The sequence below is a fragment of the Bubalus bubalis genome, chromosome 2, assembly GCF_019923935.1.
Source record: "Bubalus bubalis isolate 160015118507 breed Murrah chromosome 2, NDDB_SH_1, whole genome shotgun sequence".
Lineage (NCBI taxonomy): Eukaryota > Metazoa > Chordata > Mammalia > Artiodactyla > Bovidae > Bubalus > Bubalus bubalis.
In genome coordinates, this window is record NC_059158.1 from 23,879,766 (window position 1) to 23,942,154 (window position 62,389).

The window sequence follows — 62,389 nt, forward strand, 5'->3', positions numbered from 1 at the left end:
TTTCTTTCTTTTTGAATACTGTCTGTAAGTGACATATTGGTGGGGAGAGAATCATTGAATCATGACCCTTTCTTCAGAACTCTATATTCTACTCTCTGACTCTGACCTTGAAAGCGACCACTTGGAAGCCATCTTGTCCTCTCTGCATCTTTGGGCTACGGTTAGTGCTCGTGTACATGCGCAGGCGGTGATGGTGGGAAATCACACCTTTCTCTCAGGAGTTCTCACTGTGATGTCATTACTCTAGCTACCCTGGAAGAAGTTCTGGGTTGAAAAGCTGATCAGTCCTGCAATCAAAAATTGGGCAGAAGAATTTTCAGATATACTTCTTTCTTCAGAGAAAGGACTCAGAGAAGTCAATCATAAAGGAGGGGCTTCTGAACCTAGAAACCTTCTTTCTTTCTCTATGATGTGTCCTTAGGTTGTGAGCGTGGCTGTGACTTCTCAGAGTTCCTTGCTCTTTGTGTGTCATTCACACCAGGCAGGGACCCTGGAGAGGGAATCTAAGTCTAAGATCAGATCAGATCAGATCAATCGCTCAGTCGTGTCCGACTCTTTGCGACCCCATGAATCGCAGCACGCCAGGCCTCCCTGTCCATCACCAACTCCCGGAGTTCACTGAGACTCACGTCCATCGAATCAGTGATGCCATCCAGCCATCTCATCCTTACCACATGATAATCTAAGAATGGAACCTAGACTAAAATATAGTCACAGCCAGAGGTCTCCAGATGGTAAAAAGATATTTCATATTTAACAGTGAGGTAAAAAGAATACTGGGAGAGTGTCTCAGAACACTGAGAGTACAAGTGAGGCATTTCCTCAAAAAATTAAAAATATGGTTATCATATGGTCCAGCATTCCCACTTCCTAAAGAATTAAAAGAGAATTTTAATCTCAAAGAGATCTTCACACTCTCAGGTTCATAGCAGCATTATTCACCCGTGATAGGATGCAGGAACAATCCACATGCCCATCGATGGATGAATGGAGAAACAGAATGCGGCACATGCAGACACTGGAATACTATCCAACCTGAAAAAGGAAGGAAATCATGCCGCGTACTATATCATGGATGAACCTCAAGGACATTAGGGTAAGTGAAAGGAGCCAGTCACAAAGAGACAAGTAATATATGATTCTCTGTATATGAGGTCTCTCAAGCAGTCAAATCCATAGGAACAGAAAGTGATTAGCGGTTGCCAGGTGAAAGAGGAGGGGGAAATGAGGAGCTGCTGTTTAATGGGTACAGAGTTTCAATTTTTCAAAATGGAAAAGTTCTGGAAATCAATTGCATAGTTATTTAACCTAGGAAATCCCATGGACAGAGGAGCCTCTTAGGCTGCAGTCCATGAGGTTGCTAAGAGTCGGACATGACTGAGCGACTTCACTTGCACTTTTCACTTTCATGCATTGGAGAAGGAAATGGCAACCCACTCCAGTGTTCTTGCCTGGAGAATCCCAGGGACGGCAGAGCCTGGTGGGCTGCCATCTATGGGGTCGCACAGAGTTGGACACGACTGAAGTGACTTAGCAGCAGCAGCAGCAATATTAATGATTAATGATTAACTGACTCACTGGAAAAGACCCTGATGCTGGGAAAGACTGAAGGCAGGAGGAGAAGGGGACAAGAGAGGATGAGATGGCTGGACGGCATCACCAACTTGATGGCCGTGAGTTTGAGCAAGCTCCGGGAGTTGGTGATGGACAGGGAGGCCTGGCGTGCTGCAGTCCATAGGACTACAAGGAGGCAGACATGACTGAGTGACTGAACTGAACTAAACATTAATGAACTATACATTTAAAAATAGTAAAGATGGTAAGTGTCATGTGCTTTTACCACAATAAAATTTTTTTTAACAATTTAAAGAATACTGGGAGAATGTATCTCAAAGAGGTATCTGTGAGAGTGGAGAGAAACAGTGTGGTTTAGGACTAGAAGTTTTGGACTTAGTTTAACAACAGGTGGTGTGCCCAAAGGTACTCTTTAATGAAGCAGCAGGTGGGTTCAGCACTTGTTGGTATATATGCTTACAAGAACCAGTTTAGACTGCACAGGTCTGGGTGTCTCCTGAATTGCTTTCTCTAATTCACTTGAACTTTCATGGTGCCCTGTCATCATCTAAAGTTATATGAGCCCATGTAAGAGAACTTGACCTAGAAGCTATGGTGTTAAAATTGCTTCTTGTTGGGAATGTCTGGTGGTCCAGTGGGTGGGACTCCGTGCTTTCACTGCCATCGGCCTGGGTTCAACGCTGGACTTCCCGTAAGCCAAGCAGTGTGGCTAAAAAAAAAAAAAAAAAAAACACGAAAGAATTGCTCACTGTCCTTTTGTCCTTTTATTCTAGGAAAATTGATGAGGGATCTGGAATATAAGACAAGTGAGCATCTGGAGGGGATAGTGGCTGAAGTTTGCAGCTTTCCTGTGAAGGTCCATTACTTAAGGTCAGCAATTCTGTTTTAAAAAGGAAGGTCTTTGTGTAACTAATGTATCCAAATTCTTTATCCTGATTTCAAAATCAGATTTGCCCAGCTATAGTGATCCCAGATATGCAGATGACACCACCCTTATGGCAGAAAGTGAAGAGGAACTAAAAAGCCTCTTGATGAAAGTGAAAGTGGAGAGTTAAAAAGTTGGCTTAAAGCTCAACATTCATAAAACGAAGATCATGGCATCTGGTCCCATCACTTCATGGGAACTAGATGGGGAAACAGTGGAAACAGTGTCAGACTTTATTTTTAGGGCTCCAAAATCACTGCAGATGGTGACTGCAGCCATGAAATTAAAAGACGCTTACTCCTTGGAAGAAAAGTTATGACCAACCTAGATAGCATATTGAAAAGCAGAGACATTACTTTCCCAACAAAGGTTCGTCTAGTCAAGGCTATGGTTTTTCCAGTGGTCACGTATGGATGTGAGAGTTGGACTGTGAAGAAATCTGAGTGCTGAAGAATTGATGCTTTTGAACTGTGGTGTTGGAGAAGACTCTTGAGAGTTCCTTGGACTGCAAGGAGATCCAACCAGTCCATTCTGAAGGAGATCAGCCCTGGGATTTCTTTGGAAGGAATGATGCTAAAGCTGAAACTCCAGTACTTTGGCCACCTCATGCGAAGAGTTGACTCACTGGAAAAGACTCTGATGCTAGGAGAGATTGGGGGCAGGAGAAGAAGGGACGCCAGAGGCTGAGATGGCTGGATGGCATCACTGACTTGATGGACGTGAGTCTGAGTGAACTCCCAGAGTTTGTGATGGACAGGGAGGCCTGGCGTGCTGTGGTTCATGGGGTCGCAAAGAGTTGGACAGGACTGAGCGACTAAACTGAACTGAAATGATCCCAGGCCTTATCATTTTCCCTCTCAAGTCTCATCGCACTGCCTGAGGCCTTGAATTTTTTGTGTTTACACTCTCTAGATATGGTTGCTAATAGTCTGAACACAAGGTCAAAAGCAGTCTTTGTCCTGGTCCCCTGAGGACCCTCCCGCCATTGTCATAAAGGCCCGGAACCTATGGGACAAATCTCATTTGTATCTTTTGTGAGGCCACACCTTTGTCTTTTTGTCCCCACAGTGAGGATCATCCTGAATTCCCAGACAGCCAATGGCTACCTCTCAGTGGCTCCAAATGGGAAGAGTATGGTGTTGACTGGCTTGTGGATGAACAAATGCCAGCGTGGTCAGCTATTTGATCCGGAGCCCGGGGTGCTGGGCAGTCAGGGCTTCACGTGGGGCAAAGTGTACTGGGAAGTGAAAGTGGACAGGATCTGGTGGGAAGCAGAGGAGGAAGAAGAAACAATGAGATACAGGGCTGGAAACAGAGGCATGTTTGGCAGTAGAGATCTTGGATTTACAGGCATCACTGATGGGTATCATTCTCCTGGATACAGAGAGGAGAATGAGGAGTTGGAGGAGGAATGGTCTCAGGAAAATGGAATATGGCCAAAATTCTGCCTGATGGGGGTGGCAAGAGAGTCAGTGGTGAGAAGGGGATTTCTCAGCTTCACCTCCAAGGAGGGGTCTGGACTCTGCAGCTGTCCTCAGCTGGGGTGTCTATATGTACCAGCCCGGGGCCCTTTCAGATCCTGTCCTACTGCCCCCAGAAGATTGGAGTTGCTCTGGATCATGATGGTGGGAAGGTAACTTTTACCAATGCCAGAGCTCAAGAGTTCATCCATGAATTCTCATCTGCCTTCACTGGGAGAATTTTCCCTTTCCTGTGGCTTAACTGCATGAGATTCAGACTTACGCTGAGACCCTGAGAGAAGACCTCCTGGCACAGCCCCAGGTTTTTTCATTTATCCTTTGCCCCTTTTCATCGTTCCCAGCTCTCTGCCTCAGCTGGATCATCCCACTAGGTTTCCGAAAGCTCTCAGATGACTAGAGCCTTAAGGCAGAGTTAGGAGTCTCCTGTCCTCACTGCTTTGTCTCTATAATGAAGATGGTAATAGTTGATCTTCTTTCTCTAAAGGAATGGTTGTGTGGGGCAAAGTGTACTGGGAAGTGTCTTTAAAGTACTTATTAAAATGTGTTAACTATTAATCAATCACTTTTGTTGCCTTTGATTTGGTTCTTCATCTGCTGTCGAGACAAATGTATGAGAATGAATGACTATACATAGAATTTCAGCCCCTGCCACAAATAGTAACTGATGACAACATCCATACCGATATTTCCAAAGCACCTTTTCTGCCCCATAATTTCTCCTGTTATCCTTCTAAGCAGCCGAGGAAACAGAAAATATTTGGCAATTCATACCTGTTTCACATTTGATATGCTATGAGATTTGAGATATCTGGTGTGAGAATTCCTTTATCTGCCATGTTCTGATAATTTTTGCAATAGAAAGGGGCCAGGGGAAGCCACGTGAGGTTCAGGTGTATGTGAGCTTTTGGAAATCATTTGGTTCTGAAGTAAATTTTGTGTCAGCTGTGTTTTGAGATGGTACAGATACATACTTAGCTTAATATTAAATTAGCAATCTTACCTATAAGCAGCAGAAAACAAATTTGGCTAATTTTAGAACACAGGAAATTTGTCAAACATCACTGGGGCATGTGGAGTGCAAAGAGAGAGGGATACCTGTGCCTGCCTGCTTGCAAATTCTGGAGGCGGGTCCACATGACCCTCAGAGAGCTGGGAGCTGCAGTGAGAGGGGGAGGAGGTGGAATAGTCAGCAGGACTTGAGAGGATCATAGGGATTAACAGCATATAAACAGAACACATGCATGAGTCCAAGCCAATAGAGGGTGGATATGATCTGGTAGGGAGCAGAAGATGAAGAAGTGATTATTATAGATGGGAGTGGAGCCAGAGGTGTGTTTGGCAGTAGCTATCCCAGTGGATTCAGACCCAACTGATGAGTATAGTTCTCCTGGATAGAGAAATGAGAATGAAGAGTTGAGGAGGGAATGGGCTCAGGAAATTAGTGGATGGAATAGGCCCCAGTTCTTCATGGAACTAACTCCTAAATTAAAATCTGGCATAAGTGCACCAGATTGCCAGAGTATAGGATGCCTGCCTGTGCCCCAGCAACAACAACAAAAGGTTAGGGAAGTATGTTTTCAGCTTCTGTAATAAGACATGGTCTCTCAAGACTCATGTAAGCCAGCATTCTCAAGGCATGGGAGCAGAGGCTAGGTGCCAAAGAACTTCCCATACTTAAACTCCTGGGCTCAAGATGTGGGGAAATTTGCTCTGATAGCTCAGTTGTTTAAGAATGTTTTGTTGAGGGACTTTCTTGGTGGTACAGTGGGTAAGCATCCCCCTGCCAATGCAGGGGACACGGGTTATGATCCCTGATCCAGAAAGATTCCACATGCCACAGAGCAACTGACCCCATGTGCTGCACCTACTGAAGCCCCGGGCCCAGAGCCTGTGCTCTGCAACACGAGAAGCCGTGGCAGTGAGAGGCCAGTGCACTGCAGCTAGAGAGTAGCCTTCAGCTCTCTGAAAGCAGAGAAAGCCCACGTGCAGCAATGAAGACCCAGGTGAAAGGTAAAAATTAATTAATTTTTTTAAAAAACTTTTCTCACTGAGGAGAGATTGCTTTCCCCTGGCAGGAGCAAGCCTTTGATATGCAAACTAACCAATCCAGAGCCCTCCATCCCCTGTCTGGCCTTGGACCCCAAGAGGCAGTATTCCTCTGCCTCTGTGACCTCGGAGCTACCCTGGTGGCTCAGTCAGTAAAGAATCCACCTGCAATGTAGGAGGCCACCTCCAATGCAAGAGACAACCTGCAATGCAGGAGCCCCAGGTTTGATCCCTGGAAATGGCAATCCACCCCAGGATTCTTGCCTGGGAAATCCTATGGACAGAGGAGCCTGGCAGGCTACAGACGCCAGGGTTGCAAGAGTCAGACATAACTCAGCAACTAAACCACCACCACCACCAATGATCCCAGGGCCAGGTACCAGACACCTAAAGAGCACCTCTAACCCAAAGCCTGATGAAATTATTCATACCAGCCAATCCTAATCTGTTTACCCTGCCCTGCCTTGACTTTCCCAAGGAGACCCACTAAAGGTCCTAGCCTTTATCTTCCTTTCATCTTTGCCAAGCTGACAGATTTTAATTTTTCTTTCCACTTTTCCATTCATAGTCTCGTTTTTCCCATTTATTAATAATAAATTATTTGGTATTTGCATTTCTTCTTTTCCAAATTGTTTGCTTATAATTTTATTTTTCACTTGCAATGTAAGAATTTTAAAATATTGAATTTAAGGAAGAAGAAAAATCAGCCTCCTGAGCTAGACCTCAGTGTTATTTGAAGCTAGCCTGGTGCTCACAGCTAGGCCATGTAATTCTCTTTGGAATAAACTATTTTATAAAATACCAATATCAAAAAAAGATACACTGAAACCATAATAAAGTGACACAAAACAAGACAAGACTATACATAATTTTGTTTAAGGGCAGAGAACAGGGGGTACAGTGCAACTCACAAAGTATTGAACATCCCGTCCTGGGTAACATGAGTGACTCCTGCTTTTTTACCAACTGCTGCTTTACCCTTGCTCTAGTCTGCCCTTATAGATATGACTGATTAGGACACCCAGTCATGTAAATGACCATGCTTCCTGGCAATACTCAATTTAGAGTAAACCTTTCTTTTATCCAACCAAAGCCCAAATTCCGCAATAACACATTCTTTCTTATACTTTCATTCTAAAATGCCCTATGATTTCCCACGATGTGTGCCCTCCTTTGCTGTATCAGCAGTAAACACAGTGTGTTCAACTAGGCGTGTACCTGGCGGTCTCTGGCTGAAAAATATCTGGCTGACATATGCTAACCTTTTGTCTGTCAGATTTGTTATGTGTCTTTGAATTTGATTATGGACATGTGTTTGCATGGTTGTAAGTTTGTAGTTGCCATAGAAAGTTTAGTTTTTCTTGGTGGTTTTTTTTTATCTTTGGGTTGGGCTTAGAAAATTCTTCATTCTACAACTGTGAAAATTCTATGTATATTTTCATTTAAGTAGAGACGATGAGGAGGATGGTGTCCAAGGGTGAAAGGAAACAAAAAGCTGAAACTGGGGGCAGGTACCACTTTACACACACTACAGGGAGGAATAACAAGTAAAGAATTCTAAGGTGGTGGAATTCTAGGGTTTACATCTTCTGTTTTGTATTTCATAATTATGTAGGACCTACACGGTATTTTATAATGGGGTATTCAATAAGTACTTTCTTGTGGCTAAGTGAAGACATAAGTGTTTGTTTATGTTTACCAGGTTAGCAAAAACAACATCAAGAGTCTCAATGTAATATAGACCAAAATTGGCTCCAATGATGGGTGTTTTTGAAAACTGATGAACTTGAAGTTATAGATTATATTTTGGTTAATGTCTGTGCACTCTAGATGTTAAAGAACATGAAAGCATTAGTCGCTCTATCATATCCGACTCTTTGAAACCCTCTGGGCTGTAGCCTGCCAGGCGCCTCTGTCCTTGGAATTCTCCAGTCAAGATTACTGGAGTGAGTAGCCATTCCCTTCTCCAGGGGATCTTTCCAACCTAGAAATGGAACCCAGGTCTCCTGTATTGCAGGCAGATTAAATTTTCTGGACTTCTGTACTTTAAGGTGATTCTAAGACCCACAAAAATAAATGTATAAAGATAATTTCAGTATACTTCAATCTGTGAGTCATACAATATCTCGGGAGAATGAAAACTAAAACACTTAGATATGTTCTGTCAAATACGGCAGCTACTAGGCACGTCTGTGTGTGTGTAAGTCACTCAGGCATATCCAACTCTTTGTGACCCCATGTACTGTAGCCCATCAGGCTCCTCTGTCTTTGGAATTTTCCAGGCAAAATTACTGAAGTGAGTAGCTATTCCCTTCTCCAGGGGATCTTCCCAACCCAGGGGTGGAACCCTGGTCTCCTGCACTGCAGGAGGATTATTTACCATCTGAGCCACCAGGGAAGCCCACTAGGCACATATGGCTATTTAAATTTAAATGAAATTAAATAAAAATTCAACTGCTCAATGACATTAGCCACATTTAAAGTGCTCAATAGCTCAGTAGCTAGCACCTCATGGAAAGTCACAGACTAGAACTTTGAGCAGACCTAGAACTTTAAGTAGCACTATTATTTTTGCTATTATTGGGCTTCAAATAAGGTGCATTAGACCCATTTAAAACCAAAGGGCCAATATTATTTCTCACATAGATCACATTTCTGTCTGGGATATGGATCAATATTAAGCTGGCATCAACAAATTCATTATTTAACTTATATGCTGAGTACATCATGAGAAACACTGGGCTGGAAGAAGCACAAGCTGGAATCAAGATTGTGAGGAGAAATATCAATAATCTCAGGTATACAGATGACACCACGCTTATGGCAGAAAGTGAAGAAGAACTAAAGAGCCTCTTGATGAAAGTGAAAGAGGACAGTGAAAAAGTTAGCTTAAAGCTCAACATTCAGAAAACTAAGATCATGGCATCTGGTCCCATCACTTCATGGGAAATAGATGGGGAAACAGTGTCAGACTTTATTTTTTGGGCTCCAAAATCACTGCAGATGGTGATTGAAGCCATGAAATTAAAAGATGCTTGCTCCTTGGAAGAAAATTTATGACCAACCAAGATAGTATATTAAAGAGCAGAGACATTACTTTGCCAAGAAAGGTCCATCTAGTCAAGACTATTGTTTTTCCAGTAGTCATGTATGGATGTAAGAGTTGGACTATAAAAAAAGCTGAGCCCCAAAGAATTGATGCTTTTGAACTGTGGTGTTGGAGAAGACTCTTGAGAGTCCCTTGAACTGCAAGGAGATCCAACCAGTCCATCCTAAAGGAAATCAGTCCTGAATATTCATTAGAAGGACTGATTCTGAAGCTGAAACTCCAATACTTTGGCCACCTGATGCGAACTGACTCATTTGAAAAGACCCTGATGCTGGGAAAGATTGAACGTGGGAGGAGAAGGGGACGACAGAGGATGAGGTGGTTGGATGGCATCACTGACTCAATGGACATGAGTTTGAGTAAACTCCGGGAGTTGGTGATGGACAGGGAGGCCTGATGTACTGCTGCAGTCCATGGGGTCACAAAGAGTCAGACACGACTGAGTGATTGAACTGAACAGAAATGAACAAATTCAAAATGGGTCATGAATGAATTTCTCTCTTGTCTTCAGGCACAAACTGTTCCCATTCCAAAGGGGAAACACCTGTCATCCAACTCCCTGTCTATATGAAGACACTCTGGCATCAAATTTCTAGGGGTAAGTTCTCTCTTAGAAGAGCCGAGAGGCAGAGCCCCAATAAGTAAAGGTTTGGACGCCCTGGGAGGCAGGGAGTCCAGTTCCGGAAGAGGTATTCTCAGAAGTGAATAGGAGGCAAAGAGGTGGTGGCGGTTTAGTTGGTAAGTCGTGTCTGACTCTTAAGACCCCATGGACTGTAGCCTTCCAGGTTCCTGTGTCCATGGGATTCTCCAAACAAGAATACTGAAGTGGGTTGCCATTTCCTTCTCCAGGGGATCTCCCCGACACAGGAATTGAACCTGGGTCTCCTGCATGGCAGGCAGATTCTTTACCGACTGAGCTACAGGGGAAGCCGCCAGCTTATAGTCTCCCTGCTTTACTCAGAACAGAAATTTTCAAAGTCTGGTCTATGGAACCCTTGAAGTCTCTGAGATCCAATTATGGGTCAAAACTACTTTCATAACATTACCAAAAATTTATTCACCTTTTTTTTAGTTTATTTATTTTATTTTGGCTGTACAGGGTCTTCATTGAGGTATTGGGGCTTTCTCTAGTTGCAGAGCCTGGGCTCTAGAGTATATGGGCTCATCACGTGGGATCCTAGTTCCCCAACAGAGACTGAACTCACGTCCCCTATCATTGGAAGGTAGATTAGTAACCACTGCTCTACCAGGGAAGCCCCTACCTTTTTCACTGTGCTGACATTTGCTCTGAGGTAAAACTTAGCAGAAATAAGGGTTATTTCACTAAACAGCAATAGCAGTTATTGTATTCTTCACCACCATTCAGTTGCAGAATAGAAAAGCAAGTTTCACTGAAAAATATCCAGGTTGTAGTATTAAAAATTATTAAGTTGCTACAGTCAGCAATCTTAAGTCCACATTTTAGAATATTTGATAGGATGAAATGGGAAGTACACATAAAGTCCTTCTGCTATATTCTAAAGTACCATGGCCCAAGGAAAATAATTATTCTGAGTTGACTTAGCTTCTTTTTTTATGGAATGCCATTTTCACTTTGAGAATGAAGAACAGGAAAACTATGATTGTTTACATTTAGTTATTTTGGCATAATGAATGGGAGCTTCTCCCTTCTAGAATATCAACTGATACTATATTTTGCCGATGATAAAATGCAAGCTCTCATGAGAAAATTAATCTTGACAGCTTCCCAGTACCGACAAACTTTTCTAGTGTCAACTGTGATGATATTAACAAATGTGATTGTTTGATAATCTTAAATGTTAACACTTTAAAATCTATACAACTTGGTGAAACAATACACTACTTAAAAAAAAAATCACGCATTAGTACAATATTCACTCGATGTTCAGGACAGACCTTATATTCGTATGCAACAGATTTGGAAATACTCAGTGACAGTTACGGGTTATCACTGAAAATAAGACGCTACCTTTAAGCTGCTACCACTTGTTTAGTGTATCAAAGTGGGAACCACAATTATCTGAAAACATTATTCAAGATACTTGCATTACCTATTTGTGTGAGGCTGGATTTTTTAATATACTCAATCAAAAAGATTAAAAACAGAAGCAGATATGCAAAGTCTTCAGTCTTTTAATGAGACATACAAGAAAAGAATGTAAACTTTTGAAAGAATGTAAAATCTAGAAAAGATCACTTCTCACTACACTGTTTTATTTTGAAAATAGTGATTTTTTTTCATAAAAATGTCTTTTCATGTAATGGGTTATTAATATAATAGTTGAATCAATAGATTTCTGTTTATATTTCTAACACGGTAAATGTTCACAGATGTAACCCACATAAATGGTATTGTCTTTGAGGTCCCAGGTCCTAGACCCGTAGACAGATTCTGAAACCGCAAGTTTTGTCAACTGCTGACTTACCCAGCCCCTGGGCCAGGACTCGGGGAGACAGTGTAACAGGGTCCTCCAGGCAGGAGTAGCAGGGTCAGGGCAAAGTCCCAGGTCCCCAAGCAAGGCGATTGGGATCTTAGGCCAGAAGGTGATGTCTGGGGGATGGGGAGGCAAGTGTCAAGTAGGGGGAGGGGTTCCCCATCTCTCTGGAGTTTCACTTTCTCGTCTCTCAAACTGTGTCGGGCCTTTCTGCCTGGATACTCATGACGAGTCCCAGTTCTCACTCCCATTGCGTATCCGGTTTCTAGAAGCCAATCAGAGCCCTTCCTTGGTTTTAGGGTCTCTACCGATCTGCCTGCGCTGATTTTCTCCTCGGATTCGGATGGTAGAGGCTTTAGGAAATCAAGGATTCCGTTGCTCTCAGAGTCCCTGCCTCTGACCAAAATCTGGGGGAGGGATGCTCTGCAAGGCGGAGGAGCAGAGGACTGCCCCCGGAGGCGCAGGACCCCCAAGAAAGGCAGATTTCCCCCACCTCACCCTCTCCCCCTGACAGACCCCACACATACCTCGGCTAAAAAGAACCTGCAGTGCTTTTGTTCGTTTTTTTGTTTTTTGGTTTTGTGTTTTTTTTTTTTTTTTTTTCCTGGTTTTTTTCCAGAATCTGCTGATTGTGCGCAGCTGGAAGCCTGGCTCAGCTGCTGCCTGTGGAGCCCTGGGCAGCCTCTCTCTCTGGGACCCCTGACCTCAAACCCTGGGTCATCCTCGGAGCCAGAGTTAGATTTGAAAGTGGAGGGATCAGGTCTCAGGGATTCAGACATCAGGTCTCTGTCATGTTCCATGAAGGAAATGAAGAGGCAGGAGGCTGGGGTCCTGGGCTCTTAGGACTCAGGGCACAAGAGTACTCTTCAAGGCTTCAAAGGGTGGGAGGTGTGTGATGCCTGGAGAGGAGGGGAACCCCCCTTGGTGCCCTTGAGTGTAGGTCTAGGGAGGCGGAAGGTCATTTTCCTACCTCTGGAAAATGTTAGGGGGACCCCTGGCCCCCACTCATGCCTGATGTCCGTGTCACCCTTGTGGCCTTCAGGCTCCACTCCAGGTCCTGTCCTTTGATCTCCAGGAACCACCTTCATGGCCACCAGCTGGGCAAATCTTTTTCCCAAGCTGTTGGGCCAGTCTTTCTGACACAGCGGTCCCTGCTGTTTTAGCAAATAAATGGACAATTTCCCAGTAGCCCCTGACTGTGAGCTCAGGATGGGCTCTCCCTTCCTTAAGTCTCCCTAACCCCACCCCCTCCCCCAGCATCAGGTATGGGGGTGTTTGGAGTGGGACTGAGGTGGGGGTATTTCTCTGGAAGAGAAGAATTCTTTTACTCTCCTGTGCTCTCTCCTTTTCTCTTTTCCCTTCTTCCACCTGTACTTGAGTCACAGCATACCTGCATGGATGTGAGAGTTGGACTGTAAAGAAAGCTGAGCACTGAAGAATTGATGCTTTTGAACTGTGGTGTTGGAGAAGTATCTTGAGAGTCCCTTGGACAGCAAGGAGATCCAACCAGTGAATCCTAGAGGAAATCAGTCCTGAATATTCATTGGAAGGACTGATGCTGAAGCTGAAACTCCAGTATTTTGGCCACCTGATGCAAAGATTTTACTCATTTGAAAAGACCCTGATGCTGAGAAAGATTAAAGGTGGGAGGAGAAGGGGAGAGCAGAGGATGAGATGGTTGGATGGCATCACCAACTCAATGGATATGAAAGAAAGTGAAAGTGAAATCGCTCAGTCGTGTCTGACTCTTTGCAACCCCATGGACTGTAGCCCACCAGGCTCCTCCATCCATGGAATTTTCTAGGCAAGAGTACTGGAGTGGGTTGCCATTTCCTTCTCCAGGGGATCTTCCTGACCTGGGGATTGAACCCTGGTCTCCCGCATTGCAGGCAGACGCTTTACAGTCTGAGCCACCAGGGAATCCCCAATGGATATGAGTTTGAGTAAACTCTGGGAGTTGGTGATGGACAAGGAGGCCTGGCTTGCTGCAGTCCATGGGGTTGCAAAGAGTCAGACACGACTGAGCGACTGAACTGAATTGAACTGAACTGATACATGTAATTTCAGAAAAATACTGAAAACATAAGTATAGCTTACCAGCAAAATATAGAGCTAACACTTGTGTGTTTATCACTCCAGTGGAAAATAGAGCCTCTACCAACACCCAGGCCAGAAGCCCCTGTGCCTCTGCCCACACAGACCCCACCTCCCCATGTTCACATCCACTCAGTGACCCTCCCCTACCCACTCCCCTCTGGTTCCTCCCCGGTTCCTCCCCATCCACACCCGTGGGCTCCATCCCATAATGTCATTGTCTCCTGCCTCTCTGCACTTCTCCAGGAGCCTCCCCACCTTTACAGGCACTTTGGGATCACCTCTCCCTCCTCTTCCTCCTCTCTCCTACTGCATCCTAGGAATGGAGGTTCCAGAGCTGATTTCCCAGAGGAAGAGTCTATAAGTCTGGCAGTAGTCAGATGAAGTGAAAGTTCTTGGCCTTTGAGATCCCATCCCTTGATTTGAGGACATGCTGTATGTTTGTGGGGTCCACTTTGGACCTGGTACCAGATCAGATTAGTTGCTCAGTCATGTCCGACTCTTTGCAACCCCATGAAACACAGCATGCCAGGCCTCCCTGTCCATCACCAACTCCTGGAGTTCACTGAGACTCATGTCCATCGAGTCAGTGATGCCATCCAGTCATCTCATCCTCTGGCGTCCCCTTCTCCTCTTGCCCCCAATCCCTCCCAGCATCAGAGTCTTTTCCAATGAGTCAACTCTTCACATGAGGTGGCCAAAGTACTGGAGTTTCAGCTTCAGCATCATTCCCTCCAAAGAAATCCCAGGGCTGATCTCCTTCAGAATGGACTGGTTGGATCTCCTTGCAGTTCAAGCGACTCTCACGAGTCTTCTCCAACACCACAGTTCAAAAGCATCAATTCTTCGGCACTCAGCCTTCTTCACAGTCCAACTCTCACATCCATACATGACCACTGGGAAAACCATAGCCTTGACTAGATGGACCTTTGTTGGCAAAGTAATGTCTCTGCTTTTGAATATGCTATCTAGGTTGGTCATAACTTTCCTTCCAAGGAGTAAGTGTCTTTTAACTTCATGACTGCAGTCACCATCTGCAGTGATTTTGGAGCCCAGAAAAATAAAGTCTGACACTGTTTCCACTGTTTCCCCATCTATTTCCCATGAAGTGATGGGACCAGATGCCATGATCTTCATTTTCTGAATGTTGAGCTTTAAGCCAACTTTTTCACTCTCCACTTTCACTTTCATCAAGAGGCTTTTTAGTTCCTCTTCACTTTCTGCCATAAGAGTGGTGTCATCTGCATATCTGAGGTTATTGATATTTCTCCCGGAAATCTTGATTCCAGCTTGTGTTTCTTCCAGCCCAGCGTTTCTCATGATGTACTCTGCATATAAGTTAAATAAGCAGGGTGACAATATATAGCCTTGACGTACTCCTTTTCCTATTTGGAACCAGTCTGTTGTTCCATGTCCAGCTCTAACTGTTGCTTCTTGACCTGCATACAGATTTCTCAAGAGGCAGGTCAGGTGGTCTGGTATTCCCATCTCTTTCAGAATTTTCCACAGTTTATTGTGATCCACACAGTCAAAGGCTTTGGCATAGTCAATAAAGCAGAAATAGATGTTTTTCTGGAACTCTCTTGCTTTTTCCATGATCCAGCGGATGTTGGCAATTTGATCTCCGGTTCCTCTGCCCTTTCTAAAACCAGCTTGAACATCAGGAAGTTCACGGTTCACATATTGCTGAAGCCTGGCTTGGAGAATTTTGAGCATTACTTTACTAGCGTGTGCAATGAGTGCAATTGGGCGGTAGTTTGAGCATTCTTGGATATCTGATCCTCTCTGAGGCCAAAGTCCTTGGTTATTTAATGGGGAGAGAAATGTCCATGTCAGCGTGTATTTTGGGTGACAATTCAGGCTTTGAATTTGACACTGAATGGACACCAGCTTGTGTGCACAGCACTGACCCACTGCTGGGAGCCTAAAGAGAGCCTGGGCAGGTCTCTGGTAAAGAGGTCAAAGGGGAGCTCAGGTGTCCAGTCATCAGCCCTGTGGCCACATGGGGTCGACCACTGTTCCCTCTCCAGTTCTGCGCAGGGAAGGCAGAGGATGCATGGTGGTCTCTGTCAGACAGAGATAGCTGCCCTGGCCCAGTGAGGGGGTGAAGGTGCTTTCTGGGCAGCTCTGGGGTCAGGCTTGAGGGTACAGCAAGGATTAGAGGAGAGGAGAGGAGAGCCCTGGAGCCCTGCCCAGTATCTCAGGTTTCCGTCTTTTCTCTCCAGTCTCCTGTTTGAAGCTCATTGATGAAAACATCCTGGAAAGTTGATAACTGCCTTTTCCACTTCCTGTTCATTTCTAGCTGATATTAAAATGTGTTTTCATTTTAGTATAGTTTGAGATTTACAAACAAGTAGCAAAGTTAGTATAGAGTTTAGTATAGAGGATAGTATAGAGTTACTATATATCCCACACTCTGTGAGGACATTATACCACCATCATACATTCCTCACAGCTGATGACCAATATTGATACAGTGTTACTAAACTCCAGAATTCATTTGGACTTCATTAGTTTTCCTTTAACCTGACCCAGGATCCTATGAAAGACACATATTAAGTCTGAATTGTGTCTCTTTCAGGCTCCTCTGGCTGAGACAGTCACACAGACTTCTCTTGTTCTTGATGACTTTGATGTTTCGGGGAGTACTGCTCAGAGACATAGTAGAACATCTTTCGATTTGACTGGGGTGAAGGGTTTTGGGAAGAGGACCACAGAGATGAGTGACATTCTCCAGTCACCAAGGGTACACACTGTCCACTGGGGTATCACTGATAAGTTTAGTTCATCACCTGGCTAAGGTACATTTCCCAGGTTTCTGTGTGAACTCCTATTCTTACTTTCCCACTCCTCACCCTGTGATCTTTAGAAGAAAGTCACTATGTGCAGCCCACACTTAAGGGGCGCTCTGATATGCACATTGGTGTAAAGAGGTTTGTGCAAATATGTTTTCAAATGAATTCAAGAAATGCTAGATTTATCAGTGGACAGGATGGAGAGTTTCTGGGTAGCTTCCTTAGAAACTGCTGACTCTCATTTCTGGTGGCTGCGCTGCTTCCTATTCCTGCCCCAGTGAGTGAGGGTTTCTGCTGCTCTGCGTCCTTCTGCTGCTCCAACCTTGGCGTCACCAGTTCTTGGCCTGTAGATGTGCCAGCAGGTGTGATGCACATTACTGTCTTTGGAATTTACATTTCCTAACAACATAAGATGTTTAGCATCTTTTCATATACATTTCCATTGTTATATCTTCTACAAGAGGTGTCTGTTCAGACTTTATTTTTAAAGAGTTATTTTCATTTTGTTGAGTTGAAGACTTCTATGTATATTCTAAAACACATCCTTTATCAGATATGTGAATTGACAATAATTTCTCCCAGGCTGTGGCCTGAGCTCTTTTACTGATCTAACAGTATTCATTAATGAACAGTATACTTTTCTGGAAAGAAAAATGAGAAATTTCTAACTGCACTTGCTTCTGAGTAGAGGACTTGAGTGAATGGGGAATGAGGGGAAGAACATGGATTATTTATTTTTGTATATGCTTGAGTATCTTTTCAATTCTCTTGTGTGCTGGTAAATAATGCTTTCAAAAATTACATGAAAATCCCTTACATTTGTAAACACTTGACAGATCACCCTCAGCTCATACACTAGGATGTACATTCTGATCTTCTAGCTGGGCTGGAGCTCACCATGCGTCTGTGTTGTTCTCCTGTTGGACATAAGTCATCTCACAGAAGATCAGCATCAGACAAGGACATCTGAGTGCATGACACAGAGAGACAAAACAAGAACACGACAGCATTCTGTACAAGCTCAGACCAACCAGGCAGCACAGTGCCCCTCACCATGTACCAAACCTCTTCCTGTGCTGATCCAGAGACCACTGCTTCCTCCCAGTCACAGCTGTATCCTCGCTCTAGTCTGCCCTCCCTATAGCAGAGGCTCACTGAGGTGCCCAGGCATAGAATTACTCCCCCCTTCCTGACCACACCCAATCTAGAGTGAGCCAGTCTCGCATAGACGCTTCTCAAAATCAAAGCCCACATCCTGTATATCAGCGGTCCTCAACTTTTTGGCACCAGGAACTGAGTTCATGGAAGACAATTGTTCCATGGACCAGGGGTGGGAGGAATGGTTTCAGGATGATTCAAGCACAGTATTTTTATTGTACACTTTTTTCTAACCTAATGTTGGCACTGATCTGACAGGAGGTACCGGGCCAAGCTCAGAGGTTGGGGACTCCTGGCTGTATGTGTTCTAACACCTTTCAAGGACACTATCGTCCCTGATACTGTGTAATCTCCCTCACTGTATCCAGTATAAATCCAACTTGATTGCCCACAGATTTGCTTCTCGTGGTCTTTGGCTGAAGAACACTGAGACATGTTACCTGTTTGCCAAAAATTTTTATGTGTCTCCATTGGAATAGGGGCATATGTTTGTATCCTGTGAGTGTCTGATTGACATAGGAAAGATTTATCTGTTTTGATGGCTTTTAATCTTTGGGTCCTAAAACTCTTCATTCCACAAGTGTAAAAATTTCATGTATATTTTTGTCTAGGAGAGAGGGGTCCAAGGGTGAAGAGAAGCAGAACTGATTGAATTTGGGAAGAAACTATAGCAGAAGCAGTAAGTAAAAAGTAGTAAGGTGGTGGATTCTAACATTGCATCTTCTGCTTCACAACTTTACAAGTATTTACAAGTCCCACAAAGTATTGGTATCTGTTGTGTTTAATAAACACTTTCTCTTGGGCTAAATGAAGACTTCTGTGTGTCCTTATGTTTACCAAGTCAAGGAAAACACCGAGAGCTCAAGGATTGTATCCAGTGATGAGCAGTTTTGAACACTTAAGACCTTAAGATGATAAACCATGGTTTGGCTAATGTCTGAACACTCTATCTGTTAAAATACACATTGAAGAAACCTTCAGAGCATGCTGTATTTTAAAGCTATATCTAACACCTGCACAGACAAATCCATGACTTCAATATTAAGATTATTTTAATGTGCATCAACCTATGAGTCACACAGGATCTTTTAGGGGAAAGAGGAGTTAATTAACAACATTCTAGATATGCATTGACCAATATGCTAGCTAGTAGCCACATATTGCTATTTAAATTAAATAAAGGTGCTCAGCACAACAGTCACTTTAAGTTGCTAAATAGCCTCATGTAGCTACTGGCTACCTGACCTGACAGCACAGACATAGAACAATTCTTTCACCACAGGATGTTCTGTTGGAATGGACTGCTCTTAATTATTTGTTGGCCTCAATTCAGGTGCATTAGACCACGTGAGATGAAAGCACCAATAATATTTTTCTTAGACACTATCAGATTTCTGTCTTGGATATGAATACATATTAAGCTGGTGTGTAACAAAGTCAGACTAGGTTATGAGTGTGTCTGGTGCCTTTAGGTACAAACTATTCCCAGTTCCGAAGAGGAAATACCTGTCCCCCACCTTCCTTCCCAGACTGAGGACACTCTCTGGCATCACTTTCTAGAGGGTGAGTTCTCTACTAGAGGAGCCCAGGGGCAGGACCCTCAGTTAATTTTGGGAGGCACGGAGTCCAGCTCAGGAAAAAGCATTTTCCAAAATGAAGAGGAGGCAAAGGCGGGGATCAGATGGGAGACGCCCTGGTTCATTCAGAACAGGAGTTCTCAGAGTGTGGTCTGTGGAACCCACTGATCTGTGGTCTGTTCAACTGTGAAAAGGGTCACTGAGACCCTTTCATGAGATCCCTGAGGTGAAAGCTACTTTCATAGCATCACTCAGATATTTGACTTCTCACTATGCTGACATTTGCTTTGATGTATAACAGCAGTAATGGAGACTATGGTAGCAACCTGCACTAGTAATTATTTTCACCAAAACTTTTTTGTAGAAAAAAAGAAAATTAATAATCAGGTTTGCTTTAAAACATCCAGAATGACACATTAAAAATTCTTATCTGTCCTTAATAAACCAAAATGGAAAAAATGTGAAAAAGAATATACATATACAATGTATAAGTCAATCACTTTGCTGTACAGCAGAACTTAATATTATAAATCAAATATCCTTCAATAAAATATATTTTTAAAAATAAAATAAATAAAAATGTTTATGTTTCCTAATCATCATTCTTAAATACACATTTTAAAAGTATCTTCTGTGATGACATGGAAAGTACACATCGAGCACTTCTACTACATTTCAAAGTTCTATGGCTCAAGGGAAAACTCTGTGAGCTGAACTAACCTCTTTTTCATGGAACATGACTGTTAATTTAAAGAATGAATGACATAGAAAGATCTGTATAATTTAGTGAAACAATGTATTACTTTGTAAAATTCTTATATTTGTACAAGAGATGCTCAGTGTGCAAAATAGGCTGATGGATTTTACTGTGACAGAATAGAAAATAGTCAATGATATTGTTTCAGGCCCACTGTGGAAAAAACCTTTGAGAAACTACAACTTGTACAGTTTTAGTTTTGTATCCAAAATGAACATCCACAATTCTCTGAAAAGATTATTAAAAAATAATACTCCTACGTATGTGTGGGCTTTTTCACTTTCATAGACTTCAAGCAAAATAATGAACTCAATGCAGACACAAATTTGAAAATCCAGTGGTCTTCTAGTGAAAGAGACAAGAAAGATACTTGGAAAAAATGTAAAAAGCTCTATGCTTCTTACTACCCTGTTTATTTTGGGAAATAGTCATTCATATTAAATGCATGGGTTATTAATATTATTCTAAATAAACTAACAAAAAGTGTATTATTCATAGTATGGAAAATATGCATAGAAGTGGCCACATAATACTATCCTTGGGGTCCTCACTAATTTGTAAGATTGTGTAGATATTTTAATCAAAATCACAAATAGCCCCAGAGCTAGGATTTGGGGAGAAAGTGAGACAAAGAGTTCTCAGTGCATGAGGGGAATTCAGTTCAGTCGCTCAGTCATGTCCAGCTCTTTGTGACCCCATGGACTGCAGCATGCCAGGCTTCCCTGTCCATCACCATCTCCTGAATCTTGCTCAAACTTATGTCCACTGAGTTGGTGATGCCCTCCAACCATCTCATCCTCTGTCATCCCCTTCTCGTCCTGCCTTCAATCTTGCCCAGGGTCTTTTCTAATAAATCAGTTCTTCACATCAGGTGGCCAAAGTATTGGAGCTTCAGCTTCAGCATCAGTCCTTTCAATGAATATTCAGGACTGATTTCCTTTAAGATTGACTGGTTTGTTCTCTTTGCAGTCCAAGGGACTCTCAAGAGTCTTCTTCAACACCACACTTCAAAAGCATCAATTCTTATAGCGCTCAGCTTTCTTTGTAGTCCAACTCTCACATCCATACATGACTACTGGAAAAACCATAGCTTTGATTAGACAGACCTTTGTTAGCAAAGTAATGTTTCTTTTCAATATGCTATCTGGGTTGGTCATAGATTTTCTTCCAAAAAGCAAGTGTCTTTTAATTTCATGGTGGCAGTCATCATCTGCAGTGATTTTGGAGCCCCCAAAAATAAAGTCTTTCACTGTTTCCATTGTTTCCCCATCTATTTCCCATGACATGATGGGACCAGATGCCATGATCTTAGTTTTCTGAATATTGAGCTTTAAGCCAACTTTTTCACTCTCCTCTTTCACTTTCATCAAGAGGCGCTTAAGTTCTTCTTCACTTTCTGCCATAAGGGTGGTGTCATCTGCATATCTGAGGTTATTGAAATTTCTCTTGGAAATCTTGATTCCAGCTTGTGCTTCATCCAGCCCACCATTTTGCATGATGTACTCTGCATATAAATTAAAAAGCAGGGTGACAATAAAAAGCCTTGACCCACTCCTTTCCCAATTTGGAACCAGTCTGTTGTTTCATGTCCTGGTTCTAGCTGTTGCTTCTTGACCTGCATACAGTTTTCTCAGGAGGCGGGTCAGCCCGTCTGGTATTCCCATCTCTTAAAGAATTTTCCACAGGTTTTGTAATCCACATGGTCAAAGGCTTTGACGTAGTCAATAAAGCAGAAGTAGATATTTTTCTGGAACTCTCTTGCTTTTTTGATGGTCCAGAGGATAATGGTAATTTGATCTCTGGCTCCTCTAGCTTTACTAAATCCAGACTAAACATCTGAAAGTTCACAGTTCACGCACTGTTGAAGCCTGGTTTGGAGAATTTTGAGCATTACTTTGCTAGTGTGTGAGATGAGTGCAATAGTACGGTAGTTTGAACATCCTACCTAACAGGATTTGAAATAGCTCAACTGGAATTCCATCACCTCCACTAGCTTTGTTCGTAGTGATGCTTTCTAAGGCCCACTTGACTTCACATTCCAGGATGTCTGGCTCTAGGTCAGTGATCACACCATTGTGATTATCTGGGTCGTGAAGATCTTTTTTGTACAGTTCTTCTGTGTATTCTTGCCACCTCTTCTTCATATCTTCTGCTTCTGTTAGGTCCATACTATTTCTGTCCTTAATTGAGCCCATCTTTGCATGAAATGTTCCCTTGGTATCTCTAATTTTCTTGAAGAGATCTCTAGTCTTTCCCATTATGTTGTTTTCCTCTATTTCTTTGCATTGATCACTGAGGAAGGCTTTCTTATCTCTTCTTGCTATTCTTTGGAACTCTGCATTCAGATGCTTATATTTTTCCTTTTCTCCTTTGCTTTTCACTTCTCTTCTTTTCACAGCTATTTGTAAGGCCTCCCCAGACAGCCATTTTGCTTTTTTGCATTTCTTTTTCATGGGGATGGTCTTGATCCCTGTCTCCTATACAATGTCACGAGCCTCATTCCATAGTTCATCAGGCACTCTATCTATCAGATCTAGGCCTTTAAATCTATTTCTCACTTCCACTGTATAATCATAAGGGATTTGCTTTAGGTCATACAACACTCAGAAAACGAAGATCATGGCATCTGGTCCCATCACTTCATGGCAAATAGATGGGGAAACAGTGGAAACAGTGTCAGACTTTATTTTTCTGGGCTCCAAAATCACTGCAGATGGTGACTGCAGCCGTGAAATTAAAAGACGCTTACTCCTTGGAAGGAAAGTTATGACCAACCTAGATAGCATATTGAAAAGCAGAGACATTACTTTGCCAACAAAGGTCCATTTAGTCAAGGCTATGGTTTTTCCTGTGGTCATGTATGGATGTGAGAGTTGGACTGTGAAGAAGCCTGAGCATGGAAGAATTGATGCTTTTGAACTGTGGTGTTGGAGAAGACTCTTGAGAGTCGCTTGAACTGCAAGGAGATCCAACCAGTCCATTCTGAAGGAGATCAGCCCTGGGATTTCTTTGGAGGGAATGATGCTGAAGCTGAAACTCCAGTACTTTGGCCACCTCATGCGAAGAGTTGACTCATTGGAAAAGACTCTGATGCTGGGAGGGATTGGGGGCAGGAGGAGAAGGGGATGACAGAGGATGAGATGGCTGGATGGCATCACTGACTCGATGGACGTGAGTCTGAGTGAACTCCCTGAGTTTGTGATGGACAGGGAGGCCTGGCGTGCTGCGATTCATTGGGTCCAAAGAGTCGGACACGACTGAGCGACTGGACTGACCTAGCAGGAGGGAAGGGATCAGGACAAAGTCTCAGGTCCTTGAAGGGCGAGCCGGTCCGGATCTCAGGGTCAAGGGCGGTGTCTGGGGCTGGGACGCTCCATGTTGGGGATTCCCCGTCTCCCCGTGTTTCACTTTCTCTCTCACACCTGTGTCGAGCCCTCCTGCTTGGACACTAGTGACGCCGCCCCAGTTCTCACTGCCACTGGATGTTCGGTTTCTAGAAAAACCAATCAGCGTCTCCGCGGATCCCGATTACAAAGTCTCCACCGACCGGCCCGGATTCTGCTGCTTCCCAGACCCAGAGGATGCGAGTCATGGGGCCGCGAACCCTCCTCTTCCTCCTCTCGGGGGTCCTGGTCTTGCCAGACACGCGGGCGGGTGAGTGCGGGGTCGGGAGGGAACGAACTCGGCGGAGAGGGGCGAGGGGATCCCCCGGGAGTCTGGGGTCAGGACCCCAGGAAACGAGCGACCCCGACGCCCCTGCCCAGACCCGCCCCCTCACCCTAGTCCCGTCCTGTCCCTCCTTTGCATCCCAACCCCTCTTTTCTTCCTCGGGCCGGTCTTCGACCGCTTCCATCTCACTGGCCCTACCTCCCCTCCGTCCTCCCGGCTCCCTCTCCTCGGACCCGGGACCCGAACTGCGAGGAGGTCCGGCCGGGTCTCACGCCTCCCCGCCCCCAGGCTCCCACTCCCTGAGGTATTTCCTCACCGCCGTGTCCCGGCTCGGCCTCGGGGAGCCCCGCTTCATCATCGTCGGCTACGTGGACGACACGCAGTTCGTGCGGTTCGACAGTGACGCCCCGGATCCGAGGATGGAGCCGCGGGCGCGGTGGGTGGAGCAGGAGGGCCCGGAATATTGGGATGAGGAGACGCAGGGAGCTAAGGACGCCGCAGAGGCTTTCCGAGCGAACCTGAACGCCGCACTCGGCTACTACAACCAGAACGAGGCCGGTGAGCGACGCGGGCCCGGGTCCAGGTCACGACCCCCATCCCCAGGGAGCGCCCGGGTTCTCCCCGAGTCTGCGGGTCCGAAAGTCACCCCAACATTATGGAACACGCCCGGGCCGACCCGGGAGGAGCTCGCGGGGACTTGACGCTGTCTCCTTTTCAGTTTCGGCTTAATCACCGCGTGTGGTCGGGGCGGGTCAGGGTCTCACACCGTCCAGGAGATGTACGGCTGCTACGTGGGGCCGGACGGGCTTCTCCTCCACGGGTATGATCAGTACGGCTACGACGGCAGAGATTACATCGCCCTGAACGAGGACCTGCGCTCCTGGACCGCGGCGGACACGGCGGCTCAGATCTCCAAACGCAAGTGGGAGGAGGCAGGTGCTGCGGAGAGCGAGAGGAACTACCTGGAGGGCGAGTGCGTGGAGTGGCTCCGCAGATACCTGGAGACCGGGAAGGACACGCTGCTGCGCGCAGGTATGAGGGGCGCGGGGCCTCCCTGATCTCCCCTCCGGCTGGAGCTGGCTTCCCACGAGGAGAGGAAATTGGGGTCCCTGTGGGAACAGCGCCCCAGGTTCTTGTCAGGAGAGGGAGGAAATCCGCCCAGGTTTTTATATTCTGTACAAGACAGTCACCAGTGGCCCCACTTCTCTGAAGAACAATTAAGGAATCCAGCGTCTTTGAGGAAGAAGCAGGAAACAAACCATCCCTGAAATAGCTGGTCAGCGGTGCCCTTTGACCCTGGCCGCCATCTTGTGATCAATGACTTTCTCTCTCCAGGCCCGTTCTCACCCTGAGAACATCTTACGAGGCCTGACTCCAGCTTTTATGAGCCATTGAGCCTCCAACAGAGTCAGGACCTTTAGTCTGTATTCGCCCCCTCACATTTTTAGAGCGTCTATCCTAGTCTCGCCTTTCTTTGGGATTGGAATGAAAACTGACCTTTTCCAGTCCTGTGGTCACTGCTGAGTTTTCCAAATTTGCTGGCATATTGAGTGCAGCACACGATGGTGTGACCACTGACCTAGAGCCAGACATCCTGGAATGTGAAATCAAGTGGGCCTTAGAAAGCATCACTATGAACCAAGCTAGTGGAGGTGATGGAATTCCAGTTGAGCTATTTCAAATCCTGAAAGATGATGCTGTGAAAGTGCTGCACTCAATATGCCAGCAAATTTGGAAAACTCAGCAGTGGCCACAGGACTGGAAAAGGTCAGTTTTCATTCCAATCCCAAAGAAAGGCAATGCCAAAGAATGCTCAAACTACCGCACAATTGCACTCAACTCACACGCTAGTAAAGTAACGCTCAAAATTCTCCAAGCCAGGCTTCAGCAATATGTGAACCGTGAACTTCCAGATGTTCAAGCTGGTTTTAGAAAAGGCAGAGGAACCAGAGATCAAATTGCCAACATCCTCTGGATCATGGAAAAAGCAAGAGAGTTGCAGAAAAGCATCTATTTCTTTTATTGACTATGCCAAAGCCTTTGACTGTGTGGATCACAATAAACTGTGGAAAATTCTGAAAGAGATGGGAATACCAGACCACCTGATCTGCCTCTTGAGAAATTTGTATGCAGGTCAGGAAGCAACAGTTAGAACTGGACATGGAACAACAGACTGGTTCCAAATAGGAAAAGGAGTACGTCAAGGCTATATATTGTCACCCTGCTTATTTAACTTATATGCAGAGTACATCATGAGAAACGCTGGGCTGGAAGAAGCACAAGCTGGAATCAAGATTGCTGGGAGAAATATCAATAACCTCGGATATGCAGATGACACCACCCTTATGGCAGAAAGTGAAGAGGAACTAAAAAGCCTCTTGATGAAAGTGAAAGTGGAGAGTGAAAAGGTTGGCTTAAAGTTAAACATTCAGAAAACGAAGATCATGGCATCCGGTCCCATCACTTCATGGGAAATAGATGGGGAAACAGTGGAAACAGTGTCAGACTTTATTTTTCTGGGCTCCAAAATCACTGCAGATGGTGATTGCAGCCATGAAATTAAAAGATGCTTACTCCTTGGAAGGAAAGTTATGACCAACCTAGATAGCATATTCAAAAGCAGAGACATTACTTTGCCAACAAAGGTCCGTTTAGTCAAGGCTATGGTTTTTCCAGTGGTCATGTATGGATGTGAGAGTTGGACTGTGAAGAAGGCTGAGCATGGAAGAATTGATGCTTTTGAACTGTGGTGTTGGAGAAGACTCTTGAGAGTCTCTTGAACTGCAAGGAGATCCAGCCAGTCCATTCTGAAGGAGATCAGCCCTGGGATTTCTTTGGAGGGAATGATGCTGAAGCTGAAACTCCAGTACTTTGGCCACCTCATGCGAAGAGTTGACTCATTGGAAAAGACTCTGATGCTGGGAGGGATTGGGGGCAGGAGGAGAAGGGGATGACAGAGGATGAGATGGCTGGATGGCATCACTGACTCGATGGACGTGAGTCTGAGTGAACTCCGGGAGTTGGTGATGGACAGGGAGGCCTGGCGTGCGATTCATGTGGTCGCAAAGAGTTGGACATGACTGAGCGACTGAACTAAACTGATCTTATCCTAGTCGCTGGAGAAGGCAATGGCACCCCACTCCAGTACTCTTGCCTGGAAAATCCCATGGACAGAGGAGCCTGGTAGGCTGTAGTCCATGGGGTCGTGAAGAGTCGGACAGGACTGTGCAACTTCACTTTCACTTTTCACTTTCATGCATTGGAAAAGGAAATGGCAACCCACTCCAGTGTTCTTGCCTGGAGAATCCCAGGGACAGGGGAGCCTGGTGGGCTGCCGTCTATGGGGTCACACAGAATCGGACACGACTGAAGTGACTTAGCAGCAGCAGTATCCTAGTCTCTCGTTCTAGAATTTTCCAAGGACTAATATAGATCATCCTTGATCTCTGCGATGAGGCTATTATCTAGTTCTTGTGCTGCTTTTTTCAAAACCGTCGTCTTGAATGTTCTGTAGCTCAGAGGGTAAAAAATTTCATTCTAAGTCTGGATATCTGATGTGCAGCCTGGTGACTATAGTTGATAATAATCCTGTATTATATACTTTAAAATTTATCTTAATCATTCTTATCATCCCTGTCAAACAGACACACACATAAGGTAAGTTGATGATTACATTAATTAGCTTCAGAGTGTGTATATATATATATATATATAGCAACATGTAGTACACTCTAAATGTGTACTGATTTGTTAAGTATATGTCAGTAAAGCTGGGGAAAAAATCACTGTCTGTCCTTTCTCAGGATGGTCACATGATGCTGCTTCAGTGACCCATGGAGGTAACACACACTGTGAATTTTCTGATTCTTCCTCAGACCCTCCAAAGGCACATGTGACCCGACACCCCATCTCTGACTATGAGGTCACCCTGAGGTGCTGGGCCCTGGGCTTCTACCCTGAGGAGATCTCACTGACCTGGCAGCACAATGGGGAGGACCAGACCCAGGACATGGAGCTTGTGGAGACCAGGCCTTCAGGGGATGGAACCTTCCAGAAGTGGGCTGCCCTGGTGGTACCTTCTGGAGAGGAGCAGAGATACATGTGCCGTGTGCAGCATGAGGGGCTTCAGGAGCCCCTCACCCTGAGATGGGGTAAGGAGTGGGTAGGAATGGAGCTTCCTCTCAGATAAAGCAGGAGCCCTTCAGGACTCAGTTCAGCAAGGTCAGGACTGAAGCCTGAAGTCTGGGCTCCTTCCCTTTCTTCCACAGAACCTCCTCAGACCCCCTTCCTCACCATGGGCATCATTCTTGTCCTGGTTCTCCTCATGGTGGCTGTGGTGGCTGGAGCTGTGATCTGGATGAAGACATGCTCGGGTAGGGAAGGGAGGGAGGGCCCTGAGTTTTCTTGTCTCGCTGGGGGTTTCAAGCCCAGGTAGAAGTTTACCTGCCTGGTTACTGAAAAGTACCCTTCATACACATGTGAAGTCTGGAGCTGATGTTATCACTTGTCTTTTCTAAAACACGTGTGAAAATGAAAGACAAATTCCTAATTCCAGCTGGGGACCAGGTTTCTAGCACTTGAAGGTCAGAAGGGAGGTCCTTGCTGAGAACAGACCTCCAGAAGGGCAGTTGGTCCATTCCTTACACGTCTTCCTTCTCTGTGTTCCTGATCCTAGCATGAGTTTTGACCACAGTTCCAGAAAGTTCTCTGGGGTCCAGGACTAGGGGTTCCTCTAGCATCTTATGACTCAGTCTTCTCCCTGGCCTCTCACATGATATTTTCTTCTCACAGGTGAAAAAAGATGACCTACATTCAGGCTTCAAGTAAGTATGGAGCGGGTGATTCCTGAGACCCTTGTGAGAGTGCAGACAGGAGGCCATGGGGGGCTCACCCTCCTCAAAGTGCCTTCTCCAGTTTCTCTCCTGTGGGTTCTGACCACGTCCTGGTCTTGTTCTCCCCCAGGCAGTGACAGTGCCCAGGGCTCTGATGTGCCTCTCATGGTTCCTAAAGGTGAGACCCTGGGGCGTCTATGTTGGGAGAGGGGTTGGGGCAGAGGGGACACACGGGGTGGCGGGGGTCTCTGAGTGGGACATGTGAGCGTGTGGGGGGCTGTGGAGAACATCAGCCCTTACATGACCGACCTGAACTGCTTCCTGATTCTTTTGTCTCACATTGTGAGACACCTGTCTTGTGGGTGAAAGGTTGTTGCTGAATGACGCAAAGACACCGGGGTTCTTGGCCTCTGGAGGAGAAGAATTCAATCCAGGGTCAGAGACGAGGCTTGATCACTCAGAGCTTTTCTGTAATAAAGTTTTATTAAAGTATAAAGGAGATAGAGAAAGCTTCTGACATAGGCATCAGAAGGGGGCAGAAAGAGTACCCCCTTGCTAGTGTTAGCCATGGAGTTATATACTCTCTAATTAGTTATTACAGTGAATCAAAAGACTGTCTGGAGGTTGTAAAGACCTCACTAGACCTACTCCCATAATTTACACCTTAAGATAACAGGATTAGCCAGAAGGTTTTTTTCCAGAGACTATCCTCAAGCAGGATACATGATTATTATATAATCCTAACCAGTCCATTCTAAAAGCGATCAGTCCTATGTGTTCTTTCAAAGGAATGATGCTGAAGCTGAAACTCCAATACTTTGGCCACCTCATGCGAAGAGTTGACTCATTGGAAAAGACTCTGATGCTGGGAGGGATTGGGGGCAGTAGGAGAAGGGGACGACAGAGGATGAGACGGCTGGATGGCATCACCGACTCGATGGACGTGAGTTTGAGTAGACTTCAGGAGTTGGTGACAGACAGGGAGGCCTGGCATGCTGTAATTCATGGGGTTGCAAAGAGTCAGACACAACTGAGCGACTGAACTGAACTGAACTGACCTGAAGGAATGTAGAGAGACAAAATAGTTTGTCCTTTCCTCTCCTTGAGAATTCCAGATGCTTCTCTCCTTGGGGACCCCTAGACTTCTTATCAACCTGCCTAGGAAGTGACTCTGTCATGGGGACTGAATGATGCTCGGTCCTGCTTGTGATGTCAGATCCCCAGACTGCTTTTTCTGCAGCTGTATCTGAATGTGTTTGTGCTCCTATTAGCGTAACATGAAGAGCTGGGGAGACTGCTCACCCCTGCCCACCGTGCCCCCTCCCCACCCTGACCTGTGTTCTCCTCCCTGATTCACTGTCCTGTTCCAGCAGAGACGGGGCTGTGCCTGTCTTTGCTTGATATGCACTGAGTAATGATGTCTTATTTCCTTATTGAAAATAAAATCTGTATATATGAATTTGTTTTTTCTAATTAGTGCCATGAAGGGGGATCCGATAATAAAGGTGAGGATTCCTAAAGTTTGAAAGAGAAAATAAATTGAAACACTGAGAACCTTCCAGATCCATCCACATTTGCTGTGCTGAGTCAGCTGCAGGAGGGACAGGCAGAGTCTATGAGGGGCTGAGTGTGGACAGGACCTGTGCCCAGTCAGTGATCAGTACATGGTGGGCATGCATTGGACTACCCATGCACTGCCCATGGTCACTCCTGGACTGGGTCCTCTTCTCCATTCCTTTGTCCTTGTCCCTTCATTAAACCCTTGTCCCACCAAGGACCTGTGATCATGGACTCAGAAGTCACCTGGGCCTTGTTGTATCTCCAGCACCATGGGCAGGGTGCATTTCTTTTAAAAGGTCAGCCTAGGCTCAGGCCTTGGTCCAATCCTTAGCTCCTGTCTTTTTTTTTTTTTTTTAACATGTTTATATTTTGTTTATTTAGTTATTGCTTTTTCTTATTGTTGGTGTAATGACTGTTCTTTTTCATGCGTAGAGTCCTGGTCTCATTCTTTTCTGGGTGACCCCATCTCTGACAGCAGCAGGGGTCACTTTGCCTGTCATTGTCCCCACAAGTCCAAGGGGTCCATGTACACAGGATTCTCAGTGGTGTCAAGAGAGAAATTTCAGAATCATCCAGCTCTTACACTCCTTTTAGAGATTTTGCTGGATTCTTCTTTCCAACTTTTCTCCATCTTTTTAAAGGAACCACATGCTGGAACTTGCAAAGAGGAGGGACCCAATAGTTTCATGCTGCTGCTGCTGCTAAGTCGCTTCAGTCATGTTCGACTCTGTGCGACCCCATAGACAGCAGCCCACCAGGCTCCCCTGTCCCTGGGATTCTCCAGGCAAGAATACTGGAGTGGGTTGCCATTTCCTTCTCCAATACATGAAAGTGAAAAGTCAAAGTGAAGTCGCTCAGTCGTGCCCGACTCTTAGTGACCTCGACTGCAGCCTACCAGGCTCCTCCGTTCATGGGATTTTCCAGGCAAGAGTACTGGAGTGGGGTGACATTGCCTTCATATCTTGACTTAATTCTTGCTGGATTTCTCTCTTCTCTGCAGTCTGCCTTTACATCTTCTAAGGCTAGTACTGTTGGCTCCCATCTCAACTCATGGATTTAGAAAGCAGAGTCTAATAAAATCACAGAAGGTTGACTACAGGAGCCAGAAATGAAGGATCTTCCTTTCTGAAGAGACAAAGAGCCTTGTGTGTGGTGTGCAGGCTGATTGGTGTGGGAGGGAAGGGAGATCAGCCTTTGTGAGCAAAATGCAGGCAACATTGAGGTCAATGCGAATGGGTGTTCTGTTGTAGCTGCCGCAAGACAGCGTGTGGCCTGAGATCACGTTAATAAAGACACTGTATCTAGAATAGTGAAGCACTTTACATTGACCATTCATTGAACTGATATTTGTTGTGTGCCAGAGACATGACACACTATTTTTGCATCTAGGAGAACTCAGTGAAGAACAGACAAACCTTGTCAGCCATGTGCAGTGTGTTCTAGGGGGAAGGGTCAGAGTATGTACTAGGAGCCTAGTAGGAAGTAAGAAGGGAAGTGTTTCCCTTAGAGGTTGGTTAGTGCTCTGAGGACGGTGACCCAGCATATAAGTGTGTGGGGACACTAAAGGTGGCTGTGTTACTAGGGTGGACAGTGGGCCTCATTGGGAAAGTGACCTGTGAGTAAAGATGTGAAGGACATGAAGGAATGTCCACAAGGATGTTTGGGGGAGAGTCCTTCCAGGCAGTGGAGCCTCCAAATGTACAAGGGCAGGAGAGTGTCTGTGTTCAAGGAAGAGTCAGGAGGCAGGTGTGACTGAAGGAGCAAGAAGTTGAAATGAGATCCAATGATGGGCCAGATCCTGTGGGCCTCCAGGATGTTAGAAGGGGGTTGATTTTATCTGAAAGATAAGAAGTTATAGGATAATTTGAACAGAGGAGGACCTGCTGTGACTGCTCTCTAGAAGCATCGGTCAGGCTGCTGTGCAGAGTCAGGAGGTAAAGGGTGAGAGAGGCGCAGAGGAGCCTGAGGGAAACAGCGCAGGGTCCAGGGTGGGGATGCTGCTGCTTGTCTGGGGTGTGAGCAGGGAATATGAGTGAGTGGATTCTTGATCTATTCTGAAAATGTGTTTTACAGCATTTCCTAGTGGATTCGATCTGAGTTATGAGAAAGAATGAAAGAGGATTGCAAAATTTGAGATTTGCAACTAGGCAAGTGGGGCACCTATTGTGGAAATGAGGGGACTCTCAAAGGAGCATATTTGAGGAGGCATCACCCTCAACATTCAGTTTAGGAAAGTGGCAACTGAGTTGGGTTTATGTGAGATGACTTGACTGGAGAAATTAGATGGAAGAGGTTGTTGTTGTTGTTCAGTCACCTAGTTGTGTTCAACTTTTTGTGATCTCATGGACTGCATCACTCCAGGCTTCCCTGTCCCTCACCATCTCCAAAAGTCCACCCAAGTTCATGTCAATTGCATCAGTGATGCCATCTTTCCATGTCATCCTGTAACACCGTCTTCACCTTCTGCCCTCAATCTGTTCCAGCATCAGGGAGTTTTCCAATGAGTCAGCTGTTCACATCAGATGACAGAAATACTGGAGCTTCAGCTTCAGCATCAGTCCTTCCAATGAATATTCAGGGTTGTTTACATTTAAGACTGATCAATTTGATCCTCTTGCTGTCCGAGGGACTCTCAGATGTCTTCTCCATCACCACAGTTTGAAGGCATCAATTCTTTGGTGTTCTGCCTTCTTTTATGGTCCAGCTCTCACAACCATACATGACCACTGGGAAGACCATAGCCTTGACTCTAGGGACCTTTGTTGGTAGAGTCATGTCTCTACTTTTCAACACACTGTCTACGTTTGTCATTGCTTTCCTTCCCAGAAGCAATCATCTTCTGAGTTCATGGCTGCACTCACCATCTGCAGTGATTTTGGAGCCCAAGAAGAGGAAATATGTCTATATTTCCTCATTTTCCCCTTTTATTTGTCATGAAGTAATGGTGCCAGATGCCATGATCTTAGTTTTTTCAATATTTAGTTTTCAGCCAGCTCCTTCACTCTCCTCCTTCACCCTCATCATGAGGCTCTTTAGTTTGTCTTCACTTCTGCCATTAGAATGGTATCATCTGCATATCTGAGATTGTTGATAAAATAGGTAACACCATATAAATGATGTTTAGAGCCTTGAGAAGATGTCACAGATGAGGGGAGAATTGGCTACAGAAGGGGAAGGACAAGGACTGAACCTTGGACCCCCAGCGCTATGGGAACTGATGAGACCACACACCTGAGCAGACAGCACAGTTCTGAAACCACGTCTAGACGGCACATGGAATGGGGTCCTGATCTTCCGTGTGCGCAGGACTCACCTGCATTCCTCTTAGAGACAGACTATCTGGAACAGACTTATAACATGGTTGGTACTGATCTTCAGATCTCACATGTAGTAGGATGTCCAGGATGCCACATGGCTGTGCCCCAACCTTATCAGTAGGGCTCATTCATAAGGAATTTCTGGATTCCGTGCCCAATGTTCTGAGATGTGGGTCTGGGAAGAATCCTGAGTATTGTGTAACAATCTCTACAAGCAGTGCTGAGGTTCAGGCAGACTGGGATCCACTGACGTTAGTGATCAGAGAATGATCAAGGTGGGGAGGAGTCTTAAACACACAGTTAAATGTTTTTCCTGAGAGGAAAGAGACAAAACATTTGGTGGGCATTACATGTTGTTTCTACCATGTGCTATCACTAGGTGGAGTGATTATCAGCTCAGTGTAAAGTCTCTGAGTTGCTGACTTCGAAATTTTCTCCACACACACAGAAGAGGTAATTACGTGACACGGTGCAATTGTCAGATAAATCCATGGTGGTAATTATTTTACAGTACAGAAGTGTATCAAATCAATAACTGTACTCCATAAACTGACTCAGTATTGTATATCAATCATAATAAAGCAGAAGGAAAAGTCTGAATCCTTGCTGTCTGAGATTTTCCCTACATGGTCTTCTTACTTAGTTCTGTGTGGGGGAAAAAGGATTTCAACTTGTTCTAAATGGAACAGAGAGAGACAGACTTGTGGTTTCGTTTTATTTCAGAGAAAGCCTCAGAACAGCCCTGAGGCTACACAGCCGGGAACAGAATAACGATTCCGCCCGGGTCGGGTCCCACATAAGAACGCCTGCCCTGCAGGTGGGCACAGACACCACTGTTCACAGCACTGTCAGCCCTGATGCTGAGCAATGGACCCTGCAGCTAGACCTGTTGTCTCTGCTGCTCCTGACACCTGGACAACACACTGCCACCTCCGCCATGTGTGCCAAAGCATTCAGCCCAGTTCCAGCCTCTCTGTGTCACCATGTCCTGAGTCAGAGTCCAGCATGTGGTAACCTGCAGGAATGTTTGGAAACTAGGTTTTCTGTCTTATGGAGGAAGGTGGGCTCTGTCTACTACCAAGATTGTCAAGTGTGGTGGTGGTTTAGCGCGCTAAGTCATGTCCGACTCTTGCGACCCCACTGACAATAGCCTCCCAGGCTCTTTGGTCCGTGGGATTCTCCAGGCAAGAATACTGGAGTGGGTTGCCATTTCCTTCTCCAGGGAATGTTCCCAACCCAGGAATCTGGGTCTGGGTCTCCTGCATTTCAGGTAGACTACCGGCTGAACAATGAGGGAAGCCCTAACTTAGGAGAGGATACAGAATCTGGGGTTGGAGAAGAAGGGTGAAGGAGGAGAAAGAAAGACGAATTTCAATTTTTGGAGCAGTGATCTAGATCAGAACTTAATCTACTACCTTGTAGCCAGTCTGATTGGATGAATGAGTAAGTGACTAATAAATGACATCTTTCAGCTTCTTCTGTGATGTTCTGTTATGAGGTCCAGCTCTGTCTACTCTAGTTTATACTCTCAGATAAGCAGAGTTCACTTCTGAGTGATGAAATGATTACTCAAAATGTCTTCTCCCTGCTGTTGTCTCTTTCCAGGCTTAAAACAAGAAGACCTATAAGTCCTCATGGGATGCATACATATATACTGATATCTTACTACATGTTTGATCCCTGGGTTGGGAAGATCCCCTGGAGAAAGAAAAGGCTACCCACCCCAGTATTCTGGCCTGGAGAAGTCCATGGACTTCCATGGGGTCCATGGGGTTGCAAAGAGTCAGACACAACTGAGTGACTTTTCCTTTATTACATGTTAATTTCTCTGTATATGCATTTTGCTGGAGAAAGTATCTATAAAATTGATTATTTTACATGTGAACCACACAAACATCTTTTAAAAATACTAGTTTAGACACCAAGCTATAATCTCTGGCCCATGGAGAACTAATAATCCATCAGTCTTAGCAGATCCAGTGATACAATGAAAATGCTCATCTTTTTCTTGGCAATTCCAGTCTGGGTCAAAATAAAGTAGAAGTTTACTTGCTTACACTCACTTTAAATGTCTGTTTGTTTCTTACTGTGAGCTGATAGCAAACATTTCACAAACCAGCACTGGCTCACAGAGGAGATGAAGTATCATTGATTAAGGCGGACTTGTATTCTGGTGACTACCCTGGTGCCAGAAAAATCGCAGGATTGAAAAAATAGGCCTAGAGATTCCATTTTTGGTAGCATAGTTGGCCTGGTTTAAAGGCTTCCTTGTTCAGTGAAAACAAATAAAAATAATAGATTAGGTATAAAAAGCTTCCATAAAGTACAGTATCAAGAGAATAAATGTGTAGGCCAAACTATAAATGTGGGCAATATTTCAGAGGGAAAAATTTGTTTTTATGCTTAGGGCATTAGCCAAATCTGGAAAAATCTTACCTTTGGTTTGTTCAAGCTTAGGAGCTGTAATAGGAAATGTAACCCAGAGTTTATTTGCCTGGAGAGCATAAGGGACATCCTCTCTGTGAAAATCCAGAAACCAAGATTCATATCCTTAGAAAGGATGTGAAGAATTTGGAACCATGGAACCTGCTGGTGGGAATATAAAAAGGTGCTGCCACTTTGGAAAACAATCTGGAAGTTCTTCCAAGTTTGAACCTAGTGTTACTCTATGACTCATAAATAAATTCCATTCCTAGATATTTACCTGGGAAACATTAAAACATCTGTCCACACAAAAGTTTATATGTGACACTCACAGCAGCATTAATCATGATAGCCAAACAGCAGAAATAACTCAAATCTCCATCCCTTCATGAATGAATAAATAAAAGCAGTATAAACCTGCATTGGAAAATTATTTGAAAATGAAAAGAAGGAAGTACAGATGTCTAGTACATGGATGCCCAGCATGGGTGAGCCTTGAATACATTATGCTCTGCAAAAGAAAACAAGAATAAAAGATCATATTAATTGTTGGATTTTATATAGGATTTATAAGAAAATCCATTTAGACCAAAAGTAGATTAGTGTTTGTCTAGAGATGAGGGGAATGTTGAAGGGAAATAGGGGCTGACTTCCCAGGAATAAATTGGTACCTCAATGCTTGCTTGCATGCTCAGTCTCTCATTCATGTCTGACTCTTTGTGACCCTTCAGTCTGTAGCCTGCAAGACTCCTCTGTTCATGCAATTTTCCAAGAATACTTGAGTGAGTTGCCATTTTCTTTTCCAGGGGATTTCCCAACCCAGGGATTGAACCGATGTCTCCTGATTCTCCTGCATTGCAGGCAGATTCTTTACCATTGAACCACCTGGGAAGTTGGTACCTGGATAACAACATTCTAAAAATGCTTCTGGGTGATGAAAACCTTCCAAAATTGGTTGTGGAGATGGTCACATCTCTCTGTGAATATGCCAAAATTGATTCTTTTCAGTGGGTGAATTATATTTCAATAAAGTTGTTCTAACAAGTGCTATGTTCTTCAGTCGCCCAGTCATGTCCAAGTCTTTGTGATCCCATGGACTGCAGCACACCAGGCCTCCTTGTCCCTCAGCATCTCTTGGAGTTTGCCCAAGTTCATATCCGATGCATTGGTGATGCCATCCAGCCATCTCATCCTCTGACACTCTCTTTTCCTTCTGCCCTCAATCTTTCCCAACATCAGGGACTTTTCCAATGAGTTGGCTGTTCACATAAGGTGACCAAAATACTGGTGTTTCATCTTCAGCATCAGCCCTTCCAATGAGTATTCAGGGTTGATTTCCTGACTGATTTGATCTCCTTGCTGTCCAAGGGACTCTCAGGAGTCTTCTGCAGCACCACAGTCTAAAGGCATCAATCCTTTGGCTTTCTGCCTTCTTTATGATTCGGCTCTCACATTTGTATGTGACCACTAGGAATATCATAGCCTTGACTATAGGGACATTTGTCGGCAGAGTGATGTCTCTGCTTTTCAACACACTGGCTAGGTTGGTCATAGCTTTCCTGCCAAGAAGTAATCATCTTCTGATTTTACGGCTGCAGTCACCATATGCAGTGATTTTAGAGCCCAAGAAGAGAAAATCTTTCTGTGGAAAGCTCTTAAAGAGATGGGAGTACAAGACCACCTTATCTATCTCCTGAAAAACCTGTATGTGGGTCAAGAAGCAACAGTTAGAACCCTTGTATAACAACAAGTGGTTCAGGATTGAGAAAAGAGTACAACACGGTGACAACAGAGCTTTCAACAGCATGTCATGACCCACGCAGTCAAAGGCTTTAGTGTAGTCAATGAAACAGAGGTAGATTTTTTTCTGGAATTCCCTTGTTTCTCTATGATCCAGCAAATGTTGGCAATTTGATCTCTGGCTCCTCTGCCTTTTCTTAACCCAGCTTGGACATCTGAAGTTCTTGATTCACATTATTCTGAGGCCCAGCATGCAGGATTTTAAGGATGACCTTACTAGCATGGGTTGTTGTTCATGTACTCAGTCATGTCTGACTCTTTGCAACCCCATGGTCTGCAGCACGTCAGGCTTCCCTGACCATCACCAGCTCCCAGAGCTTGCTCAAACTCATGTCCATTGAGTTGGTGATGCCATTCAACCATCTCATCCTCTGTCGACCCCTTCTCCTCCTGCCTTCAATCTTGCCCAGCATCACGGTCTTTTCCAATAAGTTGACTCTACGCATCAGGTGGCCAAAGTATTGGAGATTCAGCTTCAGCATCAGTCCTTCCAATGAATATTCAGGGTTGATTTCCTTTAAGATTGACTGGTTTGATCTCCTTGAAGTCCAAGGGACTCTCAAGAATCTTCTCCAACATCACAGTTCAAAGGCATCAATCCTTTGGCCCTCAGCTTTCTTTATGGTCCAATTCTCACATCCATACATGACTACTGGAAAAATCACAGTTTTGACTATACAGACCTTTGTCAGCAAAGTAATGTCTTGGCTTTTTAATATGCTGTCTAAGTTGGTCATAGCTTTTCTTCTAAGGAGCAAGTACCTTTTAATTTCATGGCTGAAGTCACCATCTGCAGTGATTTTGGAGCCCAAGAAAATAAATTCTGACACTGTTTCCATTGTTTCCCCATCTATTTGCCATCAAGTGATGGGACCAGATGCCATGATCTTAGTTTTCTGAATGTTGAGTTTTAAGTCAACTTTTTCACTCTCCTCTTTCACCTTCATCAAGAGGCTCTTTACTTCCTCTTCACTTTCTGCCATAAGGGTGGTGTCATCTGCATATCTGAGGTTATTGATATTTCTCCTCACAGTCTTGATTCCAGCTTGTGCTACATCCAGCCCGGCATTTCGCATGATGTACTCTGCATATAAGTTAAATAAGCAGGGTGACAATGTACAGCCTTGATATACTCCTTTCCTAATTTGAAACCAGTCCATTGTTCCATGTCTGGCTCTAATTGTTGCTTCTTCACCTGCATACAGGTTTCTCAGGAGACAGGTGAGGTGGTCTGGTACTCTCATCTCTTTCAGAATTTTCCAGTTTGTTGTTATCCACACAGTCAAAGGCTTTGGTGTAGTCAATGATACAGAAGAAGATGTTTCTCTGGAATTCTCTTGCTTTTTCTATGACCCAACAGATATTGGCAATTTGATCTCTCGTTCCTCTGCCTTTTTAAAATCTAACTTGAACATCTGGAAGTTCTCAGTTCATGTACTGTTGAAACCTAGCTTGGAGAATTTTGAGCATTACTTCACTAATGTGTGAGATGAGTGCAATTGTGCGGTAGTTCGAACATTCTTTGGCATTGCCTTTCTTTGGGATTAGAATAAAAACTGACCTTTTCCAGTCCTGTGGTCACTGTTGTTTTCCAAATTTGCTGGCATATTGAGTGTAGCACTTTCACAGCATCATATTTTAGGATCGGAAAAAGTACAATTGGAGGCAGGATTGCACTTTACAATTTTTCAAAATGATCCAGTAAGGACGACAAAAACCAGTCCACCTTATGAGCCGACTGAGCAGGAAGTTGCCTGTAATGGGTCCCCTAGTGGCAAGGCCAGCTCCAGGCCAGATGTCTGCTCCTTCTGCCTCTTTTGGCTAAATTCTTACTCCATGGTGATCAGGCCTCCATTTCTTCTTCCACAGGCCATGTCACATGTTGGAGCAATGCCAGGCAACCCGGGGAATGGTTTTAGCCCCAGGAAAAAGCATCCAGGACACCAAGGTGAAGCCCACTATAGCTAAAGAGAGGGAATTTACCCCTGATATAGAACAATGAGGTGCCTTCTCCTTCCCACTCTAAGTAAAGGAGCAGGGAAGCTCTCTAGCCCCTTTCCCCTCAACCCCACTTTGTGACATTCTCCTTAACTCTCCACAGGCCCAGCAGAGAAGGGCTTTCCTGAGGTTCTAAGGATCCCTGAGAGCCATTTGCAGAGAGTAACGGAAAAGAGCTTGTAGCTGTTGAGCGAAAAACTGTCCTCTTTACTTCCGTGGATTTTGATTCCATTATTTAAAACTAGATCATTTTTTTTAAACTTCTGTGAGATTAGAAAACTGAAGAATTGTCATATTGCTAAAACTCAGTCAGTATATGATTTCTTCTCTGATATTTTCCAGCCAAAAGATGAGGGAATCCAACCCGATAGAAGGATAAGACAATCATGTCCAGTACATTTCTAAGCATAATAAATGTGACTAAGATCTGCCTAGAAGGCTAACCAGGAAAAGAACTTACAAGAAGACTATGAGGAAGTTTGGGGTCATCATGACAGTACTGAATTAATGACGCCTTCATGTGTCCAGTGTATGTGACTTAAAAATTACTCTGTAACTGTTGTGGGGCAGGTCTTTTCATTCATAATTTCACATCCCCTTAACAGTAATGCACCCAGGGTAGATTCTCTAACATGTATTTATGCACAGGAAATTGATACTCAGGAAGAACAACACATGCATTGAGGTCACACAGCTCATATAGACTGTTAGCCAGACAACAGTCCTAGCCTCGGTCTTGTTTCTGTTTTGATTGGGGGTCTGTGCTCTCTGTGCCCCACACGCTGCTTCTCCAACCCTAGGGTCCAGCATCCAGAGGACACGTGGGTCAGTCAGAAGCAGGGCAGGCAGCGTCACCAGCAAGCCTGGGAGAGAACCACAGGGCAGCACGTGGAGGCAGCCTATGTTCAAACACTGTTCTCTCCCTCCCAGAAGGGCCTTCATGTCCAAGGCCTGGGAGCGATAGAAGTTATATAGAAGAGGTACAGGGCAGGGGCCGAGAGCCATCTCCCTCTGAGCACTAAGCACGGACCAGCCTGAGCCTAATAACCACAGCCCGGGAAGCCCAGGGTATCATTTCTGATGACGGGGCCTGTGTCCACTCACTCTCAGGGTTATGGAATGAGGATGGACAGGGTGCTGCTTCAATTATCTTGGCTAAAACGAGGAGCTGGAAGAGAGAGATTTATAGAAGGATGTTTGCAGACTTCCTGGTAGGTCAATGGTTAAGAACCCAAGTGTCAATACAGGGAAATGGGTTCAATCCCTGCTCTAGGAAGATTCCACATGCCTCAGAAAAACTGAGCCTGTGGGCCACAGCTACTGAGGCCACACACCGCAACTACTGAAGTCTGCATGCCTAGAACCTGTGCTCTGCAACAAGAGAAGGCACTGTAATAAGAAGCCCATGCACCATATTAACAGTAGCCCCCACTCACCCAAACTAGAGAAAGCCTGTGCCCAGCAAAGAAGACCTAGCACAACCATAAATAAATAATAGAAGGATATTTGTAAGACAGTGGGGCCCATGAGGCTGACTAAGAAGGGAACGTGAGTCACACACTCTCACCCCAACTTGAGCTTCTGGCATGAGTGTGAGCAGTGGAATGGCAGAGAGGCCAGGCCTGACTTCAAACACTGCTGATCAGCTCTCTCCTCAGGGGCCGACCGCGGGCAGTGCTCATGTTACTGCAGCCACATGTTGCTGTTGGGACTGGTGATGGCCCCACTGAAGCATGTGTGCCTGACACACCTGACAGCTTCCTGGTCTGTTCAGTCTTGAGAAAATCACACCAAATAAGGAGGGTGGAGCTACAGAAAGTCATGACTGCCAGGAAATGTTAGGGTCTAGAGCTTGTGCTTAAAAATCATTCTAAACTCACGTGTACAGATGAAGTAAATAGATTCTTAACGGCCATGAAGGTTGGTCTGTGGCAGAATGTGGATGGAAACCCAGGACTGCTGACTCCCAGTCCACTGCACTTTTCATTGCTCCTCAAGGAAGGACAAAGCCTGAGGGCCCTAGGAAAAAAGCGGAAGACTCTCTTCTTTCTGTTTCATTTCCTCACAGAAAAAGGTGAGACCCAATGGAGCCAGAGTCAGGCCACCAGAAGATACAGGTTTGTCTGAGAAGAGTCTATTCCTGGTCGCTGTTGAGTGTAAGATATTTGATCATAGAGTTTTAAGTGATGGGTGAGAATAACACTAAGAGGTGGCAGTCTAGTAGCAGGTTTTATTTCATATTGTCCCAGTTCAATCCTCTTCACAAAAGGTTATTAATTTAGAGAGAATATGAGGAATCAAGATTAGATATCAAAAGGATACCCCAGTCTTCAGGACTTCTGCATGTTGTAAGTCATATAATCTGTTCTTACAACAATTGGCATGAGTTTCAGGACAGTTCACCTTGGGAACACGAGCAGATCTGCTAGAAAAAGTGACCCAGGGTAAGGCCTATGTGCACAAAGCTAAGGCCCTTTTGAGGGATCACAGTCCATGCAAACAGCCCTATTTCCTTCTATACAAGTTCAATGTGTATTTGTGAATGAAATATGAAAAAGTCTCAACAGTCTGTGTTGGGGGAGCAATTGTGCTTAAAATAGCAGAGTGAAGAAAGTTTGAGATTCTCTGCTGGAGGAAATAATAATTGAGACTTAAGCTTTTGAAAGCAAATGATGATTTTCTATTTCTCTGAGGGGCCATGGCCATCAATCCAGAGAGAGGCCAAAGCATAGTAGAGTCTTCGTGAACTACAGGCTAGGGCAACCTCCTCACTTAGAAATGGCTTCTACAGCAGCAACCATTGAAAGCGAATAAAGAAAATTAAAGCATAAAGATATCTGGAAGTTCCCTTTCCTTGTGAGGAGAATGCAGGAAATAGGAAAAAATAGGTCATCCTCCAATGATCACATTGGAGCTGCTCTTCTGTCTCAGGTACCAAGTGACTGGACACAAACACCTCACCTTCCTGAGATGCACCCTCCTGCCCTTAAAAGAGAAGTAACACTTTCTCTCTTTGCCACATCACATTTAAGTTGTCAAGAGCCTTAAATGTGTGTTTTGTAAACTGTAGGATGACATGGACATTTAAGTTCTTTTCATAATATCATTAATAATAATAATGACTTCTCCCATCCTGTGCAAGAGGAAACTGAGGAACAGATGGCTGAAGGGATTGGCTCTTGAGTCTAGTGAGTGGTAGGATCTGGGTCTCCTATTCCAACCCAGTGGAGCTCTGACCATTAGATGCTTTCTCTAGCTGTGCAAGTGGTCCTGAACCAGGACATTGCTCACTTAAAACTACTGTGTCCGAGAATGGGGAACATGTGGCTATGAGGGGCTCTGTGCTAGGACCATCTGCTCCTCCTAAGGGATTTACCACCGACCCCTATGTGCTGGTTCAGTACGGCTTCTCCTCTGGGACCCCCCCTGGAGGGTGGCATCTTCACGTTGGGTAGACTGCATCCTGGGGGTGGCTCTAGAGTCAAATGGAAGAAAGGGAAGGATCTCCCACTGCCAGAAGGAGGGGATCTGGGCTGTAGGGTCACCGGGGGACAGTACTGAGTGAACTCTCACACCCTCAAAACCAAACCGACTCTGATGAAAATTCCCCAATGATAGAGGTGACTTTCAATATCAGGAAGGGGCAGGTGACCTTCACTATTGCAGATAAAGAGGGTACCATTTTTACTCTTCGGGTTCTTTTACAGGGAAATTAGTCCCATTCTTTGGCCTCGAGGAACCAGGGGTACTGCTGTATCCCTGAGACAGACACGGCCTTTTATGAGACCCTGAAGAGAAATGAGATTCTAATCACAATGGTCAAGGGTTTCCATGATTTATTGGTCAGCAGTGAGGGGGCAAATGTGGCAGCCTCCCTGCCACCACACCCCTGGGATTCTGGAGGACAGACAAAGCTCTGTTTCCTTCACTGTATCTACGGGATTCCCCATCCCACCCCCACTGCTCCCAACACAGCAGGATGCTACATGTTGTGGTTGCTACATGTCATCATACCATTTCCAGCCCACATCTCCCACCCCGCCCAGATGCCTCCATGTAATTGCCTCCAGTGGTCTTCAGACATCAATGTGCACAAGAACCTAGGGTACTTATTGAAAATGCAGATTCTCTGTCTACCCACAGAGAACCCAACGCAGTACTGCTGCAAGTCGGGCAGAGCTTGAGAATTTTCTTTTTGAGAAGAGTTCTGAGTGTTTAGGGATGGCATTTTGAGAAAGACAGCTGTAGAGCAGTGCTTCTGGAATGTTAAGATGGAAGCAATTATCTCAAGGGCTTGTTACAATTCAGATCCTCATTCTCTAAATTGTGCGCTGGTCCCGAGACCCTGCATTGCTATGAAACTCCCACAGGGAGTTCTTGCTGCTGCTCCCTGGACCACACTTTGAGTAGCCAGAACCCAAAGATTTCTCAGCTATCTGGGCCTAAAAGCAAAAGCGCCACAACCAAACACAGTCCTAACTCTCTCTCTCACTGTCTGTGGAGTAGAATCCATTCTCCCTCCTCCCGTCAGGTAGGTGCCCCCAGGGAAGGTTCCTGCCCTGTCAATTCATCCTCAGCTCCACACCTTCCCCCTGTGGAGCTCTGTCCTGACATCTAGCTCTACCAGCCCTCCTATTAGAAGTATGAATATTCCTGGGTCTGTGAATTAGTAAATAAGGAAAAAGGCAGCATAACACATAAGGGCGATTAAATGTCAGGAAGGAAAATCACGGAGTTTCCAAACTTGGACACTTCAAGTGAAGGATATTGGACTCTTAGACTTTCTTGGGGGGCTAGACAGATCATTTCCAAAGTTCTCAGGACTACTGCACAGTTTAGAAAATCAGGATCTATGTTTTAACAAGCCCTTGAGGCAATTGCTTACATCTTAACATTTCAGAAGCACTGCTCTAAAACCATCTTTCTCAAAATGTCATCCCCAAACACTCAGAGCTCTTCTCAAAAATTTGGGATTCTCAAATTCTTTCAGATATAATCTATAGTCCCATTACTCTTTCTCTTGTAACACAGAGAATAAGATGCATTTAAGTTTTCTCCTGAAAGAATAGCAATCCCTCTCTCTCTTTTTTTTTATTTATTTACTTATGGCTGTCCTGAGTGTTCGTTGCTGTGCACGGACTTTCTCTAGTTGAGCGGGGGCTTCTTGTAGTGGCTTCTCTGGTTTCGGAGCACAGGCTTTAGAGCGAGGGCTCAGTAGTTGTGGATCAGGGGCTTAGTTGCTCTGCCACATGTGAAATCTTCCTGGACCAGAGATCGAACCCGTGCCTATTGCATTAGCAGGCAGATTCTTATCCACTGTACCACCAGGGAAGTCCCTCTTTGTATATTTTAAAAATTACTCTCTTGCGGTGAAAAAAGAAGACTCTTCTGAAATCAATGAATCAAACCCTAAGACATAACCCAGAGCTCCTGCTGCTCCTTTGAAGTACAGTGTTGTCCGTCTCTTGCTCCACTGACCTTGGTCTCTGACAACCCCCAGCTCCTACAAGCTCTTAACTACTTGCCTATGTCCTTACCTCCATGATCAAATCCTCAGAGCTACTTGAGAGTGAGTATTTCGCCTTTTTCATTCAAGTTCACAGGGCGGCAGAAATGTCCAGTGAATGAAAGAACCCAGTGCTGGTTAAGCCAACCCCAGTGAACAGCTTAGGCTTTGCAGTGGACACGGCACAGTGAGGAAACACTGTACAGTGTTCTTCAGGCTACAGTGTCCATAGGATACTTGTTCCCCATAGGAAGGACAACCGGGGGTCATTTACAACAGTCCTGCAGGGATCACGTTGCCGGAGGTGGGTTAGAGCAGAGTCTGTGCTGGGTATGAGCAGCACAATCATTTGGAGCCTCTGGAATGTTCAGAACATGGAGCTGGGTGACTCCAGTGTCCTGCACAGATGAGCTGTTATCTCCTCTCAGTCTAGCCTGGTAGGCCCATCTCTTCTGGGCACTCAGACAATGGGCTTATGCAGCATCTCTCTCTTCAAAGGGTCTGGAATTTCCCACTTAGACTGATACCCTCCTTTCATCTCATATGGTCTAACACTAAAGCAGTGGTTCTCAGTCTCTTCGGCACAATTCGATGATTTCTTCCCTGCCTGCAGCCATGAAATTAAAAGATGCTTACTCCTTGGAAGGAAAGTTATGACCAACCTAGATAGCATATTCAAAAGCAGAGACATTACTTTGCCAACAAAGGTCCATCTAGTCAAGGCTATGGTTTTTCCTGTGGTCATGTATGGATGTGAGAGTTGGACTGTGAAGAAGGCTGAGCGCCGAAGAATTGATGCTTTGGAACTGTGGTGTTGGAGAAGACTCTTGAGAGTCCCTTGGACTGCAAGGAGATCCAACCAGTCCATTCTGAAGGAGATCAACCCTGGGATTTCTTTGGAAGGAATGATGCTAAAGCTGAAACTCCAGTACTTTGGCCACCTGATGTGAAGAGTTGACTCATTGGAAAAGACTCTGATGCTGGGAGGGATTGGGGGCAGGAGGAGAAGGCGACGACAGAGGATGAGATGGCTGGATGGCATCACTGACTTGATGGACATGCGTCTGAGTGAACTCCAGGAGTTGGTGATGGACAGGGAGGCCTGGCGTGCTGCAATTCATGGGGTCGCAAAGAGTCAGACACGACCAAGCAACTGATCTGATCTGATCTGTGTTTTGATAATGGTTTTAACAACCAAACTGATGTCTCAAAGTGATCATTTGTTTTCTAGTACTATTTATAAGAGATATTCTAAAGGTTGGCATGAAGCAGAGGTGGTTACATCATCTTCAATATTGGGACATAAGTCCCAGATAGCAATGAGATCCCAGACTGGGCCAGCTGCCCTGGGGGCGGAGGGGTGGAGAGGATGATGAAACTCAGACTGATGGACACCAGCTGTCCATTCTCCTGTGGCAGATGGTTCTTTCCTTTAGAGCCACTCACCTCCACTGAGGTATCTTTATTCACAAACTTGTGGCAAGAAACATTATTTTAAAAGCAACACGTGATCATCCAGTGCTTCCCTGATGGTTCAGTGATGAAAAATCCACCTGCCAATGCAGGAGATGCAGGAGATATGGGTTCAATCTCTGGGTCGGGAAAATCCCCTGGAGGAGGAAATGGCAACCCACTCCAGTATCCTTGCCTTGGAAATCCCATGGACAGAAGAGCCTGGAGGGCTACAGTCCACAGTGTGGCAAAGAGTAGGACACGACTGAGCAGCTGGGCACAAGGAAATGATCACTCTAAAGGTGGCTGTCCTCCTTCTCTTGGGTTACCTCTCCTGACTAATTGAGAACAGGGAAAACGCTGGACAGACCCATGGGCTGAGACTCACGGCCCATCTCCAGGGCTCACTACAGACTCCAGGCTCCACCCCATGTCCCCCTCTCTGTGCTCCAAGAGTGACCTATCTGACCATCAGCTGGGCAGCTCCTTTTCTGCTGCCCTGGGGCCACTGTTTTTGACGCAGTGATTCCCACTGTCTTAGAAAATAAAGAGACAGTATCCAAGTAGCCCAGCACTGTGACATGAGGACAGACTTGGATGCGGCTGTGATGTCTTAGTGGGACTCTGGCAACCTGGGAGTCAGGGCCAGGGGGACTCCCCTAGGGCTGCACGGACCTTGCTCTCCTTCCTCTCCCTGCCATGGTTCTCCCTGCACCCCAGCCTAAGGGGGGCTGGTGAAGGAGTTGGGGGAGGTCTTGCTCTGGAAGAGAGGAATTCCTTTAATCACTTCCCCTCTTTGCTTTTCTCTTTTCCCCTCTTCCATGCGTGTTTGCGTTATACCATACCTGTAAGGACAGGAAAATACCTAAACTGTAAGTATAATTTCCAAGCAATAATATCGAACTGACACCTATGTAATTATCATCCTGGTGGAAAATAGGGCTTTTACCAGCACCCAGGCCAGAAGCCCCTGTGCCTCTCCCTGCACAGACCCCACCTCCTTGCACACGAGTCCACTAAGTGACCCTACCCCCCCTCTCTGGTTCCTCGCCCTCCACTCCCATGGCCTCCATCCCATGATATCACTGTTTCCTCCCTCTCCTCACTTCTCCAGGAGCCTCCCCGTCTCCACAGGCCATTACCTTGGGGATCTCCTCCTCTTCCTCCCTCTCTTTCATCTCATCCTAGGATGAAGAATCCCGAGTTGATTCCCTGAAGGAAGCAACAGGAACAAGTGACAGGAACTTGGGGTTCAAGGACTGATTCCAGGACATTGAGGGCACCCAGTATGTTTGTGGGGTCCCTCCTGGACCTGGAAACCAGCTGTTATAGCCTGAAGATTGGCTGCTCCCTGAAGCCAAAGTCCTTGGTCATTTAATGGGGATAAAAATGTCTGTGTCAGAGTGTATGTTGGGAAAACAACTCGGACTCTGAACTTGATGCTGGATGGGGCCCTGACCCACTGGAAGGGAGATCCTGGGCAGGTCCCTGCTAAGGAGGTCAAAGGGGAGCTCAGGTCTCATGTCGCCAGCCCTGGGGCCGCATGGGAGCGCCGCCACTCTGCTCTCTCCTGTTCAGCACAGCCTGGGGAAATGGCTGCCTTGCAGGCTGGACAGCAGCAATGGGGGATGGAGATGCCTTCAGAGGCATCTCTATTATCACTATTAAGTTCAGCTCATCGTCTGGCCAGGGTAGCATTCCCCAGCTATCTCCTTGGGACCTTTCGTTTTTACTTCCCCACTTTCCATACTGCAGTCTGTGGAAGGAAGTCGCAATGTGCAGCGCACACTTAAAGAGTGCTCTGCTAGTACTTCCCTGGTGGTATAGTGGATACGAATGCCCCTGCCAAGGCAGGGGACACGAGTTTGATCCCTGGTCTGGGAATATTCCACTTGCAACTAAAGCCCAGGCATCCATGCGCCACAACTACTGAGTCCAAGTGATGCACCTACTGAAACTCGTGCACCTACAGCCTGTGTTCCACGACAAGAGAAGTCACCGCGATAAGTCCAAGCACTGCAGTGAAGAGTGGCTCCTGCTCTCCGCAACTAGAGAAAGCCTGAGCGCAGCAGCGAAGATCTAGTGCAGCCAATAAATAAATATGTAATTTTTAAAGGGCTTTCTGCTATAAACATTGGTGTGCAGGGTTATGTGCAAAACTAAGTTTTCAAATGAGTTGGAGAAATACTAGATTGATTAGTAGCCTGGATGGACAGCTTCCATCCATAAGCTTCATAAGAAACTGCTGACTCTCATTTCTAGCGGCTGTGCTGCTTCCTATTCCTGCCCCAGTGAGCGTGGGTTTCTGCTGCTCCACGTCCTGATCAATACTCGGCATCACAGGTTCTTGGATTATAGCTACTCTAATAGGGGTGTGAGGATGTATCATTGCTGGTTTTCCTTGCATGTCCAAATAACATGTGACAGTGAGCATCTTTCCCTATATATTTTCATTGAGATACCATCTTTGATGAGATGTCTGTTCAGACTTTTCCTCATTTTTATTTTTTCCTCAATTTTAATTGAGTTATTTGTTTTCATATTGTTGAGTTTAAGTGTTCTATGCATATTCTAATATAAGTCCTTTACTAGATATGTAAATTTGTCAATAATTTCTCCAGTGGCCTGAGGTCTATTACTGACATAGCAATATATATTAATGCATAGTTATATTTTTCTAGTGAGAAAATTTAGAAATTGCTAACTGTCTTGATATCTGACTAGAGGACTTGAGTGACTGGAGGATGCAGGGGAGAATATGAATTATTTATTTTGTATATTCTTGAGTATTTTTGCATATCTCTTAGCTTCCCAGGTGGTCCTAATGGCAAAGAATCTGCCTGCCAGTGCAGGAGATGTAAGAGATGCAGGATCTATCCCTGAGTTGGGATGCCCCTTGCACACGAGTCCACTAAGTGACCCTACCCCCCCCCTCTGGTTCCTCGCCCTCCACTCCCATGGCCTCCATCCCATGATATCACTGTTTCCTCCCTCTCCTCACTTCTCCAGGAGCCTCCCCGTCTGGAGGAGGGCATGGCAACCCACTCCAGTATTCTTGCCTGGAGAATCCCATGGACAGAGGAGCCTGACAGGCTATGGTCCATAAGGTTGTAAAGCATTGAGCACGACTGAGGTGACTGAACACACATACACACACCCCCACACACACGATATGTGTGCAATGTACAGCATACGTGCAATGTATGATATATGATCTAATGTATAATTCACTGTGAAACAACTAATAAAGTGTTGAGAGTGATGAATGACAAAGTAAAAAAACCCTGTAATCCTTACACCCAGTGAAATTTGGTTGCATTTTCTTTTAGTTTATTACACATCTTCCTGCTGAAACATTCATTCTCTAAGCTGATGAGCCCAGACCTCAGTGGCCTCCAGCCTGCACTCCCCTGATGCCATTTTCCCATCAGCTCACTCTCACATCTCCTGAGAAGGCTAGTTCTCATCCCTCCCTCCCTCCTCAAACCCTCCACTGCCTCCCTACTCCCTGTTCTTAATGGTGAGCTTTCCACTCAGAAAATAATACTCAGTCCATCCTCCTCCCCCCGCATTCCCACACTTGCACCTGTACCCTTACCTTCCACAGTGATGATGGACGCCCCCCCCCCACATCTAAGGCCTCCCCTCAGCGTGGGCACAGGACCTGATTCCATCCTTCCCTGTGTCATCAGTTTCCCACTCTCTACTGGCTCCCTCAGTCCTGCACACAAACATGCTGCAATTCCTCTCATTAAAATTAATCAAACATAAATAAATAAATTCAAACAAAATCCTGCCATAAACATCCACCACTCTATGTCCAGTTTCCTTCCAACTACTGCTCCATGTCTAGGACTCTTCTTACGGAACAATTTCTGAGTCCGAAGTCCACTCTCTCACCTACTGGCTTGTCTTTTTATTTTTAGTTAGTGGATCTATGCACAAAATTTTAAGAAATAAAATACTTCTACAAGACTTGAAATCAAGATGGATGTCCCCCATCTCTTGAATATCAGAGACCAATTGTTTTAGCGCCTTCAGCTGATTCTCTCTTTCTTCTATGTCTCTTAAAAGCATACCTATAACACTCCTTTCTGGTTTTCAGTTTTATGTACCATTTGTAGTTAATTGGTTTTTCTTTCACATATCCCATCTTCCCAATTTATAATTATAAATCTATCATTTTTGTAATTTTGATTAGCTCAATGTCCAATATTTGTATTATTATAATGATGGAAAAGCTAGTCACGACTGAGCATTTAGTAGACTACAATTTCTTTTTGTTCTTTCTTTTTTTTTTTTGGAGGTGACAGATATCTTTATTACCTTGATTCTGGTGATATTTTCATAGGTGTTTGCACATGTACAAACTCATCAAATTATACATATTAAATATGTGCAATTTTTTGTATAGCAATTATACCTCAATGAAATTGTTAAAGGTTTCTCTGGTGGTCCAGTGGTTAAGAATCCACCTGCCAGTGCAGGGGTTCGATCCTTGGTCAGGAAAGATTCCACATGCCAAGGGGCAATTAAACCCGTGCACCACAACTACTGAGCCCACACGCCCTGGAGCCAGTACTCCATAAGAGAAGCCACCACAAGGAGAAGCCCAAGCACTGCAGCTAGAGAGAAGCCCCTGGTCACTGCAACTAGAGAAAGCTCAGATGCAGCAAGGAAGACCCGCTGGAGCCAAAAATAAATCAATAAATACATTGTGAGAAAGTAAATAGAAAAGAAGAAGATTGGATTATATAGTTACTAAAACTTTTTCATTTTCTATTTTTTGTTTTTTATTTTATAATTTTTATTAGAATTTAGTTAATTTACAGTGTTGTGTTAGTTTCAGGTATACAGCAAAATGAATCTGTTATACACATACACATATCGACTTTGCTTTTCTAAAGTGGATATGTGGATAAGTGGATATTTCAATTTTCCCTGGAATATATATCTTACTTTTGTTGTACTCATTTTATTTTATTAATATTTATTTTAGCTATTTATTATTTATTTGGCTGCACTAGGGCTTCACTGTGGCATGTGGGATCTTTAGTTGCTTATGGATTTTAATGTAACAGAATAAGAAATAGTCAATGATATTCTTTCAGGTCCACTTTGAAAATAACCTTTTAGAAACTACCACTTGTATAGTTCTAGTTTTGTAAGAAAGATGAACATCCACAATTATCTGAAAAGATTATTAAAAATACTACTCCTACATTTGTATAGGCCTTTTGATCCTCAGAGACTTCAATCAAAATAGTGGATTCAGTGCAGAAGGAAATCTGAAAATCCAGTGGTGGTCTGATGAGACAGACAAGAAAGAGACTTGCAAAAACATAAAAATGTAAAAAGCTCCACTCTTCTCACTACCTTATCTATTCTGGGAAATAGTCATTGTTCACATTAAACTCATGGGTTATTAACATTATTATAAATAAGCTAACAAAAAATTTTAACTGTAGTATTCTTGTATGGAAAATAACGATAAATTGGCCACATAAAATTATCCTTGAGGTCCTCACTAAGGACTGAGACTGGGTCAGGACTATAAGAGTAAGCATGACAAAGAGCTCTCGGTGCAGGAGGGGAGCGATCAGGACAAAGTCCCAGGTGCCCCAGGGCGCGAGGCTCTCAGGGTCTGAGTCAAAGATGGTGTCTGGGGTGGGGACGCTCGTGCTGGGGATTCCCCGTCTCCCGAGTTTCACTTTCTCTCTCACAACTTGTGTCGAGCCCTCCTGCCTGGACACTGGTGACGCGGCCCTAGTTCTCACTCCCATTGGGTGGCCAGTTTTTAGAGGCCAATCAGTGTCCCCATGTCCACCTTACACTGGACTCAGGAGAGGATGAGCACGGAGTTGGGGCAGAACCCCACCTTAGTTTTCTCCTGCCTCTCCCCACTTTGCTCCACTCACAGGCCCTTCTTCCTCCTCTAACCTTGAGGGTTTCATGAATCTCCAAGCACAAACAGGAGGAGGGCATGAGGTATACAAACTTAGATCCCCACATTCCTCTACAGAAAGTCCTTCTTGAAGTCTGCCCACTCCAGTTCTTGCTGCAGCCTCAGTGTTTGCCTAGTAGAGCCCCAAGTGTGGGCAGACGGTGATCCTGGAACATTCTTCCTCCCAATAATTCAAGGACACTCCTCACCTCCTTTAGGGCTTAGCTTAAATGTCATCTCTGAGGAAAGCCTCCCTTGTATTTAAAATTACAGCCAGCTCCTGCTGGTTGTTCTCTTTCTCTAAATCACTCACCGCTTTATGGTACCCTGATCATTACTTCAAGGGCCTTGCTGTTTATTACCAGGTCTTCCATCAGAGTGTAAGTGGATCAAGGCAGGAATTTGAGTTGGTTTAAATACCCTGCCTAGAATTGTGCCTGGCACATAGTAGATGCCCCAAAATATTTGTTGATGATTGAACACATCCTTAAAGCTGAGACTGGGGCAGGAAACGCAGGCAGTTCCTGGTAAGGGATGAGGAGGAGACTGTGTTAGAAGGAGGAGGAGCTACTCACTAGTTTACCCCAGCCTGGCAGCCAAGCAGACAGACAGCTCCACAGCGCCCTCACTTGTGGCCACAAGCTCCGAGAACAGACAGCCAGACCACCAGCTGCCTCCACAGACTCGTACTCCTGAGGGACGCCTTGATCTGGTGGAGGAGTTCTTAGGTGGTGAAGTCCTCCAACTCCCAGTCTTAGATCCAGAATGAGCTGGTGGCATGGCTTAGCTGAAGCCTGTGGGACTCTGAAGAGCCTCCCCTGACTGGAGAAGACCCCGAACTCCTGGGTCATCAATGGGGCTAGAAATTAGATTTGGGTCTAGGACATTTGATTTCAGGATTTAGAGGTGGCCTGTCTATCAGGTTCACAAATGGGAAGAAGAGGCAGGATGCTGGGGTCATAGCTCTCTGGGCTGAGAAAAGGAGGCTGCCTTCCAGGCTTGAAAGGTCAGGTGGTGTGTTGTTGTTTATTCACTGAGTCCTGTTCAACTCTGAGACCCCATGGACTGTAGCACACTAGGCTCCTCTGTCCATCGGAGTTCCCAGGCAAGAATACTGGAGCAGGTTGCCATTTCCCACTTCAGTGGATCTTCCTGACCCAGGGATGGAACCCACGTCTCTTGCATCTCCTTCACTGGCAAGTGGATTCTCTACCACAGTATCACCTGGGAAGATCAGAATAGCAATTACTCACAATAGCAGTTCTCACAGTTTGGTCTGTGGAACCCTTGAATTCAATGAGACCCTTTCACGATCATATCTTGAATCATAAGGTCAAAACTAGTTTCACAACATTTCTTAGACAGTATTTGCCTTTGCACTATATTGACATTTGCACTGAGGTAAAACTCAACAAGAATGGAAGCTATGGTACCAAACTGCAATAGTTATTTATTCTTCACCACCACCTACTTTCACACTGAAAAAAAAAAAATCAAAGCAGTATCACTTTAAACATCCTGGTTAAAGCGTTAAAAATTATTATCTGTACTAAATTATTATCCACAATCTGCTTTTTAAAAATATCTTACACAATGACATGGAGATGTATATATATATATATATATACACACACACACACACAAGATATATACAAGCATTTCTGCAACATTCCAAAGTACTATGTCCCAAGGAAAATAATTTTTATGAGCTGAACTAGCCTTTTTTTTTAATGGAATGCCATTTTTACTTGAAGGAAATAATGACCCAGAATTATGGCTGTTTAGACTTGGACATTTGGCTGACATTTTCTTGAAAATGAACATGAGCATCTCCATTCAAGAAAATAACTGACAGATGACAATTCACAGTACTTCCCTTGATAAAAGGTAAGCTCTCCAGAGAAAATCAGATTTCTGGAAAATGTGTGTCCAATCACTGTAAGACTGAGAGTTTCTCAGTACTGACAAACTTTTCTCTTGGGATCTATGGTAATATTAAAACAAATAATGAGTTTTTAAATAGTCTGATTCCAGTGTTGATTTACAGGAATCAACACTGAAAGACGTACATAACTTAGGTTGTACATAACTTAGTGAAACACTACATTACTTTAAAAACTCATGCATTAGTAAAAGATCCATTCAATGTCCAAGATAGGCCTGTAGATTTTAATGTAACAAAACAGAAAATATTCAATGGTGTTGTTTCAGGTTCACTTGATAAAAGAAAGAAACAAAAACCCTCAAACCCTGAGAAACTACCAATTGTGTAATTTTCAGTATCAGAGTTGAATAGCTGAAATAATCAGAGACATTCAGATAATCAGAGACAATTATCTACTAAGGTTAGTAAAAATACTACTTTACTTTTATTTTAATCAAAATAACAATTTAAATGCAGAAGCAAATACAAAAATCCAATGGTGTTCTAATGAGACAGACAGTTCAGTCACTAAGTCATGTCTGACTCTTTGCAACCCCATGGACTGCAGCACGCCAGGCTTCCCGGAGCTTGCTCAAACTCATGTTCATTGAGTTGGTGATGCCATCCAACCATCTCATCCTCTGTCATCCCCTTCTCCTCCTACCTTCAATCTTTCCCAGCATCAGGGTCTTTTCAAATGAGTCAGTTCTTCGCATCAGGTGGCCAAAGTATTGGAGTTTCAGCTTCAGGATCAGTCCTTCCGATGAATATTCAGGACTGATTTTCTTTAGGGTGGACTGGTTGTCTCTCCTTGCAGTCCAAGGGACTCTCAAGAGTCTTCTCCAACACTACAGTTCAAAAGCATCAATGCTTCAGCACTCAGCCTTATTTATGGTCCAAGTCTCACATCCATACCTGACCACTGGAAAAACCGTAGCTTTGACTATACGGACTTTTGTTGGCAGAGTAATGTCTCTGCTTTTTAATATGCAGTCTAGGTTTGTCATAGCTCTTACAAGGAGCAAGCGTCTTTCAATTTCATGGCTGCAGTCACCATCCACAGTGATTTTGGAGCCCAAGAAAATAAACTCAGCCACTGTTTCCACTGTTTCCCCATCTATTTGCCATGAAGTGATGGGACCGGATGCCATAATCCTCATTTTTTGAATGTTGAGTTTTAGGCCAGTTTTTTCTGAGACAAGAGACTTGCAAAAATGTAAAAATAAAAGATTTATTCTTCTCACTACCTTGCTTATTTGGGGAAATGGTTCTTTCTCATTTAAAAAAACATTATTTCTGTTAACATGTAAAGAGTTATCAGTGTTATAACCCTGCCTGGGTTGTAATATGTTGGGCCTTCCCACATGGATTCTCCTGATGCTGTTCCAATTCTCACTCCCATTGCCTGTTTGGTTCTACAGAAACGAATCAATCTCACTGTGGTAGACTATATGCAGTTCCTGTGGTTTGACAGCGACGACCCGAATCCGAGGATGGAGGTGTGGGCTCTATGGATGGAGCAGGAGGGGCCGGAGTATTGGGATTGGAACATGCAGGGCATCAAGGACACTGCCCAGACTTTCGGAGTGAACCTGAACTCCCTGAGGGGCTACTACAACCAGAGCAAAGTGGGTGAGCAACACGGGCCCGGATCCAGGTCACTACTCCCACCCCCAGGTACCAGCCAGGTTGCCTCAACACAGGTGGACCTGCTGGGGACCTTCACCCAGCCAGAGTCGGCAGGTCTTTCAGCCAATTTAATTTTCAGTTCAGTTCAGTCACTCAGTCCTGTCCGACTCTTTGTGACCCCATGGACTGCAACACGCCAGGCTTCCCTGTCCATCACCAACTCCTGGAGTTTACTCAAACTCATGTCCATTGAGTCGGTGTTGCCATCCAACCATCTCATCCTCTGTCATCCCTTTCTCATCCTGCCTTCATTCTTTTCCAGCATCAAGGTCTTTTCAAATGAGTTAGTTCTTTGCATCAGGTAGCCAAAGTATTGGAGTTTCAGCTTCAACATCAGTCCTTCCAATGAATATTCAGGACTGATCTCCTTTAGGATGGACTGATTGGATCTCCTTGAAGTCCAAGGGACTCTCAAGAGTCTTCTCCAACACCACACTTCAAAAGCATCAATTCTTCAGTGCTTAGCTTTCTTTCTAGTCCAACTCTCACATTCATACATGACTACTGGAAAAACCATAGCCTTGACTAGACGGACCTTTGTTGGCAAAGTAATGTCTCTGCTTTTTAATATGCTGTCTAGGTTGGTCATAACTTTTCTTCCAAGGAGTAAGCGTCTTTTCATTTCATGGCTGCAGTCACCATCTGCAGTGATTTTGGAGCCCCCCAAAATAAAGTCTCTCACTGTTTCCACTGTTTCCCCATCAGTTTCCCATGAAGTGATGGGACCAGATGCCATGATCTTAGTTTTCTGAATGTTGAGTTTTAAGCCAACTTTTTCACTCTCCTCTTTCACTTTCATCAAGAAGTTCTTTAGTTCTTCACTTTCTGCCATAAGGGTGATATCATCTGCGTATCTGAGGTTATTGATATTTCTCCCAGCAATGTTGACTCCAGCTTGTGCTTCATCCAGCCCAGTGTTTCTCATGATGTACCCTGCATGTAAGTTAAATAAGCAGGGTGACAATATACAGCCTTAAAGTACTCCTTTCCTGATTTGGAACCAGCCTGTTGTTTCATGTCCAATTCTAAATGTTGCTTCTTGACCTGCATACAGATTTCTCAGGAGGCCTGTCAGGTGCTCTGGTATTTCCGTCTCTTTGAGAATTTTCCACAGTTTGTTGTGATCCACACAGTCAAAGGCTTTGGCATAGTCAATAAAGCAGAAGTAGATGTTTTTCAGAAACTCTCTTGCTTTTTCGATGATCCAATGGATGTTGGCAATTTAATCTCTGTTTCCTCTGCCTCTTCTAAAACCAGCTAGCAAAGTAATGCTCAAAATTCCCCAAGCCAAACTTCAACAGTGCATGAACTGTGAACTTCCAGATGTTCAAGCTGGATTTAGAAAAGTCAAAGGAGCCAGAGATCAAATTACCAACATCCACCAGATCACGGAAAAGGACGGCGGCAGACACGGCAGCTCAGATCACCAAGCGCAAGTGAGAGGCCTCTGGTGATGCACAGCACTACAGAAACTACCTGGAGGGCACGTGCATGGAGCGGCTCCACAGATTCCAGGAGAACAGGAGGACACACTGCTGCGCACAGGTAGGAGGGGCGTGGGATCTCCCTGATCTCCCCTTGGACTGGAGCTGGCTTCCCACGAGGAGAGGAAAGTGGAATCAGTATCAAAATACCACTCTTCCTTCTAAGCAGGAGAGGGAGGAATCCTTCTAGGTTCTTGTATTCTGTACTAGAGAGTGATGCATCCAGAGGGCTAGAGTTTCTCTAAGGGACAATTGAGGAATCCAGTTTCATGGGGATGGAAAAGAAGACTATCCTTGAAGTAACTGATCAATAATTCCCTATGACCTTGACAGCAATATTGGTGAACCACGACTTTTTCTGTCAAGGCCTTGTTCTTGGCCTGAAAACATCTTTGGAGGTCTGACTCCAGATTTTCTGAGTCATTCATTCTTCACTCAGACTGGGTCCAGAAATCTGTTTTATCCCTTTGAGACCTGGAGCCTTCTACATTAGTGTCTCATTCTAGAACTTTCCTTGGAATAGGGGATTTTCCCAGACCCCAGGGTCCAGGCTGGTGTCTGCTGTTTGTATTTCTTTTCAAACCCATTGTCCTATCCATTCTCAAGATGGTCACATGATGCCTCTTCAATGGCCCATGGAGATAACACAAACTGTGAATTTTCCGATTCTTCCTCCTCAGACCCTCCAAAGATCCATATGACTCATCACCCCATCTCTGACCTTGAGGTCATCCTGAGGTTCTGGGCCCTGGGCTTCTACCCTGAGATTTCACTGACCTGGCAGCATGATGGGGAGGACCTAACCCAGGACATGGAGCTTGTGGAGACCAGGCCTTCAGGAGACGGAACCTTCCAGAAGTGGGTGGCCCTGGTGGTGCCTTCTGGAGAGGAGCAGAGATACACCTGCCGTGTGCAACATGAGGGGCTTCAGGAGCCCCTCACCCTGAGATGGCGTAAGGAGTGGGATGGATGGTCAACCTTATTATCAGGAAATCAGGAGCCTTCAGGAGAACTTCAGCAAGGTTAGAATTCATGCCCGAAGTCAGGGCCCCTTTCCTTTCTTCCACAGAACCTCCTCAGCCCTCCATCCCCATCATGGCATCATTGTTGGCCTGGTTCTCCTCGTGGTGGCTGTGGTGAGTGGAGCTGTGATCTGGAAGAAGTGCTCAGGTAGGGGAGGGAGGGATCTGAGTTTTCTTGTCTCACTGGGGGTGTCAAGCCCAGGTAGAATCTTGCCTGCCTCATTCCTTGGAAAAACCATCCACACATATGTGCTTGCCAGTTGGAGCTGAGTGCTAACATTTACCTTTCTGTAAAGTATATGTGAACATGAAAACAAATTTTTCACCTTAATCATTCTGATGATGGGGACCCGATTCCTAGCAGTTGAAGGTCAGGGGGGGAGGGTCCTGGCTGAGGACAGACCTCCAGGAGGGCAGTCGGTCCAATGCCTGCACATCTCCTTTTTTCATATTTCCTGACCTTACCCTGGGTCTTCAATGGGCCCAGGACTAGGGGGCTCCTCTAGGATGTCATGGCCCTGCCTCCTCCCTGGCCTATTATGTGATGCTTTCTCCCCACAGGCAGAGGAGGGAGCTATGTTCAGGCTGCTAGTAAGTTTGGGTGAGTTGGAGGGTTATCCCTGAGACCCCTGGAATAGTACAGATGAGAGCCCATGGGGGATCTCACCCATCCCATAATCCCTCCTTTAGGCTTATCTCCTGTGGGTTCTGACCAGGCCTTGTTCTGTTTTATCCCAAGCAGCGACAGTGCCCAGGGCTGTGATGTTACCTTTCACCAGTCCTAAAGGTGAGACCCTGGAGGGCCTGAAGCAGGAGAGGAGTAGGTCAGAGGTGGCATGACTGGGTAATGGGGATTCTCTGAGTGGGCATTTGGAACATACAACGGACTGTTTAGAATGTCAAGGCGTTTGTGACTGACTTAAATTTGTTCATGACCATTTTCTTCTAGGTGTGGGACAGCTACCTGTGTGGGACGAGTAACACAAAATTAGTCTCCCCACCCCCCACCATTGTGACGTCAGATCCCCTGACCCCTCTTTCTGCAGCTGCATCTGAATGCATTCGTGCTTTTATTAGCATAACCTGAGGAGGTGGGGAGACTGGCCCACCCCTGCCCACCACTCCCCCTACCCACCCTGACCTGTGTTCTCTTCCCTGTTTGACTCCCCTGTTTTGGCAGAGGCGGGGCTGGGCCCTTTCTACCTTTGTCTTAACATCATGTTATGCTGAGAAATACTGAAAATAAGAATCTGGATGTGAATTTGTTTTTTCTAATTCATGTCATGAGGGTCGATGGGTTAATAAAGAAAAAGATTCTTAAAGTTTGAGATAGGAAACAAACCAAAGCACTGAGAATCTTCCAGCACCTACATCTGATCTCAGTGGGGCCAGAGGAGGATACAAGGAGGTATGAGCCCTCTCCAGTGAGTTCTGAGTCCTTTGTGAGCTTCAAAGTGGTCACTGGTTGGATGGGTCATCTTCTCTGTTTCTTTGTTGTTGTCCCTTCAGTAGAAACTTGTCCCACCAGAACCTGTGATCACAGGGACACACAGGCAATCTGGGAGCTCAGCCAGATTGGGAATGACTGAGGTCAGTGATCAGAGAGCACTCAGGTTGGGGAGGAGTCTTAAATCCACACTTCAACATTTGTATTTTCCTAGGAAGAAAAGGGCTAGAGATGCATGTTGGTTTCTCTACCCTACATAGGTACATAACCAGGTGGAAGACTGAAGAAAAAGTGTTATCAGCTCAAAATAATGAAAACCAACGGATTTCTTTGAAACTATTACCTAAATGGATTTCTCACTCATTCCTTAATGTAAACAATGGAATACAAATTTTTCTGTTACATAAATGAAAATTGTGTGTATGTGTACTCTTGAGAGTTCCTTGGACTGCAAGGAGATCCAACAAGTCCATTCTGAAGGAAATCAGCCCTGGGATTTCTTTGGGACGAATGATGCTAAAGCTACTTTGGCCACCTCATGCGAAGAGTTGACTCATTGGAAAAGACTCATGCTGGGAGGGATTAGGGGCAGGAGGAAAAGGGGACTACAGAGGATGAGATGGCTGAATGGCATCACTGACTCGATGGACGTGAGTCTGAGCGAACTCCAGGAGTTGGTGATGGACAGGGAGGCCTGGCGTGCTGCAATTCATGGGGTCGCAAAGAGTCGGACATGACTGAGTGACTGAACTGAACTGAACTTAACTGTGTACTCATTTCATTTCAGGAAAAGCCACAGAATAAGCTTGAAGCTACACAGCCAGGAACAGAATCCACAATCCTCCTAGGTGGGGTCCCACATTGGACCCACTGGCCCCAGCTGAGCACAGATGTCAGAACTCACACCACTGACCCCGAACTGGGCTGGGACTGCTTTCATTACTTCTCTTGGCAAATGGGTGTCATTACTGGCATTCATGCCACCTTTGCCAAATGCATTCTTCACTGTTTCACCTTATGTCACCACACCCTGAGCCAGAGTCAGTATGTGGTCACCTAACTGTGGAATTATACTGTGTCCACCTGCAAGAATGTTGGGGAAGCAAGTTTTCCTCTCATATGGAGGGAGGTAGTCTCTGCCTTCTACCAGGGCACTTAAAGTCTGGGATTCCCTTAACATGGGAAGAGGGCACAGTTACTGGGGGTGGAGGTTGGGAATGAGAGGTGGAAAAAGAATAACAAATTTCATTTTGGTTTTGGCTGTGTTTGAACATTGCTACAGACCAATGACTCTTTGTGCCTCCCATTTCTCCCCTTTTAAATGTGTTTGGGGCTTCCCTGGTGGTCCACTGGTTAAAAATCTGCCTGCCAACGCAGGGAACATGGTTCAATCCCTGTTCCAGGAAGATCCCACATGCCGCAGAGCAACCGAGCCCACTGGCCACAACTACTGGAAACCACATGCTCTAGAGCCTGTGCTCTGCAACAAGAGAAGCCACCACAGGGAGAAGCCCCCACTCTCCACTACTAGAGAAAGCCCTTGCACAACAATGAAGACCCGGCACTACCAAAAATAAATAAATAGATAAAATGTTTTTAAAAAGTGTATGAAGTTATCCTATGCCCGTCTCACCATTGTACAATAGATCTTGATACAAATGGCAAGATTCCATTATTTTATATGGCAGACTAATATTCCTCTTACATTTTCATATCCTTTCAATCATCGATGGGCACTTAGGCTGTCCCTATATCTTGACTATTGTAGTAATAATACTTCAGTGCACATGGGGGTGCACATCTCTTTTCTCCCCATTGATCAAGCTGGTTTTAATTGTTGACACAAAAATTTGCATGTTTGACACTAAAACTTGCCGGGAGCCACCACAGGAGATCCCACCCATGACAAAGGTCATGAGGAGAAGATCTGACAGGCGAAGGTGGATCAGGACTCGAGGGATTCCCTGGACTTGCTTGAGCATCTACCGCAAAACCAAAATCTGTCTATTGTTTACTATATTATGCCTTTCACCAACTCTTCTGACATTAACGGGGGGCTATCCCTGAAGAAAATCAACTTTCTTGTTGATTTCTCTGAAGAAATCAACTTAGGGCTCTAGTTAATAAGTCTCCTGGGCTTGAAAGGAGTATTTCCATTCTAACCCCTCTGTCACCATTTTAGCTTGCTTGACAGGTTTATCCACACTCTTGCAACTAACGAACATGATTGTTCACAACACCCCAAGCATAACCTTCGAGTGATAAAAAAGCTTTATTAGAATAATACTACATTGTTGAGCCAATGTTTGCTACCGAGTTTCCTTGTCCTTTACCCAGTGTGCACCTGG

The 62,389-nt window shown here is 45.0% G+C and overlaps 2 protein-coding genes across 2 annotated transcripts; both read left to right on the forward strand.

Annotated features, from left to right (window-relative positions):
* The first annotated feature begins 23,473 nt into the window (after positions 1-23,473).
* Positions 23,474-35,413, forward strand: LOC102412126 (BOLA class I histocompatibility antigen, alpha chain BL3-7-like). Its single transcript, XM_045164680.1, has 8 exons — positions 23,474-23,627; positions 23,931-24,200; positions 24,399-24,674; positions 27,518-27,793; positions 27,911-28,015; positions 28,434-28,465; positions 28,605-28,652; positions 34,075-35,413. The coding sequence occupies exons 1-6, from the start codon at positions 23,555-23,557 to the stop codon at positions 28,445-28,447; spliced, it is 1,014 nt and encodes a 337-aa protein (XP_045020615.1). The 5' UTR covers positions 23,474-23,554; the 3' UTR covers positions 28,448-28,465; positions 28,605-28,652; positions 34,075-35,413.
* A 20,350-nt stretch (positions 35,414-55,763) lies between these two features.
* On the forward strand, positions 55,764-59,575 carry LOC102413969 (BOLA class I histocompatibility antigen, alpha chain BL3-7). The gene is given in 7 exon segments (XM_045162056.1): positions 55,764-56,142; positions 57,449-57,607; positions 57,610-57,633; positions 58,253-58,525; positions 58,642-58,665; positions 58,668-58,742; positions 59,544-59,575. Coding segments are annotated over 7 exon segments (966 nt in total).
* The last annotated feature ends 2,814 nt before the right edge of the window (positions 59,576-62,389 follow it).

What these genes read in the sequence shown, in the direction of transcription:
- LOC102412126 (XM_045164680.1), top strand. Translation starts at nt 23,555, where the DNA reads ATGCGAGTCATGGGGCCGCGAACCCTCCTCTTCCTCCTCTCGGGGGTC. An exon ending in CTTGCCAGACACGCGGGCGG is followed by an intron (nt 23,628 to 23,930) that starts GTGAGTGCGGGG and finishes CCCCGCCCCCAG; the next exon opens with GCTCCCACTCCCTGAGGTAT. An exon ending in CTACAACCAGAACGAGGCCG is followed by an intron (nt 24,201 to 24,398) that starts GTGAGCGACGCG and finishes GGGGCGGGTCAG; the next exon opens with GGTCTCACACCGTCCAGGAG.